This window comes from Orycteropus afer, unplaced genomic scaffold (assembly GCF_000298275.1).
Source record: "Orycteropus afer afer isolate SDZICR_OR568_19922 unplaced genomic scaffold, OryAfe1.0 scaffold00134, whole genome shotgun sequence".
NCBI lineage: Eukaryota > Metazoa > Chordata > Mammalia > Tubulidentata > Orycteropodidae > Orycteropus > Orycteropus afer.
In genome coordinates, this window is record NW_006921721.1 from 6,689,549 (window position 1) to 6,747,331 (window position 57,783).

The 57,783-nt window shown below is 41.9% G+C and overlaps 1 protein-coding gene across 1 annotated transcript; it reads right to left on the reverse strand.

Moving 5' to 3' along the window:
* Positions 1-15,632: 15,632 nt before the first annotated feature.
* On the reverse strand, positions 15,633-43,522 carry SLC25A15 (solute carrier family 25 member 15). Its single transcript, XM_007945240.2, has 6 exons — positions 43,468-43,522; positions 34,133-34,391; positions 25,955-26,092; positions 18,647-18,816; positions 17,176-17,334; positions 15,633-15,757 (listed from the first exon to the last, which is right to left on the reverse strand). The coding sequence occupies exons 1-6, from the start codon at positions 43,520-43,522 to the stop codon at positions 15,633-15,635; spliced, it is 906 nt and encodes a 301-aa protein (XP_007943431.1).
* Positions 43,523-57,783: the final 14,261 nt, after the last annotated feature.

Below are 57,783 nucleotides of genomic sequence, written 5' to 3' on the forward strand. Positions count from 1 at the left end.
AGAAACCCAAGGAGGGGTCGCCATGAGTTGGGTCTGACTCGACAGCACGTAACAACAACAACAACAACATATGTACATTACGTATATGTGTAAGTATGTACGTATGTATGTATGTATACATGGGAGCTCCAGTGGTGTAGTGCCCAAGGCATTTGACTGCTAACCAGAAGGCTAGCAGTTCAACCCCACCAGCCACTCCTCAGAAGGAAGGTTGGGCAATCTACTTCTGTAGTGATACCACCTCAGAAACCCAAGGAGGGGTCACTATGAGTCCCATCCGACTCAAACCCAAGGATGGGTCGCTATGAGTCCCATCCGACTCGACAGCAGTGAGTTGTTTTTTTTTTTAATGTGTGTATGTATAGTCCACAGCTAATAGCTGTGGATGTATGAACTTGTATGAGGGGCAAGCAGTGATTTGCGACGCTATTCGAAGCTGCGGCTCTGTGGTTCGTCCTCCAGCATTGGCTCCCTGGAACAGCCTTCAGTTCTTTCCGTCTTCTATCTGTCCTTCAGTTCTATCAATGGCTACCTGTAGGAGCTATATATATACACACTATATATACGGTAGGTATACATCCTAAAGAAATGAGAGCCAGGACATGAATAGATATATGCACACCATGTTCATCTCAGCACTATTCACGATAGCAAACAGATGGAAATAGCCTAAGTGCCCATCAACAGATGAATGAATAATATATTGTATTAGTCCACTATTGTAAAGTCAAGGAAAGTTTTATATACGGAAGGAAACTTTCTTTGTTGGTTACCAGGGATGGGAGGGGAAAGGAGGGAAAATTGTTAGATAGGTAAAGGAAAAAAAAAAAAAGATGTGTGTTTGTGTGTGTGTACCAAAGATTATTAGTTTTACCAGGGGTAGGAGGGAGGAGAGGGGAAGCTTTTGTTTGTGGGGCATTGAGTTTATGCTAATGGTGATGGAATATTTTGGAAAAGGATAGCAATAATGGTGGCACAACATGAAAAATGTCATCAATGTCCTTGAGCTGTAAATGTGGAGGTTGTTAAGTTAATGAATGTCTTGGTGTGTATGTTTTCACCACAATAAAAGTAAATTTAAAAAAATAAATAAATTGAAAAAAAAACCAACCTCAAAATCATTAAAAAAAAAAAAAAACAGGCTAACTGGTCTGATAGAGATTGGTGGAAACCCCGAAACTATTGCTCTTAGTCACCCTTAGGACCTGGAACTGAACTCACCCCCATGGCTCAATTTTCAGCCAAACAATAGACAGGTCTATAAGGTGAACAATAACACTAGGAAAGTTTTCACTTCTTAGAACAATCAACCATTCAAGATCAAAAGGGCAGCATTTGCCCAAGGACAAACTTCAGAAGGCAGGAAGGGACAGAAAAGAAGGTGGAATGGAAATAGGAAACATAGGAGGAAGTGGGGCAAGTTATGTTACACTGAGAGGGCTGCAATCAATGACATTAAACAAAATGTGTATGAATTGTTGAATGGAAAACCGATTTGCTCTGTAAATCTTCACTCAAATCACAATAAAAATTGAGGGGCAAAATTGTTTTTATTTGGATTTTTGTCTGAACTCTCTAACAACAGTTTGTTAAATCAGTGACCACTTTCAAGTATTGTCCAATTAGGGAAATGAATATGTTTAAAATAAGAGACTAAGTTTTAAGCTGTCAAAATAAATTAGGTGCCAGAGAATGCCCCATATCTGTTTGTTTTATATGGTGTTGTATAAGCCTAGTTTTAATTCATGTAATTTTTCTGTTTCATTTTGTATCTAAATTATTTTTGTTTTGTCTCAGGACTCCATAACTAGCAGTTGTTAGTTAGTTGTTTGTTTGTTTTCCTCATATGGCAGCTTTTAAAATCTTCTTAGTATGCCTGGTCTTCTAATAGATACTTTGAAAAACTTTGATATAAATTGGTATATTTGAAAAATGCTCTGAAAAAGGATAATTTATTCTAAATTGTTTCTCTAAGGGATCCTATGAAAAATGCAGAAGATAAGGTTATAAAAATATGATACTTCTTACCACCTCCAGATGGTATTATTAGATTATAATATTTCTTCAAGGAACTCACTCTGATTATTTTCATAATAAATAAGCACTTACATAAACTAAATAGTTCTAAAACTTCCAGGAATTAATAAAAGTTCATTCATTCTAACAAAAGTTTTTTATAGTATGCCAACTTAAAAGCAGTTTCCAAGATCGGTTTATGTAACTTAGGCTAGATTGACTATATAAAATTTGTTTTATTAAGAGAAAATACAGTAATTTTTGTCCTAAAATAAAACAGACTGGTTGTTCCAAGATGAAAAAGAGAAAGGCATAGGAAAAGAATTTGGATGGACATGGAAGTCTATAGAAGGTTAGAAGAAGGTTAATTAGAAAGTTATAGGTTTATCTACAAGATTATTTAAAAATGTTAAAAGAAGGCTAAATAGTTTACAAAATATTAAAAGGAAAAAGTTTAATTATCTCGTCTTTCAAAATACCTAAGCCAACTTGTTGTTATGTGCCGTCAAGTCAGACCTGACTCATAGTGACCCTTCCTTGGGTTTCTGAGGTGGTTATCAGTACAGAAGTAGATTACCCAAACTTCCTTCCAAGGAGTGGCTGGTGGGTTTGAACCACCTGCCTTCTGGTTAGCAATCAAGTGCCTTAGGCACTATGCTACCAGAAAGCCAACTTAAATGTATGTAAATAAATTGAGATAACTAATTCTTGTCTCTGATCATAAGCAAAGATAGAGTGGATAAGGCAAGGTCAAGCTTTCTCTGCCCCAATCTCTGAGGTCATACAGCTCTAGGGAAGCTTTTCAAAACATCCTCCCAAACTAAAAAAGACTGCTTAAAACAAAATAAAGAAATAAAATGCTATCTTACTATAGTTATAAGAAATGAGATAGATTCCCATCATAAAAGAACTGTTAACAAGTTCTACTGTAAGATGGATTCTAAGAAGTGAAGGGATAATGAGACACACTTGAAATGGCCTGGGGAAATATTTCTGCCTCTAGCCACAGGCTTAAGGTTATATCCATCATCAATAAATTTGTTGGTTGAGGAAAGACTGTGATTTTCAAAACTACTTCATAAAATCTTTAAAATTAAATTGGAGAAAACAGAAGAAATGGTACAAATTTGAATAAAAACTAACTATTTAAACAAACTTTGTTTCAACAGTAATTACGCTTTATAACATTTAGGCTTAAAATAATTTCCAAGATCTTTAAGTAACTTACTGATATTAAACTGAGTTAATATTCTTTATAATTTAAAACCGTTTTTATACTCTTGTCCTTATCCCACACACAAATTTAGATCTGCTTATAAGTATGTTCATTATTGTTACTTAAAAGAGTTATACAAGACAATGTATAAAAAGTTGATTGAAAAGGGAATTTATTTAATATAGTCAAAATTTTTATGTTTGGCTAACAGTTTAATAGGCTAACATATGAAATTTTTAAAAGCTTGAATGTCAAATAACTCATCAGTTATTGGTTAGTAGAATAACCTCATACAAAGTTCTGCTTGCAGCATCTAATTTTTAGCGACATATAGTGAACTTTTCTTGAAGCTCAATCCTACCTCTACCCAATAACATGAATGCAGTCCCTCATGACTGTATTCATGTTATTGGGTGGAGGTAGGATTGATTTAATGGATCAGCTAAGGAAGATGGGGCAATCTACTTCCGTAGTAATACTGCCTTGGCAACCCAAGGAGGGGGTCGCTATGAGTCGAGTCTGACTCAACGGCACATAACAACAACAACAACCTATTGTTAGGTGCTGTCAAGTCAGTTTCAACTCATAGTGACCCTACGTACAATAGAATGAAACACTGCCCAATTCCAGACCATCTTCAGAATCATTGCCATGCTTGAGCCCATCATTGTAGCCACTGTGTCAATCCATCCTGTTGAGGGTCTTCCCTTTTTCATTGACCCTCTAACTTACCTAGCATGATATCCTTCTCCATAGACTGGTCCCTTCTGAAAACATGACCAAAATATGAGACACAGTCTGGCCATTCTCACTTCTAAAAAGAATTACAGCTGTATTTTCCTCTAGGCAAAATTTGCAGAAAACTCCTCTACTTAACCGTAATTTAATTATTTCATAAATGTTGTTGCTGTTGTTGTTATGTGCTGTCGAGTCAGATCCGACTCATAGCGACCCCTCCTTGGGTTTCTGAGGCAGTATCACTATGGAAGTAGATTGCCCCATCTTCAAATAGGTCATACTTAAAGCCAAATCCTTCTAGTTCTCATTATCAAGAGGGGCTGTGTTACTACCTCCACTGAAGTGTTGAGAGCATCTTTCTTCCTGAACTAACAACTTCTGCTCAATAAACAGAATTTATTGTGCTCACAAGAGCTTACAAACTGGCTTCAGGACAATTTGTAACCATTTATATGGACTCAGGGTATGGATCTCGATTGTTCATAATTTTGGAATGCTATGGAAACAAAAGAAGCTCTGGTAGCATAGTGCTTAAGGCACTTGACTGCTAACCAGAAGGCTGGAGGTTCAAACCCACCAGCTACTCCTCGGAAGGAAGATGAGGCAATCTACTTCCATAGTGATACTGCCTAGGAAACCCAAGGAGGGGTCGCTGTGAGTCGGGTCCAACTCTATGGCACATAACAACAACAACAACAACAACATGGAAACAAAGGAAGTTCCTGACATCTTCAGGAATCAAGATTACAAATGGTACTTTGGTACCTTACTTCCTAGTAGCTTCCTTGCTCCTTTCTAAAATCACAGTAGTCAACATTCAGGCCTAAAAATGCTCCCCAGATGGAAGAAGTCAAAAGAAATACCTTAGCTGATAGGGCTGCTAAGCAGGCTGCATTCCCATCCCTCACATCCACTTGTGACAGCTGCTGCCATAACCAGAATGAAGAGGAGGGGATGAAAGAATTATACCCTTCAAAATGGCCAAACTCTAATTTTCAAGGACATTAGGCCATATTAAGACAGGTCTGGCCTAAGGCAAGTCCATGCCTTTTTATTTACTTATTTATTTTCCCAGATTTTCTATTTCAAAATTCTCAGCAAATACTAACCAACTAACCTCTGAGGAAGGAGCTCTGGTAGCATAGTGCCTAAGGCACTTGACTGCTCGCCAGAAGGCTGGCGGTTCAAACCCACCAGCCACTCCTCAGAAGGAAGGTTGGGCAATCCTACTTCCGTAGTGATACTGCCTCGGAAACCCAAGGAGGTGTCGCTATGAGTTGGGGCCGACTCGACGGCAAACAACAACAACAACCTCTGAGGAAGAAGTCAAGAACAGAACATACACTGAAGTTATTGAGATTCCACTATATATTTATGGCTGGGTTCTGGTAATAGGTCCGTTTTACCTGCCAGCTTGCATGTTTCTGTATTGTAAAGATGCTTAACTAGTATGAGGGGCATACCACATAAATATGTCATTAGCATTTTGGAAAGGCATTTTGGGGGATTTTTTTTTTTTTCAGTTGGCCATGTTTATGAATTCAGTCATCCCTTGTTTAAAGAGGACACTACTTTTATGATAGTGTTTCTAACATAGATCTTTATGGCTCTACTTATAAACACCATCCTCATGGATCTTCTGTCCATGGCAGGCGCTATCTTTGTCATGGTTGCCCACCAGGCAGATCCTATGATCTAATGATAGAAGACCCTAAAGAGAATCTCATAGTTTGGCATGATCTAGTTTGGCATCAGACTGATGCTCCTGAATATGAGGAGCAATGAAAAAAAGAAGGCTGTAATTTTAAGATTCTTCTTTATGGGGAGTGCCTGATGCAAGCTGTTGTCCCCAAAGATTTACATATTCTTTTGTTGACCACCTTTTATGTGAAGGAACATTTGGATAAGGGTAAGACCATAGAGATAGTCCAAACATATTTTCGAGGACATTTTTGGAAAGCTGTGGGTTAGGTAGTCAGGCAATGTTCTGTCTGCTCAGTTTAACTTTATCAGCCCTCATCTGGAAGGTATCCCTTGCCACCTAGTCCTATGCTTGAATGGTAAATAGATCTAATTCAGTTAACACCTACCAGTGGCTATAAATTTGTTATGATTTGCAGGTATTCACATTGAGGTGAGGCTTTCTTGTTGCAAAGCCATAGCTGCTTTTGTGGATACGTGCGGTGCTCCAGTCATCCTCTGTAGCAACTGAGGAACACACTTGACAAACCAAGTAATCACCGCTATTTGTAGAATTTTCCCCATTTTTCAGGTACTCTGTTGCCCTTATCACCCCATCTTCTAGGCTTGTGGAAAATGGAATCATAAGAACATAATTAGCAAAGTTAGCATCATCCATGGGACTAACTTGGCTGCAAGCCCTCCTGTTAGTGTTGATGAATTTAACAGCTACTCATTTTGATCCTCCTAAGTTCGTCATGAAGTTGTAACAGCCATCCTATGAATTTGCCCTATTCACTGGCTATTGCTGATGCAAGTCTAATATAAGCAAACTTATTAAAGTATTGTCAGTTTTTGATTCATTATGCTAAAGAGCAAGCTAAATATCTTAAGGATGATTTTGACAGTAAAGACACCAAAAGGTCTACTACCCCACCCCTCTTGCCTAGGTATTATGTTTATTGAAAGAGACACTAGCTAAAGGAATCCCCTGAACTTTGATGGATGGGACCTTATTTGATCTTGCTCATTAATCCATGTCTGCAAAAGCTCTGGTAGCATAGTGCCTAAGGCATTTGACTGCTAACCAGAAGGCTGGCAGTTCAAACCCACCAGTCACTCCTCGGAAGGAAGGCTGGGCAATCTACTTCCATAGTGATACTGCCTCGGAAACCCAAGGAGGGGTCACTGAGTCAGGTCTGACTCGATGGCACATAACAACAACAGCAGCAAAATTGCAGGGAGTCAAATCTTGGATCCATCTGTCCCAGCTCCTGAACAGATTGTGAAACCCACTGAAGGACTCAAACTTAGGTAGCCTGACATCTGGGTAGACAATACCTGACTTGAAACTGCCTGTGCAACCTGCAGTAAAATTTGGACATTTTTAGTCTTGAGAATTGATGTATGCTATCATCTAAGACCTCTGAAATAAGTTATTAAATGAGAGCTTTAACCCTTTTTGATTTTTTTCTAGTTGTCAGACTCAATCTTCAGTTGTGGGTATTTTGATTGCTTTATTGATTCAACTCATCTGTGGTGCCATCTTTTGACAATTATAGTTATCTGCCTAATTTGAATTTCCAACTTAAGGAAACTTTAGAATCAGTGGCACTTTAATTCCTTTTGCTTTTGAAATTAAAAGCAAATGTATATATGTTGTGATTTGAATGAAGGTTTACAGAGCAAATTCATTTTCCATTCAACAGTTCATACGCACTTGGTTTCATGACATTGATTGCAATACTCATAATGTTAACAGCTCTCTGTTCACTTCCTCCCTATAGTTACTTTTTCCCTGTGTCCTTCTTTCCCATGCATTCCTGCCTTCTGAGCTATCTCCCTGTGCAAATACTGCCCTTCTGATCTCCCATGGTTGATTACTCCAAGGAGTGTACCTACCTGGTGTAAATGTTCACCTTATATGCCTATTGTCTGGCTGGAAGCCACAGGAGGGAGTTCAATTCCAGGCCCAAAGAGTAACTAGGAACTATCGTCTTGGGGAATTCATCAGTCTCTACCAGACCAGTAAGCCCAGTTTTTTTTTTTTTTTTTTTAATGATTTTGAGTTTTGTTTCACATTTTTCTCCCACTCTATCCAGGATCTCCTACACTGATCCTTTTCTGAATGTTTGGCAGTGGTAGCCAGGCACCATCTAGTTCTGGTCTCCGGGTCACGTAGGTTGAGGTTCACATGGTCCAGTAGTCCTTTGGACTCATTGTTTCCATGTGTCTTTGGTTTTCTTCATTCTTTGCTTCAAATGAGGAGAGACCAGTTGTTGCATCTTAGATGGCCACTTGCAAGCATTTAAGACCCTATACAGTACTCACCAAAGTAAAAGGTTGTGTAGTACATTATGCCAATTAAGCTTGATGTCCCCACAACTATGATCCTGAGCCCATGGGCCCAGTGACTCATTCCCTCAGGGTGTTTGGCTGTAGTTAAGATGTTGTCATAACTTTGCCCCATTAGATTATGTATGTGGACATTCTTGTAGCACACATATGTAAAACTATGTCAAACTTATGTATGATCATGGATATATTCTTTTGCCTAGACATACCTGATCATTCAGCCTGTCTACCTATGTATCTACCCATAGATTGTTAGTTATTACTGACAATGCAGTATCGTGCATGTGTTTATCTTTGTGCCTCTACCGTTTGTGCACCTGTGTCTTCCTTTTCCTTAATATTACTGTGTTGGTCAATTTGGTATATTGCCTTTGCCTTCACCCAAATCAATACTTGTTTCTTACCTGTCTAGCAATTTTCCCTTCCCTCCCTTTCAACCCTGGTAACCAAAGAAAGTTTCCTTCCATATGTAAACATATCCTTGACTTTTTATAGTAGTGGACGAATACAGTATTTGTCCGTGATTGACTTATTTCACCTAGCATAATGTCCTCCAAGTTCATCCATGTTATGAGGTGTTTCACAGATTCCTCATTCTCCTTTAGTGTTGCATTGTATTCCACTGTGTCTATGTACCATAGTTTGGTTATCCATTCCTCCATTGATGGGCACTTAGGTTGTTTCCATCTCTTTGCTACAGTGAATAGTGCTGTGATTAACATGCATGTGCATCTATCTGTGTCCTGGCTCTCACTTCTTTAGGATATATACCTAGTAATGGGATTGCTGGGTCAAATGGTATTTCTATTTCCAACTTTTTAAGGATTTACCATACGATTTTCGAAAGTGGTGGTATCATTTTACAGTTCCACCAGCAGTGTATGAGAGTCCCAATCTCTCTACCTCCTCACCACCATTTGTTATCTCCTATCTTGTTGAACTTTGCTGTTAGTGCTGGGGTGAGATGGTGTCTCATTGTTGTTTTGATTTGCATCTCTCTAATAGCTGATTTCACACATAAAATAATTTGTTTCCTAAACTCAAATTTCGAGTATGAAAAAAATTTAACTGTAGAGGTAGTAGGAATTTTTTTTATTACCCTGATCATTTTCCTTGCCACTGGACTCCAGATAAGGGGTATTATTCCCTGTTTTGATATATTTTTCTTCCCCTGTGAGCCCATACCTCTTTATATACTTTTAGAAAATAGCTTTATTTCTTAGGATTCATCTCAGAATCCATCATTAAGTTTTTACTGCATTTTTGCATTTGTTTCCACATTTTATCCTCTATAATCCCCTTACTACTGCCAGTCATTAATCTGGTAAGATGTGTAGTAGTTAACTTTGTGTGTCAACTTGGCTAGGCCTGGTTGAGTGGCTAGGCAGCTGGATGTAGTTATTCCCCATGGTGAGATTGGTAATTATCTCCATGGTGGAATGTATTGGAGTAGCTAAGTAGTTGCTTTAGGGATGTGGTCTGCTTCCTGTATATAAGAAACAGCTTTGGGAATGGTCTCTACCTTACGGCACACTTGAACCCTGCATGTAGCTGGTTGTTGTTCAGCAGCCTGCCATGCTCTGCCGACCTTGGGACTTTCAATGGACTTAAATGAATGGCTTGCCGTGTGGTTTGGTAACATCGGGACTGTGCCTTTTTACTTGTCAGCCTTGGGCTTGTCAATCTCAGCAGCCAGCAGCTGTCTTGAGTGAAGAAATGCCTCTAGCTTCAGTGGGCCGGGAGTAGGAAGCAGAGCTGAAGCCCAGGGTTGAAGGGCTTTCACCCAGCCCCTAGACCCTGGCACTATGAACTCATACTTAAAGACTCCAAACTGTTAGAGAATAAACTCCTGTTTCTTCAAGTCATCCACATTTGTGGTATATTCTTGTCAGAGAGGGACTAGGTAACCAAAACAGCATGAATTTTAAAATAGCTTTTTTATCATTAGCGTTTTAATTATACTTGTCCTTTATTGGTTAGTAGCTTTATCTTCCTTTATGCCCTTTATGGCAGAAGTTTGTTACAGCAATCATTTTTTCTGGGCTGTTACTCCAAAGCCCTCCTCAAACATTCTACTCATCCTGCTGCACTTTTCACAGTCCCCACTGACTCCTGGAATGAAAATTCATTTGTTAAACTAACTCAAGCAGTTTCCAGGGCTGCCAATCTCACTAACTGTTGGATATGCCAGATACCCTCATGTTGTTCACCAGGACTCAGACCTAGTGGCAGCCTCCATAGTTAATGATTCCCAAATACCTTCTGCAGTGATTAACAAAATCATTTTAGTTAAGAAGGCAATTCAAGTAACACTATGCCACTCCCCTGACTTATCATGGAAACCACAGATACTATTTTAATTTAACACAGACTAATGATGAAGCTATGGATAATTGCACCTGGATAAGAGACATACGTATCAAAAATATCTTTAATAATTCTCCAGTCTGGCTTGGCAGGCCTGAGAAGTTAGCAACCCAAGTACTTTCATCATGAAAAATGCAAACCTAACTAAACCTAATACAAATAGGTTGCCTCCTCTTTGTGCAAAATTCTAAAATCCACTTAAGATGGGATAATTTGTAGTAATTGTCTAATAGAAACCTGGCTTAAACAAGCCAATCAATCCATCCCCTTTCCTCATGATCCCACTGAAAAGAAAATGCTTTGTGTTCCTTTTGGCTGTATCTTATGTGGAGGACAAGGGTAGTGTGGTAGTTAAGGCTGTGTGTCAATTTCACTGGACTGTTTTTGAGTGGCTCGCCAGCTGGATGTAGTTATTCCCCATGATGAGATTATAATCACCTCCATAGCGGAGTCTGCTGTGAGCACCGGAACAGTCGAAAGGGAGTTGCCTTCAGGGTTGGCCTGCTTCCAGTATATATGGCAAAGCTTTGAAAAAGGTCTCCAGCTTTCTGGGACATTTGGACTTGAACTAGTTAGTGGCCTGCTATGCTGCCTGCCAATCTTGGGACTGTTTCTGAACTTGAACCAGTGGCATGCCGTGTTGCCTGCTGATATTGGGATTGTGCCAGTTACCTATCTTGGTTCGTCAGCCTCAGCAGCCAGCTGCTGCATGAGGTAAAAGAAGCCTCCAGCTCCACTGGGCCTGGGACAAGAGGTGGAGCTAAAGCCCAAGGTTGAGGGGCCTTCACCCAGTCCCTAGAGATGGCACTCTGAAATTGGACTTGTGGTCTCCTAAATTTTAAGAGAATAAATTCCTGTTTGTTAAAGCCATCCACCTGTGGTACTTCTGTTATAGTAGCACTAGAGAATCAAGACAGGTACCCTACAGAAAAGAATCCTTATTCTCTTCCTGACTCATGCTTGGGACTCTGCCTTGCCTGGACAGCTGGGAGCATGGTGGGTCAATGTACCCTTGGCCATTTTGGAATCCCTTAAGACATTCATATTCACGATGAAAACACTCAATGGACTCACAAATGGGAATTACTGGAGAGAAAAAGGATGAAAAGAGGTTTACATTTTGGGTATAACCCCACAAAAGAGAATCCCAGAGCAGGGTTCTCATTTGTAAGAGCTTTTGTACCATGGTGAGGAGTTGCTGATTTAGAACATACTATTAGAAACCTCTGGTAGCATAGTGGCTACCAGATGGCTGGCGGTTCAAACTCATCAGCCACTCCTTGGAAGGAAGGTTGGGCAATCCTACTTCTGTAGTGATACTGCCTTGGAAACCCAAGGAGGGGTCGCTATGAGTCAGGGCTGACTCAACGGCACATAACAACAACAACGTTAGAAACCTAACACTACGGAACAAATAACTGATGATATTGCCAATGCCATGGCTGCCCAAAAAAAACACTAAACTCATCAGCAAATTTGGTAATTGACAATAGGATCACTTTATACTACCTTCTTGCCCAGCAAGGCAGCATTTGCACCATTGCCAATACTTCTTGCTGTACCTTGATAAATAAAATTCACCAAGAGGCTACCTGGCTACATGTACTCAAACAGGAATACTGGAACCCTTTTCATGATGTATTCAGCTGGTTGCCTAATAGACTAGGTCCTAGATAAGATCTGTTTTGCTTAGTGGGATTATTTTAATGGTCATTGTCATAATTGGAACAATTAAATGTTGTATGAAGGTTACCACTAATGCTTTGACCTAGAGAAACAACTTGATGCCCATGCATAGGTTAATGCATGTGGAAGCTATTAGCATTCCCAAATTGGAAGAACCAAAGATTCAGTTTCTCATTCGACATGGTCACTGTTTCCAAGAACAAGTCACCTTTCTATTCATCCTCAAAGATGACAGGTATAGCATGGTGAAGAAAACTGAAGCTGCCCAATGGCCAGGAAACCCTTGCAGATGATGTTATTCCTTTGTGGGCGGCATGAGTTATCTTGCCCTGAAGATGAGAACTCCCCTACAGTAAGGTAAAAATACTTAGTGGTGCCCAGCTAAATCTATCATGTGCCATCTAGGATCCTAAATGCTTGCCAGTTCAAGCAGCCACTAGAGTCAAGCCCACACAGAAGAAACTGATTCTTACATTGATCAGAGGATGTTCAAAGAAATCCCTGGTCAAGAGGAGGAAATTGTAAGAGAGAAATTTTCCTGAACCTTTGACGAAAGTAAAATACCTAACTAAATCCATATTTCTGCTACATTCAGCAGAATTAATATTGAAGCTAACAATACCTACTCTTTAGGCTTATTGTTTGGCTAGCAACCATGGGTAGCTACAGAAATATTTTCTCTGCATTCAAGATGAAAGAATGTCTATAAACTATTTCTCAAGGTATACCAGTACTTCTTTCTACCAGATGGCCTCAAGAAATTTTTCTTCCATGATAAAGATGTAGTAATGATGTCTCAGGAAAAAGACTTTGGCACCACTCTTGAGTTTCCCTGGCAATGACTTACAAGAAAGGTTTCACTTGAGCAAGCTGTTTCTAAAAGAGAAATGTCCTGTAACCAGCCCCTTCCCAAGCCCTACCTTATGTTGATCTAAGTTTGTAACTTCCAATCAAATGATGTAACTTAGGTTCTTTCACACATTCCCCATTTGAATGGATCCTTAAAGCTGAATAAAGCCTCTGAATGTCGTTTTAAGGCTTGAGTGGTTTCTCACTACGATGATGTCAGCTTACTGTACAGTGAAATTATTTTAAATCAGGACTCTTTTGTGGAATATACTGCTTGATGGCAATAAAAACAAAACCACCACCTTGGAATATTACTATACATAATACTCAAACACATAAGACAGTTTGTTCTTAGCCTAGATATAAAGCACCTAAAGACAACTTACAATGTACTCAAATATGAGGTACATAATGATACCAAAACCAAACTCGCTACCATTGAGTCAATTCGATTCATTGCAACCCCTCCTTGGGTTTCCGAGGCAGTATCTCTACGGAAGTAGATTGCCCAATCTTCCTTCTGAGTAGCGGCTGGTGGGTTTGAACCACCAGCCTTCTGGTTAGCAGTCAGATGCCTTAGGCCATATGCCACCAGAGCTCCCAGTAAATAATGACAGAATACCCGTATTTCCTTAAACACCTTAAGCGCAGTATTCTGCATTACTATTTGTCTGAAATGGTACAAATTGTATCCAAATACTGAATATATATTTAACAAACAGAATGGAAAAAAATTCTCCTTTGGTTTCCATTCCTCATTCCCATTACTCTAATTTGCTTCAAACAACTCCTATTTATTTAATGGATAACATGTGAAAACAAGGTCTGCTGACAACAGGGTTAACAGAGCTCACAGGCACTGGGTAAGTGGACCTTGGACTCTGAAGTTCCACTTTCTGCTGGCAATCAGTCCTTCTTCTATTCTGGTTTAAATCCGGAGGTCAGTGAGGATAAAGTACTACTCCCTAGCTACAGACCATGTGAATAGGGAGGAAAAAAAAAAAAAAAAAAATGGTTTTCTTTAAAAAAAAAGCATGGAAGCCCAGCCTGTAGCTGTGTATCCCATCCGTGATGTCTGAAGCAGTCTTGTCCATCAGCAGTTTCCCTAGCCTTCTTGTTTGGGGCACTATGGCCACAGTTACCACAGAGGCTTCCTGGAGAGCAAAAAGCTTAAGGAAGGGGAGGTGTAACAGATTTGCATTCTGCCAACTGTGATAAACACATATGGTGTGGACAGTTATAAAAATGGTTAGCGCCTACTTGCTTGCAGTGTTGCAGGCTGCTTAAGAATGCTTTTTATTGAGATCCTGCTGGTCTGGGAGTAGTATGGAATGAGGAAGTATGCTTTAGCAGTGACAAGAATGACCCTCTTATACCACATGGCCAAAGAACAACTCCCCAGGGATCACATGACCTGCAGTTTTGTGCCAGTGCATATATAAACAAATATATTATATACTTTATTAAAATTACTTATGTGTCAATACTTTATAAAGTCACACCTCAATATATAATTATCATTAAAATTCTGACTACTAGTACCAAGTTTTAGAAGGCTCCAGCACTTTGAAAATATTGCAAGACATTATGGGCCACATGATAAACTTCAGGATGGGTTAAGCTCGACACTACTCACTGCAGAGTGCAAGCATCAAGTTTTGTCTAGTTCTGCTAAACAGAGGAGAGGACTTCACACTGAATACTGTCACTTGATCACCAAACAGGGATGAAGCTTCTGGCTTTGGCAGCCTCTGTCCCTGGGAGGGCTTCTGACTAGTAGAGGCAAAGAGGACAGTGAGTAAGCACAAGTGGATCTACGGGCCCTAAATGGGCCAAAAGAACACTCTGGAATCCTACCCAGACCAGGACCCAGAGACTGGAAACTAAGAGATGCTGTCAGCTATGTGGGTCTTCATCAAAGCATAGCAGCATAGCCCCATCTCCTCAGCCCCTTCCTCAATTTGAAGCCCAGCAGAGGGAAGCACTTTTGGAGAGGAAAGAAGGGAAGTTGGCATAGTGAAGGCCTGATGCTCTAGGCCACACCCAACAATATACAGTGAGGAGTATGATCCCACTTACAAGATGAATGGTACTATTTCAGGTGACAGTAAAGCACCCTGGGAAAATCCAAGATGCCTACTCTGAAACTCAAGAATGTGGAAGCCATACCAGAATGCAGGAATATTCTCTTAAAAATCCAGAAGGGTATTCTGATTTTCAAGCACCACACAAAAACTTTTAACTGCTTAGTATAGTGCACATGTTAAGCAAACTTTAAAAGTGACCTTACATCTTAAAGGGGCTAGGCAATCATTTATAACCATCTTCATGACTTATGCTCAACTCTGGCAATATTTGAGATGAAACATGGAAGCAAATTGTGTTTTATAGCACATAACCAGGAAAACTCCAAGTGCACGTACAGGTCTGAGCAAATGCCCTGTATTTAGCCTTTCAGAGTAGGCACACAGAGCCACTGGCTTACTCGCTGTACTTCACCGGTGAAGAACAGCAATTTTTCCATCTCAATACAATTATGGGCAGAATTTATATGTAAACTAGAAGTCTTTCCATAAAGTTTAAGATTTAGGGTAGAAGAAGGGAAGATAAAAACATGAAATTCTCATGAAGGCAAAATAATTCCACATAGGTCTTCTACTCCATGAAACCCTGAGATGAACTGTAGTCCTCAAACGTGTGCTTGGGTCCAGGTTCACAAAGCACCTCAGTATGCTTCAAACTGGCTCATCATCAACTTCCTGCTATATTCATAGGCCAAAAACAGTGCCCCATTGGCAGGGAACGCACGAATCATAGTCGGTTTCAGTCCAGAATACAAAGCCGTTATTCCTACAAGGTAGTAGAGATACAATAAAATGACACAGAAAGGTGATCAAAGATTCTTGGAGAGTCCTACACAGCTGCAGAGCAGATATTTTCATCCTTACTCTATAGCAGCACTAAAACCTAAAAAGTGATGGGAGGATTTATTTCCAGGTTTCCCTACATACACTCATAGCAACAAGGACACTTGCCAGGTGTACGGCCAGGCTGATCCATGCTCAAGTTCCATGCATGGTTAACTTCCATTATGCAAACTGGGCAGAGCTGAGCCTTACAAGGTCAGATGGGAGGCCACCATTGAGCCATTTCCTGGCAGCAGCAGCTTTACAGCTTCACCTGGGGTGTGAGGACCACAAGGCATCACGGGCAGTGGAAAGAGCACTGCCCTTGAAGTGACAGATCTTTTTCTAGTACCAGTACTAGCTCTTGACTGATTGCCATTGAGTTGATTTCACTTCATAGCAACCCTATAGGAGAGAGAGTAGAACTGTCCCATGGGGTTTCCAAGGCTTCCAAGCCTGCTATCTTTATGGAAGCACACTGCTACATCTTTTTCTCACCGAGTGGCTGGTGGGTTCGAACCACTGACCTTTTTGTTTGCAGTTGAGTTCTTAACCACTGTGCCACCAGGACTCCTGGATTGCCATTAAATGGGGGAAAATAAATTCCCGAATTGTTATGAAAATTAGATAATGGGGGTATAAGTATTTTGTAAAACTATAAAGTGTTCTGCAAATTTAAAATGGAATTTCTATTAATATACAAGATGTTTGTGCTCTACTTGGGAAATGAATTGAACACTTTCTGCATACTAGTGTATACTAGGAATGTGCTCCCTAATTTTAAGATGCGTAATGGATTCTGGAAGGACCTTCACTCTCTGGTTTCATGAAGTTAACTTTATACAAACCTTACTTTAGAAACTCTAAAGTAATTCTAAAAATCGACAGTAAATCACCTTCAGAAACTTCTTAGTCTTTTTCTAACCCCAGAAGTCCTAGCGTTAAGGATGCTGTACATCCTTTTAAACCCCGAGTGGTACAGTTAGAGATCAGCTGGTATTATCGATGTTACATAAACCAGGTGAAGCTAATCTCAAAGCATCTGTCCCCTTAGGCAAAGCCTTTATTTTAAAAACTCCCTCCAGGCAATTTAGAACAAAATATTCTGGCTGATACCTGGCCCGGGGGTTAGGAACAGGACCTTTAAGGATTCTTCTTGGAAGGAATAAAAGCAAGCTAAAGAAAGGAATCTGGAAAGCTAAATCCACAAAGGTGGGTTCAGGGTTCATCCACACTGTGAAAGATAGCATGAGAGGTGGGGAAAGAGAGCAAGCGTGCGCAATCAACCTCAACAAGACTAGCAGCAAAGACAACCACTCACTCTGGACATACCAACTCTGTACCTGCAATCAGTACACTCACCTTCATTCTTCAAAACACTTACAAAGGTTCTGATAAATCCTGCCTGTTTTCCAGACATGGAAAGAACCTGAATTCTGGATTTGATACAATCGACTGGGTACACAGCCAGCCAGAGGCAAATTCCACCAACTCCACCACTTAACATCAAAGGGACAGGGCCTGGAGAAGAAAAAGAGCAAACAGTATTTTGTCTCTAGAACAAGTGACATGCCAGGGGTCAGTATTTTGTCTCTAGAACAGGTGACATGCCAGGGGTCAGGTAGGTGAAAATACAAATGGGAATGCTGGGGAATGCAATTCTTTGAGGAACTGTCATAAGCTCCTGTTAAAACCAAAACCAAACTCACTGCCATCGAGTCAATTCCGACTCATAGAGACCCCCTTTGGGTGTCTGAGCAGTAAATCTTTATGGAAGTGGATTGCCCAGTTTTCCTTCCAAAGCTCTTGTTACTGGGCACCAATTCAGACTGGCACACAAGGTCAGACTGGTTGTCCATGTTCACTTCTGAATTTCGCCAGAACAAGAAGCTCTAATGAGGGCTGCTAACCAAGGTGCAGGCCCGCTGCCTCATCCCCCAGAGGGCTGGCCCACAGGGGACCAGACCAGGAAGCTCATAGCAGGTGGCAATGCCTTACCATGGTGGGTGGGAAGGGAAGTCAAAGACCATGGCCATGTACTTTTTCACCTTTCTCACTCTATTTTATTACTCTAACACCCTATAAAGGAACTCTGGTGGTGCAATGCTTAAGGCATTTGGCTACTAACCAGAAAATCAATGGTTCAAATGCACCAGTTACTCTACAGAAGGAAGATGAGGCAATCTACTTCTGTAAAGATTTACAGCCTTGAAAACCCAATAGAGGTCACCATGAGTCAGAATTGACTTGATGGCAGTGGATTTTAACACTCTATAGCCTCAGTTCTTTCTTTAAAAAAATCAAGATTCTCTTATTAAACCCAACAACTAAGTCTGAGAGCTTGACTAGTCCCCAGAATAGATTAAAAACATGAAAAGGGGATAATTTAAGAAAAAAGTAACTCACTTAAGTGAGTCAAGCATTACATATAGTTGTGTCAAGTGGCTAAACAGAATAAGCTACAAAGAACTACTTTTCACTACATCAAAACACTATCAAGATTTATTAAGTGTTAAGCTTATTACATACAAGATCATAGCAATTTCCCCATGGGAAAAGTAATTTCTGTACTTCTTCTCCCTCCAAATGGGATCCAGAACAAATTAACAAATGTTACTCCAGTAAGACATTTGGGAGGTACTGCTTCAGCCCCTGGTCCTGAGAGATACACAGCCTAGAAGAAGGATGCTAGCAATCACTTTCCTACATCCAGAAGCTCCTAGTGCCAGATGGACCTCCCTCCACCAGGAGGCGCAGGGCAGAGGATCAGCAGCAACCACACCACTGGGGGGAGAGAGCGCATATGCAAATGCCGTTGTGCAAACACATTTACCTAGTTCATCTTTTGATCTCTCTGATGCAAAAAATGATCGGCTCAGTTCATAGCCCCCGAAGAAGAAGAAATAGCCCGGTACTTCTCGAAGTAAAGTGCTTGAGAGTCCATGGTAGAAGCCCAAGGGGCCATCCTTCCTAAGGATACTCTTCACAACAGACCAAACTGTACTGGGAAAAGACAGTGAGTGACATAGTTATGGCGAGTGGGGAAGGAAGAAGGACAGCAGCACACGCACCCAGTTAACAGGCTGACTTTATACTTAGCAGGGCATTCTGAAGGAGCTCTCGTGGACTGCTAACCAGAAGACTGGCAGTTCAAACTCACCAGCTGCTCCATAGAAGAAAGATGGGGCATCTATTTCTGTAAAGATTTACCACCTTGGAAACCCAATGGGGGTCACTATGAGTCAGAATCAACTAACTCAACGGCAATGAGTTTATTGTTGTTTGTTTTTTTAAGGGTAGTCTGAGAATAAAAGCCAGCCTTCTGTGGGAAAGAAATATTTTAGAGAAGTATAGATACCTAGAAAAAGATTTGCCACCTAAATTATTCCATGGCAAATATATTTTATTAAAATGAATGCATGCATTGCTATATTCACATTAGCAGAGATGTAGAGTGCTGATGCCCATTTTTCTACAGTGAATTATCAAGAACTAGAGTTACAATAAGGAGTTACTCAAACTCGCCAAGAATAAAATGGTATTGCATTTGCCCACTCTCTCACCTCTCCCCGATTCCTATCTCCTCACTTTTTTCATGTGTTTTGAGGGAATTTGTTCAGTGTTGAGGGTCTGTTTTGTTTTAGTGCAGAGAGAAATAAACAAAGGAATAAATGTTACTCAAAGGCAAGACAAGAAATTCTAAAGTATAAACTACAGCTGCTATGATGAAAGGGTATATACGCAGGGTAATTGGTTTTAAACCCTGTTACTGCACTGGAACAAAGGACCACTTTTCAACTACAGAGTCCTCCTCCTGTAACAGGTTTTATCCCTATTAAGAACTGAATCAGGAGTCCTGGTGGTGCAGTGGTTAAGCACTTGGCTGCTAACCAAAAGGTTGGTAGTTTGAACCCATCAGAGGCTCCATAAGAAAAAGATATGGCAGGCTGCTCCCAAAAAATTAAAGCCTTGGAAACCCTATGGGGCAATTCTACTCTGTGCTACAAGGTGACTATGAGTCAGAATAAACTCAAAGCAATGGGTTTGGTTTTTTAAGAATAGGATTAGACACCCGTTTAGTGTGAGTTAGTAAATGCCTCACTTTAAACTTCATTCTCAGAGGATAGGCTACTTAACTTGGAGCAATGAGGGGTTGAGGCTTAAGGTAATAAAAGCCACATAGTTTTAATGATTATGTTCCTTCTGAAGACTTCAAAAGGCTTAATCAGGCATTACACCTGCAGAACCACTGGCATTCTATTCTGTGGAATGAAACAAAGTAATCCAGCACAACACAACCACCTGCCTTTCAATCAAGTCTTAACCCCAGGGTTGCAGTACTCCCCAACTGGAGGTACTGCTATGCCCAAAATACAAAGCCAGACTTCCTAATTTATACTTTCTTGCAAGATGTCTTTTGGCTTTAAAAATTACTTTCTTTAAAAATATCTAAACTGTAACAACCTAAATGTTTATCAACAGATAAGTGGATAAACAAAATGTGGTACATTTGTTGTTGCTGTTATGTGCTGCCAACTTGTCTCCGACTCATAGCGACCTTATGTACAATAGAATGAAACACTGCCAAGTCCTGTGCCAGCCTTACTATCCATACTGTACCTGAGACCATCCTTGCAGCCACCATGTCTATTTATCTCATTAGGGTCTTCCCCTCTTTTGTTGACTCTCCACTTTACCAAGTATGACATCTTTCTCCAGAGAATGGTCCTTCTGACACTATGACCAAAGTAGGTGAGATGACATGTGGCCATTCTCAATTCCAAGAAGCATCCTGGCTGCACTATTTCCAGGACAGATCTGTTAGTCCTCTTAGCAGTCCACGGTACTTCCAGCATTCTTCACCAACACCACAACTCAAAAGCATCAACTCTTCTTCAGTCTTCCTTATTCATCATCCGGCTCTCACATGCATATGAGGTGATTGAAAATACCACGGCTTGGTTAGATGCATCCTAGTCCCCAAGGAGATATCTTTGCTCTTCAGCGCTTGAAAGAGGTTTTTTGCAGCAGATTTGCCCAATGTAATATGTCTTTTGATGTCTTGACTGCTGCTTCCACTGGCACTGATTGTAGAAACAAGTAATATGAAGTCTTTGACAATTTCAATCTTCTCTCCATCTATCATGATGCTGCTTACTGGTCCAGTTGGGAGGATTTTTGTTTTCTTTATGTTGAGATAAAATCCAAACTGTAGACTGTAGTCTTTCATTTTCATCAGTAAGTGCTCTAAGTCATCCTCACTTTCAGCAAGCAAAGTTGTGTAACCTGTGTAATGCAGGTTGTTAATTAGCCTTCCTCCAATCCTGATGCCACGTTTTTCTTCATACAGTCCAATTTCTCAGATTATTTGCTCAGTATATAGATTGAATAAGTGAATAAGTATGGAGAAAGGATACCACCCTGACGCACCCCCTTCCTGATTTTAAACCATGCAGTGTCCCCTTGTTGTGTTCAAATGACAATTCGAACACAATTGGTGTATGAACACTCCTGGTCTATGTACAGGGTCCTCATGAGTACAAGTGTTCTAGAATGCCCATTTTTCTCAAAGTTATTGATAATTTGTTATGATCCACATAATCGAATACCTTTTCATAGTCAATAAAACACAAGTAAACATCTTTCTGGTATTCTTTGCTTTCTGCCAAGATCCATCTGACATCAGCTATGATAGCCCTCACTCCACATCCCTTCTGAATCCAGCTTGCATTTCTGGAAGTTCTCTGTCAATATATTGCTGCAACCATTTTTTAATTATCTTCAGTAAGATTTTACTTGCATGTGATACCAGTGATATCGTTTGATAATTTCCACATTCTGTGGGATCACCTTTCTTTGGAATGGGTACAAATATGTATCTCTCCCAGTCAGTTGGCCAGGTAACTGTCTTCCAAATATCTTGGCATAGCCAAGTGAGTGCCTCCAGCAGGACAGCCGTTTGTTGAAACATCAGTGGCTATTCTGTCAATTCCTGGAGGCTTGTTTTACACCAAATTCCTTCAGTGCAGCTTTGACTTCTTCCTTCGATACCAGTGGTTCTTGATCATATGCCACCTCCTGAAATGGATGATCATCTACCAATTCTTTTTGGTATAGTGACTCTGTGTATTCCATCCATCTTCTTTTGATGTTCCTTACATCATCCAACATATTGCCCATCGAATCTTTCAATATTGCAATTTGAGGCTTAAAAGTTTTCCTCAGTTCTTTCAGCTTCAGAAATGTCAAGCGTGTTCTTCCCTTTTGGCTATTTAACTCCAACTCTTGGCACATTTCATTATAATAATTGACTTCGTCTTCTTGAACTGCTCTTTGAAATCTTCTGTTCAGCTCTTTTATGCTGTTGATTCTCCCATTTGCTTTAGCTACTCTCCATTCTAAGCAAGTTTCAGTCTCTTCTGACATCCACTTTGGTCTTTTCTTCTTTTCTTGTCTTTTCAGTGACCTTTTGCTTTCTTCATGGATGATGTTCTTGATGTCATCCCACAGTTCTTCTGTTTTTTGGTCACTGGTGTTCAATGCATCAAATCTATTTTTTAGATGGTCTCTAAATTTAAGAGGGATAAAATCAAGGTCATATTTTGGCTCTTGTGGACTTATTTTAACTGTCTCCAGTTTCAACTTGAGCTTGAATATGAGCATTTGATGGTCTGTTCCACCATCAGCTTCTGACCTTGTTTTGGCTGAAGATGTTGAACTTCTCCATTGCCTCTTGCCATAGATGTAGTCAATCTGATTCCTGTGTACTCCATCTGGCAAAGTTCATATGTATAGCTGCCATTTCTGTTGATGAAAAAGGTATTTGCAATGAGTAAGTCGTTGGTCTTGCAAAATTCTATCATACGATCTCCAGCATCATTTCTATCACCAAGACCATATTTTCCAATTACTGGTGATTCTTCTTTGTTTCCAACTTTTGCATTCCAATCACCAGTGACAATTAACACATTTTGATTGCATGTTCAGTTGATTTCAGACTGCAGAAATTGGTAAAAATCTTCAATTTCCTCATCTTGGCTTTGGCAGTTGGTGCATAAATTGAATAACAGTATATTAACTGGTCTTCCTCATGTTGTTGTTGTTACTGTTATGTGCCATAGAGTATGACCCGACTCATAGCAACCCCTCCTTGGGTTTCTGAGATGGCCTCATAGGCGTATAGATATTATCCTGTCACTGATAGCACTGTACTTCAGGATAAATCTTGAAACATTCTTTGTGATGATGAATGCCATGCCATTCCTCTTCAATTTGTCATTCCTGGCATAGTAGATCATATGGTTGTCTGATTCAAAATGGCCAAAACCAGTCCATTTCAGGTCAGTAATGCCTAGGATATCAATCTTTATGTGTTCCATTTCATTTTTGAAAACTTCCAATTTTCCTAGATTCATACTTAGTACATTCCATGTTCCGATTATTAATGGATATTTGCAGCTATTTCTTCTTATCTTGAGTTGTGCCATATCAGCAAAAGGAGGTCCTGAAAGCTTTACTCCATCCACATCATCAAGGTTGGCTCTATTCTGAGGAGGCAGCTCTTTCCTAGTCATATTTTGAGTGCCTTCTGACCTGAGGGACTCATCCTCTGGCACTGTATCAGAAAATGTTTCAGGGCTATTTTTCAGTAATATATCAATCAGACAGTGTTTCACCACTATTCATAAGGTTTTCACTGGCCAATTCTTTAAGAAGTGGATGGCCTCTTACTTCTGAGTCTGTCTTAGCCTAGAAGCTCCACTGAAACCTGTCCACCATGGCTAACCCTGTTGGCACTTGAAACTCTAGTGGCACAGCCTCCAGCCCCACAGCAACACACAAGCCACCACAGGATGACAAACTGACAGATGAGTTTGTCTCCCTTAGCTGTTCCAAACTGCTCCACTCCCACTTCCCAGCCTTCCCAAGCAGTTCCGGTCCTCCAAAAAGCTGTCTACCACCACCTTCCAGCCCTCCTTACCAGTTCCGGCACTCCAAAAAGCCATCTGCTGCTACCTCCCGGCCATCCCTACCAGTATGTATATAGTACATAAATATCATAAGTATGTGGTACATACATATGAAATATTACTCAGTCATAAAAAGAAAGTAAGTCCTGATGCATGTTATAATATGGATAAAATTTGAAAATATTATGCTAAGTGAAGTCAGTCAGTCATAAAAGGTCAAATACTGCATGATCCCACTTATATACAAGATCTTAAAAACTTGTGAGCAGCCATGGAAGATGCAACAATTGGTCTCTCCTGTCTGATGCAAAGAAGAGTGAAGAAAACAAAAGACACATGGAAACAATTAGTGCAACAGGCTAGTGGACCATGAAAACCTCAGCCTACACAATCCTGAGACCAGAAGAACTAGATGGTGCCCAGCTACCACAGCCAACCACTCAGAACAGGATCAAAATCAGAGATCCAAACAGAGTGGGAGAAAAATGTGAAATAAAATTCAAAGTGTGATTTGACAGAGACTGGTGAAACCCCAAGACTATGGACCCTCGTCACTCTTTGAACTCACTCCAGTGACTTCCGGCCAAACAACAGACAAGCCTACCTACTGAACAATTACACCAGCTATGGTACACTCCTTAGAACATCAGCTGTGGTAGATCAGCATTTGCACAGAGAGACAGCTCAGAGGGCAGGAATGCATAGGAAGGAGGACACAGGGAAAATCTAACCACAGGGAGGAAGTGAGAAGACAGCTACTACATTGTGGGGTTTGCAAATCGATGTCATGAAACAAAATGTGTATGAACTCTTGAATGGAAAATAAATTTGCTCTGTAAACTTTCACCCACATCACAATTAAAAAAAAAAAATCTAGAATAGACAAATGCATAAAAACTAAACTTCATTAGTGGTTACAAGAGGCGGGAGGAGGCGGGGGAAACACTCACTGTTTAGGGGACACTGAGCTTCTAATAAGGATGAGGAGAAAATGTAGAGATAGATAACAGTGATGGTCACAAAACATGATGAACATGCACGTTACTAAATTGTGCATGTGAAGAATGCTGAAAAGGCAAATGTTTTGTTAGTATTTACCACAATTGAAAAAAAAAAAAACCACCTGGATGGTGTTAATGTTGTATTTCTTCATCATCTGGCCAATGGTTACAAAGGAATGTTCAATTTGTAAATATTAATAAACAGGCACACCTAACTTTTCATGATTTCTATGTATGAATTCATGTTATTACATGTTATACTTCAATAAATAATTTAACAGTTACTCTTTTAGATTTGTAGGTATGAATGATAGACTCAAATTCACAATAAGGAAATCTCAATAGGTCTCTATTATAAACCCTACTCTCACTGAGAGGAGACCGATAAATCTGGAAATCATCAATGTATCCACTGTTGTTTCCCAGTAGATACACAGGCTTTGAGTCAACCACAGCAATGGCTAAGATCAGAACTCCTGTCAGCCAGATGTCAAGATAAATAAGCACATTTTGGGATTAATAAAGTAGTAAATCATGTTGTGTGTGACATATGCACCTCACAGTGTAACTACAATCTGTTTTTGAGACTGAGCTGGTGCTATGACATTGAAGAACTGCTCTCCTTCATGAGCATTTTGGTATTTTCAGAACCTTTGTCCTTCATAGAAGTTGTAGTGGAGGGGCAGTCAAGGAAGCTGCCCCTCCGATCTAGGGTGCTCAGTGTGAACAGCCACGTGCAGTCCTGGAATGGGCATCAATATTTATCTCAGAATCCAAATGGGCACTTGCTGAAGACTCAGGTCTTAGACACCTGCTACTACTGGGGACAAAGTTCAAAGCTGTCTGCTACGTGCCCCCAAATAGTTAGGGGTCATGTCTTGTGCACACAAGAGGCCAGAGAGGCAAAAGCTGCTGGCTTCTCCACTTCTGGAGATTAACTATTTGCCTAAGACATTCTATGGGATAGTAGGTCCAACCATCACAGTCCTTTCAGAAAATTATCTTTTGACTAGTTGGGAAAAGCATTCTAGAGACACAATAAAAAATAGTTTAGAATAGATAAACGTGCCCATATCATCTCTGCCACTTGATTTTAGTGCAGTACAAAAATAGAGACCCAGTACACCAAGGCAACAGAGACCTGACCGCTTGGGCTCAAGTGGTGCTTACTTCTGGCTCGTTGCTATCTTTCCCGATGTCTCCATCTCATACATGGTCTGTAGCCGGCACTTCACAAGCTCAGTGGGGCAGAGCACCAGTGCAGCAAACGCAGAGGCAAAGGACCCAGCGCCTGCGTTCTGGAGGTCACTGAAAGGACACAAGCATAGGAGACAGTTTCACTCGTTCCACCAGCACTCGCCACACAGAAGGTGCTGGGGCAGTAAGGAGAGTAACGGTGGAAGGAGGGAACACTTGTCAGTGCCTGCCAGGAACTTCACATGCTGCTCCATCCACAGCCCCACAACCTGTGAAAGTAAGAGCAATATCCCAGTTTCCAAAGGAGGAAAACGATGTTTAGAGATGTTATGTATGTGCCCCAAACTGCAGAGCAAACAAGTAGCAGTGCAGGATTCAAACCCAGACGGCTCAGGCAGACTGCAAAAAACATACTTTTTTTATTAGACAAGTGATACAAACAAGCAAAACAGCAAGAACAGGGGGAAAAATTACTCAGAGTCCTACCACCCAAAAACATGTACCATTAATACTCCAGTGTAATCACACTAGGTTCTGAGGTCATCCCAATATGTGGTATATAACATAACTGTCTCAGATGAAACCCAGAATAAAATTTTAACTGAAACACTGCAGCAGTGACAAGACTTCCCTGGTCAGCTGATTACCCCCTTGCTCCTGCAGCATAGACAAGAGGAGGCGCAGTGTAGCTGTAGGAGTGGGGCCAGTGCAAGGCAGCAGGCTCACTGGTTTTGGGGAAAATGGTTAAGGTGAAAATTTAAACTAAAATTTAACCTTAATGGATGAATGAATGGACACAAATCCAAAAATCACCTAATTTCTTGTGGGTTTTAGTACCACCAGCATGAGAATCACTAAGAGTTCAAGAATATGACAAAGTCTGAGAAATAAATTGCTAGGAAGGCTTCTCTAAAGATTCCAAACAAACAGTTGCTGTCCAGTCAATTCCAAACCCTGGTGACTCCACGTGCGTCAGAGTGGAACCACTCCCCAGGGTTTCCGGTGGTTGATCTTCCAAAAGCACATTACCACGCCTCTCTTCCAGTGTGCCTCTCGTTAGACTCAAATCTCCAACCTTTCAGTTAGCCTCCAAGGGCAGTAAGTTTTATACCACCCAGGGACTTAGCAAAGAAAATCCCTAACCAATCTCTGTGATGGAGTTTTCTCACAGGGACACTGCTGGCATTTGGAAGGGCCAACTCCTTGAAGTGCAGGAAGGACTGACCAGCTCACAGGAGGACAAGTGGCTCCCAACCCTCATCCATTAAATGCCAACATGTCACTGGAATTACCAAAGATCCCAGGGGTGGTACCACCCTCAGCCAACCTGCCACATTAGTATAGAATCAAGGGCTGCTTCCTGTCTCACGAATGTCCCTGCCCTATGTCTGGCCTTCGCAGTGGTGGATGCACAACAGGTATCTAGGGACCTGGTCAGCCTCTCCCACACTCAAGTCTTTCAGAAACAGGCTTGGAATGGGGTTTTCTTTCAGGAAGAAGGTGATGCTGCAAGGCGCTGGACTTCCTTTGAATTTTGGAGAATGAAACATAAGACCATTTAATAGACAAGGGCTAGATATAGACAGTTTTATAAAACGTAGATATTTTGTTCAACGCTACTGATTCCATGCTTTCCTCCTCACTTTGCTCCAACAAAGCTTAAGGTGGCTCCTACTGCCTTGCAGCCAGCCTACAGGTCTATAGTAGTCTCCCTCAGGGATTGCCTATCAGTCTGCTGACAAGCAACAGTAAATTGGGGTCATTAACCAGAATGGGCCAGGTCTGCTGGAGCAAAGGTGACAGTCAATAAATGTAGAGGCCTCTTAGCCCCAAGTGGTGGTAAGCATGGCTCAGACATGTGGACCAATGCCAAGCACACTACACAGGGCAAGTACATAGGCCAGATGAGATTTGCTGGGGACTTTGGCTTTCTAGTGAAGACTTCATCTACTAGCATACTCACCAAGGGCCTGGGCCCCAGGTTCTGCTGGGAGGAAGAATGTTTAGAACTAGAATGGAAATGGCAAAGGCGTATGAGGGGGTTCAGTAAGAATCAACTGTTTGCCCCTCATTCAACAAACATGCTCCTGAACACTCCTACCTTGTAAGATCCTGAGCAATCAAAGGTCAAGCTCTGGGCGAACACCCTGGGTGGTGTTCAGCCAGGGACAGACAAATATTTACAGTATTATTGCAGAAATCCCCAACAGGTTCTCATAAGCAGTGCTTCCCTCCCACTGCTCCTGCTCAAACATCCCTCTAGGTCTGTGCTCTTCCAAACAATTCCAGAGCCCCGACTGAGGCTTGGTTTCCAGCTCTATCTTTCTAACTGGGTGATCTAGAGCACATCGCTCTTAGCACCTCTTTTCCCACCTATGAAACAGGATCATTACCTCTGCTTTGCTCATTTCACAGACCGTGGTGAAGGCTGAGAAGCAGATACACTCGTCAGAGCTTTGTAAACTCTAAGACAGTACTTTCCTGACCAGTCATGAGAAACTGCTGTCCTGCAGGATGAGAAAGTCCTCATGCTCACAAAAGATATGAGTGCTGGCTTAGACAAAGTTAACCAGGATGGTTTCTTTAACAAACCAAGTATCACGTATACTACTAAAATAAATACGATGTACACAGAGGGAGTCTCCACTCTATGCCCCGTATTCTCCAGCCACTTTTGGGGGCATCAATTCAGTGTTCTGAAAACCATAAAATCCACTGCCTTCCAGGGGATTCTGACTCAAGAACCATCCAGGACAGAGCAGAACTGCCCCATAGTGTTTCCAAGGCTGGAAATCTTTATAGAAGTACACTGCCTCATCTTTCTCCCATGGCTGGTAGGTTCGAATTGCTGAACTTTCAGTTAGCAGTTGAGCACTTTAATGACTGTGCCATCAAGGCTCCTTGCTCTGAAGACAGGACAGAGAAATGCAGCTGTAGGGATTACATTGTTCTCCACTGGCAAAGCACTGTGCCCTCGCTTCTCTTCACTCTGTTCACAACCTAAGAAAAGGAAAAAGGCGGGGTGGCAGACAGACTCAGATTCCTGATGGTTTTGCTCAGGCAAGAAGGCAGAAGGTACTGTGTATCTCAGGTGCTGGGGTGACTGCTCTGCCCAGAGAGGAAACAAACCTCCCTCTAGAATCTCATGTGCTCGTTCACTATCTCTGCATTACATCCTTCTCCAGGAATGCTGAAGGAGAATAAACTCCAGTTCTCCTCAGGTAAAAGACAGCCTCAACCTCTCCGTCAAGTGGGGGAGAGTACAGTCATCCATCGTTTAACTACTGTTCAGCCTTCACTATGAGATGCGACACTCTCTAGGAGGGTCTCCTGCTTCTTTCTTTATTTCTTCTTCCTAACCTCTTATATGGTGCTGAGTGGTGCAAATGTTTACCGTGCTTGCTACTAATGAGAAGATTGGAGGCTTGAGTCTGCCCAGAGGAACGCTGGAAGAAAGGCCTGGCAATCCACTTCCAAAAAATCTGCCACTGAAAATGCTATGATGCACAGTTCTACTCTGACACATATGGGGCTGCCATGAGTCAGAGTCTACTCCATGGCAACTGGTATTATAACTTCTACATGCTGGAGAGGCCAGGCTCTTCTTTAGCTCTGTCTCCCTGGGCAATTGCATCCAATTCCACAGCATTAAAAAACAAATATCATCTATCATGGTAGAAGCTCTGTTTGAGGAAAGACACATCTTTAGACCTCCAGGCATCTCCAGAGAATAATTCTGTACAAAGAGATCTGCTTCATCATGCAGGGCCAGTAATTGCAATCAGGTTTCCAATGCCTACCAAAACAAGCAATGAGGATGCCCTCTGCCATCACCAAGCCGATATAACCATTTTAAATGACTTTAAAATAAATCAGTATTCATAGAAGGGATAGCAAAACATCCCAGTGGTTTCCAAATCCAGTTTAGTCTCTAGATAAAAAATTCCCATGGGATGTGTCAGCATATCATTGCTGATGTCAGATCGTTCCTCGTCCTCTTCTGAATCCAGCTTACATTTCTAGAAGTTCTCTGTCAATATACTGCTGCAACCATTTTTTAATTATCTTCAGTAAGATTTTACTTGCATGTGATATTAATGATATTGTTTGATAATTTCCACATTCTATGGGATCACCTTTCTTTGGAATGGATACAAATATGTATCTCTTCCAGTCAGTTGGCCAGGTAGGTGTCTTCCAAATCTGTTGGCATAACCGAATGAGTGCCTCCAGCAGGGCATCTGTTTGTTCAAATATCTCAATAGGTATTCCATCAATTCCTGGAGCCTTGTTCTTCTCCAGTTCTTTCAGTGCAGCTTTGACTCCTTCCTTCAATACCATTGGTTCTTGAACATATGCCACCTCCTGAAATGGATGAACATCAACCAGTTCTTCTTGGTACAGTGACTCTGTGTATTCCTTCCATCTTCTTTGGAAGCTTCCTGCATCATTCAATATTTTGCCCATAGAATATTTCAATATTGGAACTTGAGGCTTAAAGTTTTTCCTCAGTTCATTCAGCTTGAGAAATGCCGAACGTGTTCTTCCCTTTTGGTTTTCTAATTCTAGGATTTTGCACGTTCCATTATAGTAACTGGTTTTGTCTGCTCGAGCTGCTCTTTGAAATTTTCTGTTCAGCTCTTTTATCTTGTCAGTTCTTCCATTTGCTTTAGCTACTCTTCACTCAAGGACAAGTTTCAGAGTCTCGTCTGACATCCATTTTGGTCTTTTCTTTCTTTCTCATATTTTTAATGACCTCTTGCTTTCTTCATGGATGATGTTGTTGATGTCATCCCACAATTCTTCTGGTTTTTGGTCATTGGTGTTCAATGCATCAAATCTATTCTTTAGACGGTCTCTAAATTCAGGAGGGATATATCCAAGGTCATATTTTGTTTCTCATGGACTTGTTTTAATTGTCTTCAACTTCCAGTTGAACTTGCATATCAGTAGTTGATGGTCTGTTTCACAATCAGCTCCTGGCCTTGTTTTGGCTGAAGATATTGAACTTTTCCATTGCCTCCTGCCATAGATGTAGTCAATCTGATTCCTGTGTACTCCATTTGGTGAAGTCCACTTGTATAGACTCTGTTTGTGTTGCTGAAAAAAGGTATTTGCAATGAATAAGTCGTTGGTCTTGCAAAATTCTATCATGTAATCCCCAGCATTATATCTGTCACCAAGGCCAAATTTTCCAGCTACCGGTGATTCTTCTTTTTTTCCAACTTTTGTACACCAATCACCAGTGATAAGCAACACGTCCTGATTGCATGTTCAGTCAATTTCAGACTACAAAATTTGACAAAAATCTTCAATTTCCTCATCTTTGGCTTTGGTGGTTGGTGCATAAATTTGAATAGTAGTAGTATTAACTGGTCTTCCTTGTAGGCATATGGATATTATCCTATCACTGACGGCAGAACAGAGCTTGAAACATCTTTTGTGATGATGAGTGCCATGCCATTCCTCTTCAATTTGTCATTCCCGGCCCAGTAGATCATATGGTTGTCTGATTCAAAATGGCCAAAACCCATCCATCTCAGCTCACTAATGCCTAGGATATCAATCTTTATGTGTTCCATTTCATTTTTGACAACTTCTAATTTTCCTAGATTCATACTTCATACGTTCCATGCTCTGATTATTAATGGATGTTTGCAGCTGTTTCTCCTCAATTTGAGTTGTGCCATGTCAGCACATGGAGGTGCTGAAAGACTTACTTTATCCGTATCATTAAGCTTGGTTCTACTCTGATGAGGCAGCTCTTTCCCAGTCCTATTTTGAGTGCCTTCCAACCCAAGGGGCTCATCTTCCTGCACTGTGTTGGACAATGTTTCCGAGCTATTCATAAAGTTGCCCAGTAACGTATCAGACAGTGTTTCTCTGCTATTCATAAGGTTTTCCCTGACCAATTTTTGAGAAGTGGATGGCCTCCTCCTTCTTTCTACTCTGTCTTAGTCTGTAAGCTGCATTGAAACCTGTGCACCATGTGCAACTCTGCTAGTGTCTGAAACACCAGTGGCATAGCCTCAAGCCTCACAGCAACATACAAACCCCACAGGATGACAAACTAACAGATAAGCCTGTCTCCCTTAGCTGTTAGAAACCTCTGTGCCCTCCCCTTAACTAATTTCTACCTGGAACCTGCCACTTTGTGGTCCCTGGCTGTTCCCGCCCTTTCCTGGCTCTAGGGGGCCTAGCCTTGCCTCCTGCCCCTTTTTATCTGGATATTCTGCCATTCCGGAGGTCCCTGGCCTCTTCTGCTTCCTCCCCTTCCTGGCTCTAGAAGGCATGGGGTCTAGCCTTGCCTCCCGTCCCTTTTACCTGGATATCCTGCTGTTCTGGAGGTCCATGGCTTCTCCTGCTCCCTCCCTTTCCTGGCTCTATGGAGCGTGGGGCCTAGCCTTGCTTCTTACCTCTTTTTACCTAGATATTCTGCTACTCCAGAGGTCCCCGGCCTCTCCTGCTCCCTTCCTTTCCTGGCTCTAGGGGGCTTTTGATCTAACTTTGCCTCCCGCCCCTTTTTACCTGGATATCCTGCCACTCCAGAGGTCCTCAGCCTCTCCTGCTCCCTCTCTTTCCTAGCTTTATGGGGCTTTGGGCCTAATCTTGCCTCCTACCCTTTTACCTGGATATCCTGCTGCTCTAGAGGTCTCTGGCCTCTCCTGCTCTCCTTTCCTGGAGCAATTCTACTTCTAGATATACATCCAAAAGACTTGGAAGCAGACACTCAAACATAGACTCATACACCATTGTTCATTACAAGACGATTTACAATAGCCAAAAGGTGGAAATAGCCTAAATGCCCATCAGTGATGAATGGATAAACAAAACGTCGTACATACATACATACAATGGAATACTACTCAGTCAGTAGGAGAAATGAAGCCTTGATATGTGCTACAATGTGGATGGAGCTTGAAGATATTGTGTGAAGTGAAATAAGTCAGTCACAAAAAGACAAATACAGTATTACCTCACTTACATGAAAAGACAAGAAAAGGCAAACGTAGAGAGAGACCAAAGATTATCAGTGTTACCAGGAAGAGAATACTGAGTTTCAGTTTATGGTGAAGGTAAAATTGTGTTGATTAAGGATGGAGCTGCAAAGCTAATTAATGTAATTGCTGTTGGTAAGTTATAAATCTGTAAAAATTGAATGAAGAAAAGTTGTGTGATATATGTATAATGACAGAAAAAAAAAGTAGTTGCAGAGTCTGCTTATATATAACCAAACACCTCATAAGATTTGGTTCCTTGGTTTGGAAGGTAATAGTTTTATGGGAAATCCCAGTTGGCCTAATATCTTGTTTAGTGCTTCTGTTCTACCTCTTAGTTCTCTGCATAGAGCTTGGAGTATTTAGAGCTTACAAGTGGCCACCCAAGGTATAACAATAAAAGCAATAAGAACAGAGGAAGGAGAACAGTCAGGAATAGGAGGAGGAAATGGAACGTGTGGCTAACTACCTCCATGAACAACTGCCTCCTTTGTCATGAGACTACAAGAACTGGATGGTGCCCAGCTACCATTACTGAACTGTTTGATCAAGTATTTCATAGCGAATCCTGATCAAAAGGGGGGAAATGCAGAACAGAATTTCAAATTCTTATGGAAAACAGACTCCCGGAGCCATGAAGAATGGATGAACCCCTGAAAACTACTGCCCTGAAACCTTAAACCAAAAATATTCACCAAAAAATAGTTTAGCTCACTAGTAAACAATATCTGCCTTAAATATTGTGCTCTTTTAAGATCTATCTGTGTGGGATCAAGTTGACAACAGCAACACAAAAGATCAGACAGGAAATTTATGGGGCAGAGAGTTTATGTTGATGGGTGACAACCCAGAAAAGGAGGGTGAGAACAGCTGCACAACTTGAAGACTGTCATCAGTGTCACTGAATTGTACACGGAGATTTTGTTGAGTTGGTGCATGTTCTATTGTGTATATTCTCAACAGTAACAACAAAAATAAATTATAAAGAAAAAAGTTTATGTGATGACCAAGTATGACTTCATAATTAGAAAGGTGCTATTTTAGAAAAGAAAATGTTTTTCCTCATAGGTATCATACAAAGCTTGACTAAATAGCAGTGGTGTTTTTTTAAAAAATAAAAACAAACAAAACTGTGTCAGCATCCCCAGCTCACCTCAGCTTTGCCTGCTTGTCCAAACCAATCACTTTCCTCACCACCTGCTGGCAGAAGCCGTAGCACATGAAGAGGACAGAGTTCTCAGCAATGTTGGCAATCAGCGCTGGGCTGGTGCCCTTGTAGAAGCCCCGGAAGCCCACCTGCGAGTAGGTCTTCAGGCAGCAGTCAACGAAGCCTCTGTACAGGGTTGGGAATGTCTGCATCTTCACCTTCATTGTGTCAAAGGGCTGCCCGGTCAGGACACATGCAGTGCCCCCTGCAAACCAGGACAGCATATCAGTCTGTACCACTCCAGGACAATATGCCACAGGTAAGCCATCCCAGGACAGCATGTCACGGCCCATGCCGCCCCATGAAAGCATATCACAACCCACATGACCCCACAACAGCATGTCACAACCCACATGACCCCAGGACAGCATGTCATGGCCTATGCCACTCTAACACAGCATGTCACAGTCCTGGCCACCCCAGGACAACACATCACAGCCTGGCCACCCTCAGAGAGCATGTTACAGCCTCATCACCCTAGGACATGTCACAGCCTGGACCACTCCAGGACAGTATATCATGGCCAACATCATCTCAGGACAGTATGTAATAGCCTGGCCACCCCAGGATAGTATGTCATAGCCCACAACAACCCTGGATAGCATATTATAGCTTGGCTACTCCAGGACATTTCACAGCCCAGGCCACCCCAAGGTAGCCTAGAACATCATGTCACAGTCCACCCATCCCAGGACAGTATGCCATGCGCCTCGTTCCCCCAGCACACATCACAGCCTGGCTACCCCAGGATACCATGTCACAGCCTGGTCACCCCAGGAGAGTATAGCATGACCCAGCCACCTCAAGACATTATCATGGCCTAGGCCACTTCAATGTAGTTCAGGATAGCACATCATAGCTCATGTCACCCCAGGACAGTATGTCACAGCCTGGCCACCCTAGAACAGTATTTCACAGCCTATGTCACCCTAAGGTAACCCAGAACAGAATTCTTCTCTAGTGGGAGTGTGAGGTTTGACTTTAGAGCACCACAATCATCCATGAAGGAGGGATAAGAGCCTACAACAGGGCTTACCTTTGCTTCAGTTCATTTCAGCCCCCTTCCCTTCTGAATTCTCTAGCAGAATTGAGTAAGGAAATTATACAGGTCCCTGATGTGCCAGGCACCCAGCTTCAACCCTGCAGGAGCCCACACTCAAAAAGGGGAGATGGACATGTGGTCAATAGTCAAAGTCATGGGATGTCAGCCAGCCAAGGTGCAGCATATGTTTAGGAGCATCAGCTGTGGGGTGGAGGTGTCTGGGCCTCTATCTAGCTGAGAGACCTGGACCACCTCCTATATGTGACATGAGGAGTGAAGATGATGATACGAGGGTTTTACACAGTACCTGCTATGCAGTAAGTAGTTAATAAACAGCAGTAACCATGTGTATGTTGGAGAGGAGCCCTATGAAAAAAAAAAAAAAAGAAGGTCTGGGAAGAGTTAATCTCTTCGTCTAAGCAAATGACCCAGTGTACTGACCAGTATCAGGAAAATAAGAGGAACAGACAACCGTTGGAAAAAAGCAAGGAGTCTGGCTAATCCCTGAAGAGCTAAATGGTATTTTCCCCTCTTCTTTATTTGCAACGTTAAGGGATACTTGAAATGTGTATCTTATTATAAATGTTTTTAAGTTATATTATAGGTTCGTTTTATTATACAATATTAAAGTACTTGGAAATGAATTCCTTATGCAACTCCCCATAGCCTGAATTAACAGAAACCTTCCAGTAGCCTGTATATTTTCCCCAGCTATGTGCTTCACCATGGCAGCATTAGATGTGAGACTATATCCCAAAGCCATCAGTGAATTCAAAAGGGAAATGTGGTTCACTTTAAAATGTAAAAAATACATATAATAAAAAAAAATAAAAAAAAGATTTGCTTTATTCTACCCTCTAGACAAGGACGGGAGTTCTGGTAGCATAGTGCCTAAGGCATTTGACTGCTAACCAGAAGGCTGGCAGTTCAAATCCACCAGCCACTCCTCAGAAGGAAGATTAGGCAATCTACTTCCGTAGAGAAACTGCCTCAGAAACCCAAGGAGGGGTCACTATGAGTCAAATCCGACTCAACGACAGCGAGTTTGGTTTGTTTTTTCGGTAGACAAAGGATAGCCCTAAACCACCCAAGAAATAATTTTCTTTCTCTATCCCTATTTTATATTTTCATAGAGCTAGGTTCCTGCATCTCCTCAGTGCAGCTTTCCAGTATTTTAGAAATCTGGCCATGTTTTTCCTATTTAATTATCTTCTTGGATAAACAGCTAATTATTTGACCCTATGGAAAAACCACTTTAATTTGGACTCTTACCAATTAATGATTTGTCTTTAGCTAGGGGATGTACTACAACTACCCTTTGTTAGTATGAATGCCACATTTGTATGTTTTAATACAAGCATTTTAAAATACAGGTAGTCCGGATGAACTTGGAGGACATTATGCTGAGTGAAATAAGTCAATCACAAAAGGACAAATATTGTATTAGTCCGTTACTGTAAAAGTTAAGGAAAGGTTTATCTATTGAAGGAAGTTTTCTTTGTTGGTTACCAGGGGTGGGAGAGGAGGAGAGGGAATGCTGTTAGATAGATAGAGATAGATATTGATTTGGGTGAAGAGAAAGGCAACGTACCAAATGTGAGTGACCAATATGGCAGCATTGAGGATGAGAAAGACACAGAGAGGTACATGGGAAGTACAGACAACAAATATGAACCCTTTTGCATATACAGTACTGAGTTCTCAGTGAAGGCAAACATGGGTATATGGATGGATACATAGGTGGACAGGCTAAATGATTAGGTATGTCTATGAAAGAGGGAGTGTATCCAAGATCATATATAGGGTTGGCAGACAATGGTCCTATAAGGTTATGTGAATGATCAGAATCCCCAGGTATATAGTAGAGCTGACAAGGGGCAAGGTTGTGGTCACTGCTTGGTCACAGCCAGCTACCCAGAGGGACCGAGTAGTTGATCCTACAGGCTTGGGACCATAGTTGCAGGGGACATCAAGCTCAACTGGCATAACATACTATACAAAACATTGTTCCACCTCCTACTTTGGCGAGTAGCGACTGGGATCTTAAAAGCTAGCAAGCTGCCATGTAGATGCAACGATGGGTCTCTCCTTGTCAAGAGCAAAGAAGAAAGAAGAAAACCAAAATTAATGGAAACAATCAGTCCTCGCGACTGGTACACCATCCAATCTGCATCCTATACAACTATGAGACCAGAAGAACTAGATGGTGCCTGGCTACCACTGTCATCCACTTGGAAGGGATGTAGGAGATCCTGCATAGAGAGGGAGAACAATGTGGAACAAAACTCAAAATGATTTGGAGGGAAAAAAAAAAAAAAAGATGGTTGGGACCAGGTTTGCTGGTCCAATAGAGCCTGGTGGAACCACTGAGACTATGGCCCCTAGCTGCCCTTCAGGTCTGGAATTGAACCCACACCTGTGGTTTCCAGCCAAACAAAGTACAGGCATGTGAGTTAAACATTTACCTTAAGTAAACACACTCCTTGGAGAGAACAATCATGGGAGAAGGAAGGGTAGCTTATGCACAGGGAGACAGCTCAGGGGGCAGGAGAGTATGGAGGGATGGACACTGGGAAGTGGTACTATGGGGAGGAAGTGGGAGGGGAGCTGTTGCATTGTGGTAAACTATGATCAATGACATGAGACAAAGTATATGTGAACTGCTGTATGGAAAGTGAATTTGCTCTGTAAATCTTCACCCAAATCACAATTAAAATAAAATAAAATAAAATACAGGAAGTCTTCGTTTACAACAGGATTGCATTCCAACTGTTCCACTGAAAAATTCTTTTTTTCAAAGTTTGCATTATTACTGCCTTTTACTATCAGTATCTTTATAAATTCTAACATTGAACATCTGCAAATGAACATCTGAGAATAACATCAGTAAATTATGCACTGCAACATATATGTAGTACATATTACTAATGATAAGATGTATCAAAACAAAACCCCACAGATGGTCAATAAGTGCTCTGTCATAACAAACACATCATATTTCAATGGCTGATTTTTAAAAACTAGTTCTCCAGGCCTTTCTTCTGAGACACCTCTGGGGGGACTAGAAACCATCAATTTTCAGTTAGTGGCCAAGCTCATCAAATGTTTGCATCAGTCAGGACTCCAAATCAAAGTACTGGCTGCAATATTTTATAGCTGTAAAACTACTAAATCTTAAAGTATTGCTTACTACTTGTTAGGTGTCCATGAGTTGATTTCAACTCATAGTAACCCCATGTGACAGAGTAGAACTGGTTTCCCTTTAAGGTTGTTTAACATTTGAGATCCACACAGCCTCATTCCATTAATTACCCAATTATCTATCTTCTTCAAATGTTCCATCCTCCAGCTGCTCAGAGCTCCATATCCTTCTGGAATATCAGGCTGAACTTTCTCCTATAGCAACTACAGACAGAGAGGACAACTCCCCAGCATGTTTGATTAGAGGAGCTAAAATGGAAACCTGTTCAGTGGTAAAAGCTTTGTTAAAAAAAAAAAAGAAAAAAGGAGAGACACGATGAAGAATCCACTTATGCTACTACACCCTGATCACAACAGGCTCTGCTCTTAAAGGAATCGCTTCGATGGGAAGCTGCATCCAGAAACATTAGGGGTTCTTAGGTCCTTGCAATGGCCAACAGAAACATTCCAAAGCTCAGCAGTTTCCACGTCCAGAGAACAGGGCCTCATACTTATCTTCACCCTTGGGAATGCTTTTGACCCATTATGTAGCATTAAAACAAAGACAATCACAAAAGAACTAAACAAGCAACCAAGAAATTAAGGTCCCAGCCCTGTCTTTACACCCACCAACTGGGTAACTATGGATAGACCCACCATCCCTCTCTGGACCTTATCTAAAGGCCCACTCTATCTCTATCCCCTGAAGACTCTGAGACCCCTCCAGAATGGGACTGCTTCTTCTCATCTGCCACCTCACAGTCAGAATGAAGGTCCTTACATCATTAACAGGCACTGCAGATGCCCAACACCTGTATCGGTTTCATCATCTCCACCTCACAGACCTACTGCAAAGGGAGTTCCTGGTGGTGTCAGAAGTGATCTGTGGCAGATCACCATGAGTGAGGACCTGTTCCTGGGTGGCCAAAGTAGGGAGAATACCTATCCCATAGTTATCAAGAAAACTAAGTGCTGGTATGGAGTATAGTTTTACTCTGACACACATGGGGTTGCCATGAGTTGGAAGAGATTCGACAGCAACAGGGTTGGTGTCATTTTGGTGTATGTATAAGGGCCTGCTACATATTAATGTTCAGTATCATGAAAGCACATCCACCAGCAAATGTCTTACATACTGGACTCCCAACAATCCTGTTGCAATTTAATTTCTAAAACTTACTGCAAATTTAAACATGACAGTCAACTACCTGTACACAGACAAATGCCTTCCTACGAAAAACAATCCTTTTAATTCTATCACAATAGATCCGAGGTTTTGGATAAAAAACCAAACCAAATTCACTGCTTCAATTGCAACGCACAGCAACCCTTCCTTGGGTTTCCAAGGTGGCATTTCTACAGAAGTAGATTGCCCAATCTTCCTTCCGAGGAGTTGCTGGTGGGTTTAAACCGCCAGTCTTCTGGTTAGCAGTCAAATGCTGTAGGCACTATGCCACCTGGTTTTGGATAGAACATACATAAAATCCCAAAAGTTGAGAATCTCTCAAGTGGCCTGATGCTCTCTTAGGGATAAAAATTGAGTCCAGTGTTTACGTGATGGTGACAGGATGCCTGAGGCAGACAACTGTTCTCACAGCATCCTCCACTGAGGGTGCAGGGAGGTTAGGGGACTGCAGATCGCCTCCACAGCAGGGCAAGGGCCAACCCAGAGGCACTGGGTGGGCAAGAGCCCACAGGAATGACACCCAAGATGGCCCACTGCCTTTCATGTCGTGTTTGTCAGGCTCAGACACCTCTGCATTCTCTAACCTCTCTAGTGTTTGTAATAAGCTGTCTCCCTCTACCCTCGCTATCTTACCTTGGGCGACCTTTTTTTTTTATTATTAGGATTTGGGTGAAGATTTACAGAGTAAATTCACTTTTCATACAGCAGTTCACATATACTTTGTCTCATGTCATTGACCAAAATTTACAATGCAGCATCTCCCCTCCCACTTCCTCCCCATAGTTACCTCCTCCCAGTGTCCATCCCTTCATACTCTTCTGCACCCTGAGCTATCTCCCTGTGCATAAGCAGCCCTTCCTTCTCCCATGATTGTTCTCTCCAGGGCGTGTGTCTACTTGAGGTAAATGTTTAACTCACATGCCTGTACTTTGTTTGGCTGGAAACCACAGTTGTGGGTTCAATTCCAGACCTGAAGGGCAGCTAGGGGCCATAGTCTCAGTGGTTACACCAGGCTCTATTGGACCAGCAAACCTGGTCCCCACCTTCTTCTTTTTTTTTTTTTTTTTCCCTCCAAATGATTTTGAGTTTTGTTCCACATTGTTCTCCCTCTCTATGCAGGATCTCCTACATCCCTTCCAAGTGGATGGCAGTGGTAGCTGGGCACCATCTAGTTCTTCTGGTCTCATAGTTGTATAGGTTGCAGATCGGATGGTGTACCAGTCACTAGGACTGATTGTTTCCATTAATTTTGGTTTTCTTCTTTCTTCTTGACGAGGAGAGACCCATTGTTGCATCTAGATGGCAGCTTCCTAGCTTTTAAGGTCCCAGTCGCTACTCGCCAAAGTAGTAGGTAGAACAATGTTTTGTATAGTATGTTATGCCAATTGAGCTTGATGTCCCCTGTGACTATGGTCCCAAGCCCGCAGGATCAACTACTTGGTCCCTCTGGGTAGCCGGCTGTGACCAAGCAATGATCATAACCTTGCCCCTTGTCAGCTCTACTATACACCTGGGAATTCTGATCATTCACATGAACTTATAGGCCCATTGTCTGCCAACCCTATATATGATCTTGGATACACTCTCCATTTAGACATACCTAATTGTTTAGCTTGTTCACCTATCTATCCGTCCATATACCCATGTTTGCTTTCACTGACAACTCAGTACTGTATATGCAAAAGGGTTCATATTTATTGTCTGTACTGCCTTGGGTGACCTTTGATTCATGGAAAAATACTCTGTTCTCTGCTCAACAATTTATTTTAAAAAACTAAGTGCATGGTAGGATGAGAGGAGGTGCTCTGATTGTATTTGATAGGTTGGCCTGGGAAGTCCCACAGACACTGCCCTCCCCCACACCCCACCCTGTTCTTTTAGGCCCCAGCTGATGACTATTAGCCAGCAAATCCTAAAACCTCTCCTTTTCTTCCAGACCTTTAAGACAAGGTATAATATCAGTCTCATTTACCAAAGATATTTTTAAAGGGCACCCTCCTTTCTTTAGTCTCTAGGTGATACAAACAGTTAATGTGCTAAGCTACTAACCAAAAGGTTAGAAGGTTGAGTCCACACAGAGGCATCTCAGAAGAAAGGCCTGGTGATCTACTTCTGAATAATCAGCCACTGAAAACTTTATGGACCTCCATGACCCTGAGACCAGAAGTAGTACATGGTACCCAGTTACCACTGCCAATCGCTCTGAAAGGGATCACAGTAGGAGGTCTTGGATAGAGTAGGGGGAAAATGTGGAACTAAATTGAAAATGATTTAAAGAAAAAAAAGATCAGGCTTATTGAATTGATAGAAACTGGTAGAACCCCTGAGACCATGGCTCTTAGTCACCTTTCAAGTTTGGAACTGATCTCACCCTTCATGGCTCAACTTTCAGCCAAACAGCAGATGAGCCTACATGGTGAATGATAATGCCGGGGAGGTATGCACTCCTTACACCAATCAACCATACGAGAGCAAAAGGGCAGCAGTGCCCAGGGTAAAGCTCAGAAAGGGGGAGGGATAGGAAAGAAGGCCAAATAGAAACAAGAAAACACAGGGAGGAAGTAAGAAGAGTGCTGCTACATTTGGGGGGATTGTAATCAATGTCGCAAATCAAAATGTGTAATGAATTGTTGAATGGAAAAACAATTTGTTCTATAAAATTTCAACCAAACCACAAAAAGTTTTTAAAAAAATTTAAAAAAAGAGACAAAGTGGTAGGTTCGCTGTAAGGAGCTGTCAAGGGATAAAAATAGATGTGCCTAGAGAAGCGGATTTAAAAGAAGTTTCTCATCAAATCATCTTTTTTCATACCATCGGATATGTATCTTGATTTACCATGGCAGTAGCAGCAATAAGATGGGTGATATCAAACAGAACTTTCTTGAAACATTTATTTCCAATTCAAAATGGAGTTTTATATTGTGTTTGTCATAAATCTACATATTCTTCTCTTCCAGATAACTATAATTGCAAGGTTGAGCTTGCTCTGACATAGGATGGCAGGACCATAGTATGCTACCATCCTTCTGTGCACATTCCATATGAACACACAAAACCTATCCCTCATCCAGATCCAGTGCATAACAATGAGGAAACACAAGATCAAGTGCTGAAAACCAGATTAGAAGTGAGAGATGAACCCCTTGAGCAAGGACCCATGATAGAAATGTTCTTTACTACTAAACACCGTTGGTATCCTCATGGACTGTATCACAGACGTCATAAGACATTGAATCCTCCAAAAGACAGATGCTTTCAAGGTTATTAGGAATCAAAGAGAAATGTTATCCTTTGCCTCATCTATCTCTTGACAGAAGTCTGGGGTATTCACTACTATGCTAAACAATAAAATAAAAAAAATACGTTTTAAAAAATAATAATAATAATTAATTTTTAAAAAATACCCAGTGGAGCACAGTCCTACTCTGACTTACATGGGGTCATCAAGAGTTTGAGTCAACTCAATGGCAACTGGTTTAACAAAAAGAGTACTTCCCCAGAGAGATGACACGGTGTTATTTCTGTGCTACAGGGCTATGAAGACAGCCACACTTGGACTGGAATGCTATGTCACCTCCACATCCCTGCCAGGTGGCAATAAGCAAGTGACTTCATCTCTGAACTGTCTTCTATCTGTAAACTGGGGTAATCTCACCACCCCCCAAACTCATTAAGTTTTAATACAATGGTCCCTACAACACCTTCTGCCATACCCTGAACACCCTATCACACTTTGATTAAAGGCTTGCATTTTGTGGTTAAAGCATATTGCTTCATGGGTGACAAAGATACTATTTTCACACTGAGTTCACTTGCCCTCACTTTTAGCAGGGGCTGGCGCGTCACAGAGGGCTGGATTTTCTCTGGGATTACCTGCAGCCCCCGCTGTGAGGTCGATGGCAGCTTGGATAGCAGGATTGGACTTCATGTTTCTACACACGTGTCTGTTGGTCTCTGTAGAAGGCAATCTCTGGCATTTATGACGGTCTTCTCATATCCCTGGCCAAAACCAAAAAAAAAAAAAAAAAAAAAGGGAGTTTTGGTGGCATAGTGACTAAGGCATTTGACTGACTGCTAACCAGAAGGCTACAGGTTCAAACCCACCAGCCACTCCTCAGAAGGAAGACTGCTCAATCGTCAGTCAGGCCTTCCATTCTCCAAGGCTGCCACTACATCCCTGGCTCCTGAACCCTGAGAGCAGGAAAGCCAGGTCTTCATCACTGCATAGGAAGAGGGCAGTGAAGAGCTCAACCTCCCTTCTCCCGAATCACCACTTTCCCATAAAAGACTCAGATCAAAAACCTTCCCTAAATGTCAATGTCAGAGCCACAGGCAGGACTGGAACCAATCTTTTTGAAAATATTAGTAACAAATGCCAAATAAGCAAGCCAACCAGAGAGAGCCCAAGCCATATCAAACTAGCTTTTCAGAGGCTTATGTTGGAATATCCATCCACAAGGCTCAGTTCTCCATGAGATAGCAGCCCATGCTGGGTGCCTGGGGGCAGGAGGTGTCACAAAACAGGAGGTCTGGAAAGAAGTTGTCCTTGGGTCTGAACGCCTGCCCCACCATCAGCAAGATGGCTCCTGGGGTCCCTAAAACAGGGAGTCCTCATCTGTACAAGGTAAATCATAAAAACATTGTAATTATACTGTGGGGCAATCACAATCTCACCAAGTTGTTGTGACCTATGAACATGCGCATAAAGCACACAGCACAAGGCCCAGCAAAGAGTAACAAATGTTAGCTATTGTCACCATAGTCCAGTCCAGCACTTCTCAAGCTTAAATGTGCATAGGAATCACCTAGGGATTTGGCTAAAATGCAGATTCTGATCCGATAGGCCTAGGAAGTAACATGAGGGGTACCAGAGAGTCTGCATGTCTAACAAGCTCCCAAGTGAAGCTAGGCCACACTCTAAAAAGCAACATCTGGTTCACTGTGTCCTAAATTTGCTCAAGAAGAATCACCTGAGGAGTGAGAAGAGGCATGTTAAATATCCAAACTAGCAGGCCTCTTTGCTACAAATCTTGATTCAGTAAGCCTAGGCCTAGGAAGTTTGTGAAACCAGAGTCTACTCCTCTACTTTCAGATCAAAATCAATTATTTGTGAGGCATGTACCTAAAAATATTGATCTGGAAAAAAAAAGGTGGTTCAATAACACAGATTAAAATAATCAGTTTGGCAACAAATTGGATATGTTTTTAAACTATAACAATGACTCATCTGTGATTAGTAAGACATGGCATGTATTCCTAATAAAAGGCTTTCAGTCTCATCCCCCAGACCAACTCCCAGAGGAGGGGGGCAGTGGAATGGAGATGAGCCCCAAGGTCCTTTCTAACCCCAGTATCATAATAAACGGCAGCAGAAAATAATTTTAGGCACCAATAAACTTAACCACTTGAAGCATTCTGGCAAGGACAATTCCAAGAATCATCTTTTCTTTACAGAAAAGGTTTTGAAGCCAGCAACAAAAGCATAGTACAGTACTTAAACTAAAAAGACACTGATTTTATATTATTGATAAGCCTCGAGAGGTAGTACCAATTATTAAATTAAGTGGTGGCCATCCAGCATTTACTTAGAAAAGGATATTACAACCTTAATCCACCTGAGGGACAGAGGCAGCCTGTCTTGTCCAAGGTCTCACAACTAGTCAGTAACAGTGAAGAGTTAACTCTTTTCTTTCATATCTATTTCTACCAAGCAACATTCAAAGATTAATTGAATGTTGTTGTTGTTGTTAAGTGCCGTCGAGTCGTTTCCGACTCATAGCGACCCCATGCACAGAAGATTAATTGAATATTTATTAGATATTCAATATGCAAAGATTATTCCAACCTGGCCCACAACAAAATACCCAATCCTACATTTTAGAGAAAAACTGAGGCCACTGGGGAGGCAAGTCACAGGGCACATGGAGAAACATCAATGCATTCATTCCTTTTGATTTTGAAACTTCTCTCAGAATGAAAGGTAGACAGGCATTATTACACTGTACTGTATCATCAATGTGAATTTAAACCCTTTAGGAAAGCCAAACAATTAAATTCTACAATTATTTGTAGAACTATGAGGCTAGAAAAATGATGGGGTATAGCAGATTAACCCAAGTGTGGGTAAATGATTCAAATTATGTGTAGCCAAGGACTAGAGAAGGCTCGAGGCCAGGAGACAAGCATCATCAGCAAGATTTAAAATTTATAAACTTTATCACTTGGAATGGAAAAGCGGAATCTTTTGCCTCTTTTTCAAACTATGCCACGGTCCAACTTCAGGAGAGAGAAACAATGGCGCCAACCATACATCTTTTTTGCTTCCCCGGAGAAAATTATTTTCTTGGGTAGGAGAATCAGATGAGGCCACATTTTCCACCAGGGGATACAAATTTCTTCAGGAAGATTCTACCTCAGACTACAGCTGGTGCTGTAGGAGGCCGCACGGACGCACGCCCACCGAGTTACTAGAGCTAGGCAGGCTCTGGGATGCCTCGGTTTCCCCATCCGCACAACGAACAGGTTTAGATAGGTTACTTCCAACTTTCTCTACCCAGCTCTAAACGTTCCGGGCCTCTGCCAGCGGCGTGGAGGAGGCTCCATTCATAAGCGCCGCCGGCCTCCCCAGCGCTCGAGCACAGAAGCGCAAAGGCCAGATGGCACTCCTCAGAAGCAAAGGGCAGCACCATTTTCCGGCAGGTGACCACTGAGAGAATAAAGCAGAGCCCCCAGCCGGGCAGCCCCGATGCGCGGGCGGAGGCGCCCGCAGGTCCGGCGGCACGAGTGGGCTGGGCGGCCCGCGGATGTCGGCCTTGGCCGCTCGCGGGCCCCTTCCCGGGTGCCGAGGAAGGTCATGCTGCCCAGGGTAGAGGGCCTCTCCTTCACCGTACCCTCCCGGCGGGCTCCCCGTGCGGCCCGCAGGCGCCAGGCCGGGCTGCCTCACCGCCGCGTCCTGCTCGGGCTCCGCCGCCTCTTCTGTGTGCTCGCTTAACACACACACACACACACACCGGCCGAAGCCGGCCCTCTGCCCCGCCCTGCCCTCCCCGCAAGTTGAATAACCCTCGGAGGCCCTGCGCGCAGCTCAGGAGCGCGCCTGGCGGCCTGAGGAATGCGCTGCGGTGGCCACTGAGGTGCGGGGTCCCGAGCTGGCCGCCCGCCGGGCACCGCCATCCCACGCCCGCCCGCTCGGCAACCCTAAGAAGCGGGAGTGGCGCGAGGTATGCGGGTGCTGCCTTACGCCGCCTGGAGCTGGCAGCGCGGTGAGGGCGAGAGGAGATGAGCCTCCCAGGGCTTTCCTTCTCCAGATTACAAGAGGCCCTCTCTGCTGCCAGACTCTAGCTAGACCTAATGGCTGAGGGCGGGGCAGTGTCAGTAATTGGGAGGACTTAGTGAAGTCCTCGGAAGGAAGGTTGGGCAATCCTACTTCCGTAGTGATACTGCCTCGGAAACCCAAGGAGGGGTCGCTATGAGTCGGGGGTCGACTCGACGGCACATAACAACATAACAACAGTGAAGTCCTAGTTAACCTTTAGGCTGGTTTACTTTGCTAGGACTCGGGGCCAAGGCTTTATTTTAAATTATAATTAAGTACGAAAGTAATGGAATGGTAGCGATGAAAGATAAACTTGCTTATTGTTGGTAAAAAAAATAATTTATAACCTCCCTGCCCCATCGAATTCCAGCCCACTGATGACCCTGAGGAAAATACACCAAGAAAATGGCAGAGTTTTCTGAAGAAAAGGTAACTGAGTCAACTTCTCAGATATTTAATTCATAAAGAATTGGAGAGTATATCTATGGCTTCTTAGTGTTTTGTTAAGTTTAAAATAGTCAAGGAATCTGTTATATTCCAAGAGTAACAATTTTCTGTGGTACTGTTAACCCAAAAAATGCAGGGTTCAGGCGTGGAGCAGGGCAGCCAATCTTCCACACCAGAATTCAAGAAGAGAGTTTAATTAGGAGGTGCACCAAAGAGAGACAGACGGGGTCTCAGTGACTGCAAAAAAACAAAAACTCTGCTCAATGCTTACAATCAGGGAAGACAAATCACATAAGGCAGGATTAGTTAACAGTTTTCCAACAGTTAGATAGGACAATGGGTAATTAAGAAAGGAATGTTTCCTGTGAGTCCTCTGAAGTCAGGTAGTCTGTTAGAGGCTTGGTGGGTGTTTGTCAAAGCCCAGATGGTGGTGGTGGTGGTGGTGGTGGTACGTGCTGTTGAATTGATTCAGACTCATAGTAACCCTGTGTACAACTGAATGAAGCACTGCCCGGTCCTACACCATCATTACAATCCTTACTATGCTTGAGCCCATTGTAGAAGTCACTGTGTCAGTCCATCTTGTTGAGGGTCTTCCTCTTCATGGCTTTACCAAGCATGATACCCTTCTCCAAGGAATGGCCCCTTCAAACATGACCAAAGTAGGTGAGACAAAGTCTGGCCATTTTCACTTCTAAGGAGCATTCTGGCTGCACTTCTTCCAGGGCAGATTTGTTCGTTCATCTGGCAGTCTGTAGTATTTTCAGTATTCTTTGCAAACGCCACAATTCAAAGCTATCAACTCTTCTGTCTTCCTTATTCATTGTCCAGCTTTCACATGCATATGAGGCAACTGAAAATACCATGCATGGCTTGGATCAGGTGAACCGTAATCCTCAAAATGACATCTTTGCTTTAAAGAGGTCTTTTGCAGCACATGTTCACAGTGCAATATGATGTCTGATTTCTTGACTGCTGCTTCTATGGATGTTGACTGTGGATCCAAAGCCCAAGTGGCTAGTCCTAAAGTCCCACCCAGGAGATTTTATTGGCATAGATGGCTCTGCCTGAGATCACAGGATGCAGCAGGAACTGTTAACTGTAACTTAGATAGAGAACAACTTAATTATAACACAAGGTTAAAGCCAGGTTTTAAAGAAATGGCATCTTAACTAAAAATATGGAGTTCAGGCCTAACAAAGCAAAAATCTTTATCCTCACACTGCCATATGGCAGAGAGCTAACACCTACTCAATTGGAGGGATATTAGGCTACTATCAGAGTCCCTGGGTGGTACAAACTAACCAAAAGGTTGGAGATTCTAGTCCATTCAGAGGCACCTTGGAAGTTGGAGTGAGGGTGAGTTAGCTATTGCAAATCCTATGTAGCATCATTATACTCTGACATACAAGGATCATCATGAGTTTATCAACTTTCAGTGCCTGGTTTTAGTTTAGTACTGATAGCCACTCAATACAATACTCAGTCACACCCTTCAAACTGCTTTATTCACCTTTAATGTATTTTTCATTTTCTATACTGTTTTCTTCCTTAAAACATGTGTCACTTTCTTTTACAATTTTTTACATTGAGATAGGTCAATGATTTAAACATTTTTCATGACTTGTGTTACTGCATTAATATGTTGTTGTTGTTGTTATGTGCCGTCGAGTCAGCCCTGACTCATAGCGACCCCTCCTTGGGTTTCCGAGGCAGTATCACTACGGAAGTAGGATTGCCCAACCTTCCTTCCGAGGAGTGGCTGGTGGGTTTGAACCGCCAGCCTTCTGGTTAGCAGTCAAGTGCCTTAGCCACTATGCTACCAGAGCTCCCGCATTAATATGAGTGTATAACTAATGTTGTTGTTGTTGTTATTTGCCGTTGAGTCGCCCCGACTCATAGTGACCCCCTGTGAGTCAATCTGAAGCCAGAGTTCTAGCAACCTCCAGGAAAATCTTTAACCAGAAACCTTTTAGTGTCAGTAGTGCTAACAGAACTTTTGTAATTCTAAACACTCCTTAGGGCTTTTATCTGCCCTCCAGTCTCAGCAGGTATCAAGGAACTTCCTCCGAACTCAGCACGCATCACAAAAGCCATCCGGATTCAGCACGTATCAGAGATTTGCGAAGCTCCTAAAAGTCTCCCCCATATCTGAGCCGCATCCTCCCTAGATAATATTTTCCTAAGTGAACTTTGGAGCCGGGGGGAGTTTCTTTACGTCCCCCAACATCTTAGATCACTGCCCTGAATCCCTTAGCAACAACCAATCACTTGTACCCCCTCGCCCCGGTGCTGCCCCTCCCCATATTGTTCCATAAATTGGAGAAAGAAACGGGGTACGGGGTCTTTTGCTTAAGCCACTGACCTGGTAAGGGCAAAGACCCTGACTTAAGTTAGCTAATAAACTGTCCTATTGCATTTGCGTGGGTTGGCGTCTTCTCTTCCGAAATTCTCCTTTACAGCCTGGGCACAACACCCTCCTTGGGTATCCGAGGCAGTATCACTACGGAAGTAGGATTGCCCAACCTTCCTTCCGAGGAGTGGCTGGTGGGTTTGAACCGCCAGCCTTCTGGTTAACAGGCAAGAATAGACCTTCCTAATGGTAGTAGATATTATGAAGGTATCAGACTACAGTCTCCAAAGATATGGGGCACTCCATGGAATCAGAACTTTAAAATTCAAGCCTCAGCAACATCTTTTAATTAGAAACAAGCCAGGGGATTAAACGACTTGCCTGAAAGGGCATGTAACATAGCTAGTTAGAAAGAGATCAAGGAGCGGAACCCGCAATTACAGCATCATAGAGGGTTGAAGGACTTTCAGTATTACCTAGTCCAGTGACTTTTGCAGATTAGAGAAATGATGCCCAAGGAAACCTGATGAAGAACAGACCCAGAGTTCCTGTTGTAAATTAAAAAGTACACTGAACTTTAGCCAGGATGCTGGATGTGTAAAAATCTCCATGTGACCTTTTAGTAAGTCACTTACCCTTTTATTTAAAAAAAAAAAAAAATGTGATTTGGTTGAAGATTTGCAGAGCAAATTAGTATTCCTTTCAACAATTTATACACATTTTGTTTCATGACATTGGTTGCAATCCTCTCAGTGTAACAACACTCTTCCCACTTCTTCCCTGGTTTCCTCATTTCTGTTCATCTATGTTTCCTACTCCTTCCTGCCTTTTAAACTTTGTTTTTGGGCAAATGCTGCCCTTTTGATCTGACATGGTTGATTGTTCCGAAGAGTACATTCCTCACAGGTATCATTGTTTACTTCATGGATCTGTCTATTGCCGGGCAGAAAGGTGATCCCTTGGAGTGGGTTCAGTTCCAGGTTTGATCTAAGGACCATAGTTTCAGGGGTTCCTCTAGTCTCCATCAGATCAGTAAGTATGATTTTTTTTTTTTTTTTTTCACTTTTTATTGTGACTCAACAGCAGTGAGTTTGGTTTGTTTGGTATTGTGATTTGGGTGAAAATTACAGAGCAAATTGATTTTCCATTCAACAATTCGTATACATTTTGTTTCATGACATTAACTACAATTCTTACTATGTAACAGCATTCTTCCCAGTTCCTCCCTGTTTTTCCTGTTTTCATTCACCCTTCTTTCCTACTCCTTCTTGCCTGCTGAAGTTTACCCATGGGCAAATGCTGTCCTGTTGATCTCAGAAGGCTGATCATTCCAAGAAGTACATGCCTCCCTGGTGTTACTGTTCACTTTATAGTCCTATCATTTCACTGAAAGTTGAGCTATTGGGGGTGAGTTCACTTCCAGGCTTGAAGGGTGACCAAGGGCCATAGTCTCAGGGGTTCCATTAATTTCTATCAAACCAGTAAGGCTGGTATTTTTTTTTTTAATGATTTTGAGTTTTGTTCCACATTTTTCTCCCACTCTATCCAAGACCTTTTATTGTGATCCCTTTCAGAGCAGTGGGTTATAGTAACTAGCATCATCTAGTTCTTCTGGTCTCAGCGTTGGGGAGGCTGAGCTTCTCTTGGTCCATTAGTCCTTTACACTAATTGTTTACATGTCTTTGATTTTCTTCACTCTTCCTTGCTTTGGACAGGGCAAGACTAATAGTGCATGTTAGATGGCCACTCATAAGCTTTTAAGACCCTAGTCACTATTCACCAAAGCAAGAAATAGAACATTGTCTTTGTAGATGAAAGCCTTTTTTTTTTTTTTAATGATTTGGAATTTTGTTCTACATTTTTCTTCCACTCTATCCAGGACTTTCTACCAAATATTTTATGTTTAAATTTTGTTTATTTTCTGTCTCCACCTACTAGAATGTAAACTCCATTAACCAGACCAAACCAAACCCACTGCCATCTAGTTGATTCTGACTCGTAGCAAACGTACAGAGCAGAGTAGAACTGCCCCATAGGGGTTTCCAAGGTATAAATCTTTATGGAAGCAGACTGCCATATCTTTTTCCCATGATATCTTTTCCCATGGAGAAGCTGATAGGTTTGAACTGCTCACCTTTTAGCTAGCAGCCAGGCACTTTAACCACTGCAAAACCAGGGCTCCTAAACTCCATTAGGGCAGTGATTTTTGTTTGTTTTCTTCACCATTATATCCCCTAAAACTGGTACAGAATAAGACTGTATTCAGTAATGAATGATTCAATAACTTTACATACATATGATATGATTTGCAACCCAGGATTATTGCACATACTGATTTCTAACTTGCTTTAACATTATTCATGAACATGCTTCCATTCCTTAAATAGTTTTCTGTAGCACCATTTTAATGACTGCATATTTCATTGGATAGATAAATCACATTTTATTTACCAGTAAAAGGAGCTCTGGTGGTGCAGTGCCTAAGGCATTTGACTACTAACCAGAAGGTTGGAGGTTCAAACCCACCAATGGCTCTGCAGGAAGAAGATGGGGAAATCTGCTTCTGTAAAGATTTACCTCTTTAGAAACCCAGTGGGATCACTATGAGTCAGAATCGACTCAATGGCAGTGAGTTTGGCTTTTTTTTTTTTGGTAAAAATTTGCATTGTTTCCAAGGATTAAAAACTATATTACACTAACTAGTTGGCCATTTGTTGTTGTTATGTGCCGTGGAGTCAGACCCGACTCATAGTGACCCCTTCTTGGGTTTCCAAGCCAGTATCGCTATGGAAATAGATTGCCCTAGTTGGCCATACTCAACTGCTAACCAGAAGGCTGGTGGTTCAAACCCACCAGCCACTCCTCGGAAGGAAGGTTGGGCAAGCTACTTCTGTAGTGATACTGCCTCAGAAACCGAAGGAGGGGTCGCTAAGAGTCACGTCCGATGCGACAGCACAAAACAACAACAAGTTGGCCATACTGGTGATTAATCTTAATAAGAGCAATGGCTGTCATTTATTAAGTACTTCCTTTGTTCCAGGCTCTGGGCTAAAATTTTATATGCAATATTTCTTGGTATCATTCTTTTTATCTTTAGCTTTATGGTATCCAGTCCAGATAATGTTTCCCAAAGTTACTTAGGTTAATTCTTTTCTTCTCCACCCCTTTCAGTGTGGTTATATTATTTATGTGTAATACAGCAAGGTCCATTTTTTCATTTAAACTTTTTTAAACCCAGCCATAGGAATGACTGCATCCCAGGCTCTTTGAAACCTCCTTTTGCTCTGTGAGCCTACTGAAGCAATCTACTTTTGTGGGTTGCTCGTACTCCAAATCACAATATGCACCTCCCCGAGCCCCTAGCCCCCAAGCTAATGCTTTGCCTTGTTTAGCTCCTTCCTTTCCTGTCCCTCACAAAGGCTGTTCCAAACTCTCCCCAAGCCTTCTATGTTACTACTATCCCCTGCCACTCACTGCAATCCTCAGCTTCAATTTATTCTGCCAAGTAAAAATCTGTCAGGACTTCATTGCATATTTTTAACCCCTAATCTACATTTACCTTTTTTGCACATACTCTAATCCATTTTTCATCTGTCTTGCTTGCTGCTATGTATTCGCATGCCTAGCCAGTTGCCAGAATGAATGAAGTTGATAAGGAAATGGAAGTTTAGAGAGGTCAAGCCATTTGCCCAAAGCAACACAGGTAGGTACTAAGGGAAGAAAAGCTGTACTCAACAAAGTTCAGCCCAACCCTGAAGTTCATGCTCTTAACCACTACACTGTATGCTACTACCTCCCAGAAAACTTCCTCCTAAAAGCAAAAGGGTACAGGAATTAGAAGTTCTTAATCCCTGGGTGGTGCAAATGGTGAGTGTGCTTGGCTGCTGAGCAGAAGACTGAAGGTTCAAGTTCACCCAGAGGCACCTCAGAAGAAAGGGCTGGTCACCTACTTCAAAAAAATCAGCCATTAAAAACACTATGGGAAAAAATATATAAATAACAAAAACCCTATGGAGCACAGTTCTACTTTGACAAACATGGTATTGCCGTGGATCAGAACTGACTTGATAGCAACTGGACTCAGTCTTCTAAGAGAGGTCTCTTATGGATTCAACTGTGTCCCCAAAAACTATTTGTTGTAAATCCTAAACAACTATACCTGTGGATGTAATGCCATTTTGGAAAAAGATTTTGTTATGTGAAGGAGACCATATGCTCCAATAATTTATTTTAGAGGATCAGCAGAAGGCTGGTCCATATGAGGCAGATGTTAAAGATGTCTCAAATGTCCAACTTTTCCAAACTGCTGTAATCTTCTATCATCTCTAACATCAATTTCTCATCCTCCCCTCAGTATTCTCCCTCCCATCTTAGGGTTCCATATTTCACTGTAACATCCTACAGAACTCACAGATTGCCAGGGAAATGGCTCACACAGTGGTAAAGGCTGGGAGGCTGGCAAGACCCAAATCCGTGGGTCAGGTGTTAGTCTGGAGAATTCTCCTCAGTCACATGGTTGCAGGGTCTGGTGAATGAAAATCGGCAGATCAGACAGTGGCTGCTGTCTCAAGCCCAGGGGTGAGATGTTAACGAACAAAATGCAGGATCCAGAGTAAGAGAGGGAACTTTGCCAGAACAGTCACATATATACCCTCAAGGAAACTAAGGTTGGTGACTTGAGTCACATCCTCTAGCAAGGCAGGACTCAACATACATCCCTATACAGACATACTAAAAAAACTAACCCACTGCCATCAAGTCAATTCCGACTCATAGTGACCCCATTGGGTTTCCAAGGTAGTAAATCTTTACGGAAGTAGATTACCCACCTTCCCTCTGTAGAGTGGTTGGTGGGTTTAAACTGCCAACCTTCTAGTTAGCAGTCACATGCCTTAGGCACTGCACCACCAGCGCTCCTAAATAGGTATTTAAAAAAAAAACAAAAAACCTGCCGTCAGTTCCAACTCATTGTGACCGTTCCTTGGGTTTCCGAGGCAGTATTTCTACAGAAGGAGATGGCCAGTGTACCTTCCAAGGAGTGGCTGGTGGGTTTGAACCACCAGCCTTCTGGTTAGCAGTCAAATGCCTTACGCAATATGCCACCAGAGCTCACAAAATGGAGGACTATTAAGGCCATAATAAGCAATTCACCACACTACACCATATTAGTGTAGCTGAGTCTTGAGCAGATTAAGCAAAGAGAAAGAAGCACAAATGGAGAGGAAGACATGAAGATCACAAAGGAACTGAGGAAACAAAGCTGGAAAGAAACAAGGACTTTCCTCTGGAGCCCACAGAAAGAGAGCCTCCCCCTGAATTCAGACTGCTAGCCTCCTAAAATAAATTTGTTTGTTAAAGCCACCCACTTGTGGTATTTCTGTTATAGCAGCACTGTTGTTGTTGTTATGTGCCCTCCACTCATACTGACCCCTCCTTGAGGCAGTATCACTACAAAAGTAGATTGCCCACCCTTCCTTCCAAGGAGTGGCTGGTGGGTTTGAACTGCCAGCCTTCTGGTTAGCAGTCAAGTTCCTTAGGCACTATGCTACCAGAGCTCCCATAGCAGCACTAGGAAACTAAATTTCCATCCATGATAATTCTAAAATTCGCCTCAGTAGATTAAAATCTCTCACAGCTAGTGATTATCTTTGTTTTAGGAATAGAGAAATACACAGATGTTAAAAAGATCACACAGGAACTTAGCAAACTATTTGGAAAATCTCTTGGTGGACTGTAAAGTCTACCAACATGTCGCTCAACATTAAATTATATTAGTGTCAATGTAAACCTTGTTCTAAGGATAATTCCCTAGTTCTCTGGCCTGCTTGAGAAATTTTCAACACAATGTATCATCGCTCTTAATCTGGACAGGTCAGTCCAACAGCATTTCAGACATGCTTCATAACAGCAAACAAGTCAATACACTGACCTCTTTGCTCCAAGCAGCAGTTTGCAGCACTTGGGATTACACAATCTAGGAGCAGCGGCACAGCTGGCTCTGATGAAACAGCAGATGACGCAGGTCAGAAGTGAGAGAACAGGCAAATTCAATACATGGGAAGGGACCCTTTGGCTGTATCATCAGGATTTTACAACACAAACTGGTTAATGATACTGAGAGGAGGAACGGTTTCACAAAAGTTATCATCCATCCTGATACCATGTGGCTATGTTTTAAAACCAAATGAAATCCACTGCCATCGAGTATATTTGGACTCATAGTGAACCTATAGAGCAGAGCAGAACTGTCCCACAGTTTCCAAGGCTATAAATCTACGGAAGCAGACCACCACATCTTTCTCCTTTGGAGCAACTGGTAGGTTCAAACCCTTAGGTTAGCCAAGCAGTTTTACCACTGTGTCACCAAGGTGCCTTGCTTTAACTGAACCAAGTATGAATTGGAGTTGCAAAGCATTCAAAAACATACCAGCTCTGATTCAAATGTACTTTTAGATAATTAAAAGGAAGAAAAAAGTAATTTGCAGTTGATTGCATTATTTCAAAGCCCCATTCAGTATTCTTGAGTGCTGGTGAAACTTTTGTTGAAAAGTCATTCAAATCCTTTTTTCCTTTTTTTTTTTTTTTTTTCAATGAGGTGAAATTTACATTAGAAATAAATAATCAAGGATTTGGATTTCTGTCAGTCTATGAAATAAATGGGTAATTTGAATACTGTGAAAGAGTTGTTTGGCCAGCAGTGTTAAAGAGGGGAGATTTATTTGCTTTTCCTTGGCAGCTTTTTAAGGTGGTAAGTAAGAAAAGGAATGAGGAAGGGAGGGAGGGAGGAAAAAACGAAATTAGCTGAAGTATGTATTTCATGAGCCTTAGATTTGTTTATGTAAAACATATATAAAAAGAAAATAAATTTATAATAACAAAACTTAGGGGAAATGCCCATAAATGGTTAAAACTTAATGGATCATCAATAAGATGAAATGCCATCATTTAAAAGATCATTTTCTCAAAGCATAAACTTTAGGACGTATTTGGCAACAAGTCACAAAATGCCCAACTATGTCCTAAATGTCCTAAAGTTTATACTTTGAGGAAATGATTTTAAGGAGCTCTGGTGAAGTGGTAGGTAAGGCATTTCGTTGCTAACTGGAAGGCTGGTGATTCAAGCCCACCAGCTGCTCTGTGGGAAGATGAGGCAATCTATTTCCATAAAGATTTACAGCCTTGGAAACCAAACGGGTCACTATGAGTCAGAATTGAGTCGATGGCAGTGCATTTTTTTTTAAACAGTGTATTTAATTTGAATATAAAAAGAAATCTAAAAATAGGACACTCTAGGATAGATGTTCCAATGATTAAGTGCTGGGCTGCTAAGCAAAAGGTCAGCAGTGTGAACCTACGAGCCTTTCTGAGGGAGAAAAACCTGGTGATCTGTTCCTGTAAAGATTATAGCCTAGGAAACCCTGTAGGACAGTTCCGTTCTGTCAGACAGGGTTGCTGTGAATCAGAATCAACTTGATGGCATATAACAACAGGGTGGATTAATTCAGCATCTCAACAATATCTGGGCCAGTTTCTCTGTGATTCTCTGGGTTTTTCCATCATGATCACAAAATGGCTGCCACATCTGTGCCTATCACATTTTCACATGCAACATCCAAAGGCGGTAAGGGAGATTTGCACATATCTCTTTCTTTTTAATCAGAGAAAAAATATTTCCTTGGAAGCCCTCTGTCAGACTCTTACATTTCACTGTGCCAGAACTGGGACTCTTGCTTGCCCCGATATTAAGCACTGGAAGAAGGAGTTTACCATGATTGGCTTATGGGAAGTATCAGCAAACATTTTCTGAAAAGATAAATAGTCAATATTTTAGGCTTGGCAGGACACAAGGTCCCTGATGTATCTACTCAGCTTAGCCATTGTAGTGCAAAAGGAGTTATAGACAATGTGTTGTGGAATTAAAAATGTAAATACGAAATTAGAAATGTAATACTTAATATAGTTTTGCAATAAAAGGCCACTATTAAGGCCAGCAAAAGGGCAGGCCCCAGTTCCAGGAACAGGGGCAAGGCAAGGATGACTAAGCCCTGAACTCAACCATACCATGTAATTGGAG

Coding starts and splice junctions, on each gene's coding strand:
- SLC25A15 (XM_007945240.2), bottom strand. CDS start 43,522: ATGAAGTCCAATCCTGCTATCCAAGCTGCCATCGACCTCACAGCGGGG. Junction 34,392..43,467: donor CCTCACAGCGGGGGCTGCAG/GTAATCCCAGAG, acceptor CCTGGTTTGCAG/GGGGCACTGCATGTGTCCTG. Junction 15,758..17,175: donor AAGTGTTTTGAAGAATGAAG/GTGAGTGTACTG, acceptor ACTACCTTGTAG/GAATAACGGCTTTGTATTCT.